Source organism: Patiria miniata, unplaced genomic scaffold, assembly GCF_015706575.1.
Source record: "Patiria miniata isolate m_02_andy unplaced genomic scaffold, ASM1570657v1 HiC_scaffold_24, whole genome shotgun sequence".
NCBI classification, from domain to species: domain Eukaryota; kingdom Metazoa; phylum Echinodermata; class Asteroidea; order Valvatida; family Asterinidae; genus Patiria; species Patiria miniata.
In genome coordinates, this window is record NW_024037063.1 from 5,721,007 (window position 1) to 5,793,095 (window position 72,089).

General features: G+C 38.8%; 4 protein-coding genes across 8 annotated transcripts; 2 read left to right on the forward strand and 2 right to left on the reverse strand.

The window, feature by feature from the left end:
- Nucleotides 1-3,368: 3,368 nt before the first annotated feature.
- Nucleotides 3,369-27,636, reverse strand: LOC119732181. 2 transcript variants are annotated; one of them, XM_038205605.1, is made up of 13 exons: nt 27,150-27,636; nt 20,675-20,820; nt 19,334-19,472; nt 17,881-17,973; nt 17,061-17,101; nt 15,228-15,711; nt 13,852-13,993; nt 13,090-13,356; nt 12,112-12,463; nt 9,697-10,027; nt 8,905-8,988; nt 8,112-8,234; nt 3,369-6,865 (listed from the first exon to the last, which is right to left on the reverse strand). In XM_038205605.1, exons 1-13 carry the CDS (start codon nt 27,469-27,471, stop codon nt 6,675-6,677), a joined length of 2,715 nt encoding a protein of 904 aa, XP_038061533.1. In that variant the 5' UTR covers nt 27,472-27,636; the 3' UTR covers nt 3,369-6,674. The 2 variants fall into 2 exon arrangements, with proteins under 2 accessions (XP_038061533.1, XP_038061532.1); XM_038205604.1 differs by having other exon boundaries at nt 13,090-13,380.
- Nucleotides 27,637-30,342: 2,706 nt separating this feature from the next.
- Nucleotides 30,343-38,915, forward strand: LOC119731757 (cyclic nucleotide-binding domain-containing protein 2-like). Of its 4 annotated transcripts, none has more exons than XM_038204997.1 (15): nt 30,346-30,748; nt 30,954-31,407; nt 32,055-32,113; nt 33,762-33,885; nt 34,057-34,131; nt 34,324-34,412; nt 34,659-34,732; nt 35,012-35,184; nt 35,684-35,751; nt 35,938-36,015; nt 36,103-36,163; nt 36,375-36,492; nt 36,789-36,880; nt 37,124-37,189; nt 37,641-38,915. In XM_038204997.1, the coding sequence occupies exons 2-15, from the start codon at nt 31,387-31,389 to the stop codon at nt 37,926-37,928; spliced, it is 1,386 nt and encodes a 461-aa protein (XP_038060925.1). In that variant the 5' UTR covers nt 30,346-30,748; nt 30,954-31,386; the 3' UTR covers nt 37,929-38,915. The 4 variants fall into 4 exon arrangements, with proteins under 4 accessions (XP_038060927.1, XP_038060925.1, XP_038060926.1 ...); XM_038204998.1 differs by having other exon boundaries at nt 30,988-31,407; XM_038204999.1 differs by lacking the exon at nt 35,938-36,015 and having other exon boundaries at nt 30,343-30,748.
- LOC119731755 (germ cell-less protein-like 1) lies at nt 38,318-46,104 on the reverse strand. The gene is made up of 16 exons (XM_038204995.1): nt 45,769-46,104; nt 45,166-45,289; nt 44,858-44,954; nt 44,608-44,705; nt 44,430-44,476; nt 44,155-44,220; nt 43,281-43,346; nt 43,090-43,174; nt 42,285-42,369; nt 42,013-42,144; nt 41,722-41,791; nt 41,355-41,436; nt 41,138-41,199; nt 40,956-41,039; nt 40,666-40,753; nt 38,318-39,996 (listed from the first exon to the last, which is right to left on the reverse strand). The coding sequence occupies exons 1-16, from the start codon at nt 45,900-45,902 to the stop codon at nt 39,844-39,846; spliced, it is 1,473 nt and encodes a 490-aa protein (XP_038060923.1). The 5' UTR covers nt 45,903-46,104; the 3' UTR covers nt 38,318-39,843.
- Nucleotides 46,105-46,792: 688 nt separating this feature from the next.
- On the forward strand, nt 46,793-51,670 carry LOC119731756 (nodal homolog). The gene is made up of 2 exons (XM_038204996.1): nt 46,793-48,164; nt 49,729-51,670. The coding sequence occupies exons 1-2, from the start codon at nt 47,768-47,770 to the stop codon at nt 50,742-50,744; spliced, it is 1,413 nt and encodes a 470-aa protein (XP_038060924.1). The 5' UTR covers nt 46,793-47,767; the 3' UTR covers nt 50,745-51,670.
- Nucleotides 51,671-72,089: the final 20,419 nt, after the last annotated feature.

Sequence of the window (72,089 nt, forward strand, 5' to 3'; positions counted from 1 at the left end):
GATGAGGAGACTGATCATTTCACGTGGTGAGGATGCGGAGACTGATCATTTCACGTGTTGAGGATTTTGAGACTGATCATTTCACATGGTGAGGATGCAGAGACTGATCATTAGACATGGTGAGGATGCGGAGACTGATCATTTCACATGGTGAGGATGCGGAGACTGATCATTTCACATGGTGAGGACGAGGAGACTGATCATTTCACGTGGTGAGGATGAGGAGACTGATCATTTCACGTGGTTAGGATGCGGAGACTGATCATTTCACGTGGTGAGGATGAGGAGACTGATCATTTGACGTGATGAGGATGAGGAGACTGATCATTTGACGTGGTGAGGATGAGGAGACTGATCATTAGACGTGGTGAGGATGCGGAGACTGATCATTTGACGTGGTTAGGATGAGGAGACTGATCATTTCACAAGGTGAGGATGCGGAGACTGATCATTTCACGTGGTGAGGATGAGGAGACTGATCATTTCACGTGGTGAGGATGCGGAGACTGATCATTTGACGTGGTGAGGATGAGGAGACTGATCATTTCACGTGGTGAGGATGCGGAGACTGATCATTTGACGTGGTGAGGATGAGGAGACTGATCATTAGACGTGGTGAGGATGCGGAGACTGATCATTTGACGTGGTTAGGATGAGGAGACTGATCATTTCACATGGTGAGGATGCGGAGACTGATCATTTGACGTGGTTAGGATGAGGAGACTGATCATTTCACGTGGTGAGGATGCGGAGACTGATCATTTGACGTGGTGAGGATGCGGAGACTGATCATTAGACGTGGTGAGGATGCGGAGACTGATCATTTGACGTGGTTAGGATGAGGAGACTGATCATTTCACGTGGTGAGGATGCGGAGACTGATCATTTGACGTGGTTAGGATGAGGAGACTGATCATTTGACGTGGTTAGGATGAGGAGACTGATCATTTCACGTGGTGAGGATGCGGAGACTGATCATTTGACGTGGTGAGGATGAGGAGACTGATCAGTGGGCGTGGTGAGGATGTTGGGTGCTGACAGCGGAAATGTGGCAAAGATGCTGTCGGTGCATGGGGACTCTGCTCTTTATAAAAGGGTGCTCATACGCTCACTGATGGTTGCTTTGTCGCTATTGTGTAGCGTTGGGGAGGGTATATAGGAGACAAATGTGCCGGGGAAAAGGGCTGGGTAATCGGAGATATAGGAGATCCATCCATCCATCCATCCATCCATCTATTGTTTGTAGACAATGACGGCCTCTCAAATTCGTTGAGAATGCCACTCTCTAACAAGCCCGATGCTTTCAGTTGTTTCCCCATTATATTTCATAAATAAATGGTCTATGGATTGTTTTAATCGACTCTACGTCTTCACTTAAATTCTTGAAAATACCATTTGGCCCAAAGGCCCGTACATGATTAGACTTTTAGGAAACTTTTGCAGTAATCTTCACGTGAAATGTTTTTTAATGCAATGGAATTGTTTCTTTTGTGAACAAGAAACTATGCACTATGCTTATAAGTTCCGTGCCATATTTAATAAATCATTATTTCCATTTACTTATCATTTTCAGAAAAGATTTGCCAATGGTATGAAGCTTTTAATGCGCTTATTTTTTTTATAGCCTTGTAGACCGTCTTTGCACAGCAGTGGTTTTATACGAATTTGCATCCCAAGTGACTCTCGTGAGATTTGCAAATAAAACGGAAACAAACATACATGAACTTGATATTTATGTCTTTGAAAACAAATTTTTACTTTGACATCGAACTGTTACAAAATGTCTTCTTTCTGAATTGTCAAAAGAAACGAGTGATATTCTGAGATTTTTCAAAATTTCAATTAAAGCGATAATATAATTATAAAAAAAGAAGAGTTATAATAATGCCAGGCCTAAATGGCTCATTCTGTGCTTTGTTATTATTACTGATGGCAGCTTGAGCAATGGGGGTCTGAACCCTTTTCTAAACTAAAACCACCAAAAACAAAGCAAAGAAGAAGAAATATGGATTGTCTACTATTTTTGTCTGAGCATGGGAAAACAATGAACACATTGAAGGTGTTCACTACATTTCGAATTAAAGTTTAATACGATACCGTTTAACTGTGGACGTGGAGCCGATTATTTGGTTTAAATGGTGATATAATTTAAACGGATTGAGCCATTGATTGTTTTTTTGTTTTTAGCTTACCAGTATTAATTATTGTGGTGCGACTTTTTAAATATGAAATATATTTCTTTTGTGTTTGGGTCTACTTTTTATATTTATTCTGTTTATGTAATAAGTTTCCGGTCTCCAAATGACAACAGTGGATCTAGGAGGATTGGCAAATAGGGGCCATGCTCCCACACCCCCCCCCCCAAAAAAAAAACCCCGAAATTTTTGTTGTTGTTGTTGAGTAGCCTAACGTCGCAAAAAGTTAGCCATTGCGTACACAATATTTTGGACAGAAAAATCTCCCCACCTCGAAAAAAAAATGCTGTCTGGATCCGGCCTTGCTAAATAATTACGTTTCTCCTTCTTTTGGTGTGGCGTTTAATGAGAGTAAAACAGCAGTCTAGTTAATCCGAAAACTTTTTGTAAAAAGACATCGTACACAAACAATTAATGTAATATTCAAATCAAGTAAATGAAAAATGACAAAAACCAAGAAGTTCAGTGTCAACTTTAAATCTCGACTAGTGCTTCTACAATTTCTTGCTTAATTTTCCTTTTTTTCATAATTTATAACCCAGATACATGTACACTCTCCACCGCCGCGCCATGGCAACCTCCATAATACTCAATAAGAAGTATCACGACTTGTCAATAGCGCCCTCTATATGTGAAAAGATGATCATGCCATGAGAATCTACTAGTACTGCATTTACTTGTTCATTATTGAACGACCCCCCCCCCTCAAAAAAGGATAGAATCAAGCAACAAAGGCCCCCCTCCCCCCCAAAACCCCAAACCAACCAAACAAACAAACAAAACTTTGCAACTGCTGTCCCTACAGTTTGTAGGCTTGTAAGACCTCTAGTGGTGTTTACAAATTGGTCGAGTCGACACAGTCCTGGGGGAGGATGGTCTTACGCAGTGCAGAAATCCGGATCTATACATACGCTGGAATCGGGGCTCGACCCATCCGCTCCCACTTTTTTTATTACGGTCAAATTATTTTGCAACTAGAAATCGTTGTTTGCAAAGTTTGGACACATTCACACAATATTTCACACCATCTTCATTACAAAAAAAAAAACCACCATGGATATGCCCCTGCCCTTCGAATACCCTTTAAGAGTGCATCTCTGCCACAGATAATTAAAAAAAAATTGTAAAGTGGAGATGAACATGATAGATAGACACAGAGGCAATATTGAGAAGTGTGTTTCCACAGAATTATTGTGCAATCTTCGTTTTAATAATCAAGTAAATACTAAAATAACAACATACATGTACATGTAGTATAAAATATTAACTAAATTACATACATTTCACGAAAACAAAGTATAACAAATTACGGTTTGTTATTGTTGTTTATCAAGAACTTAAATGCAACAGTTTGTTCAATGGAAACAAGTGACACAGTGTGAGACATATTACTAACATTATGTTTTAATTAGATTAGTTGATACAAAGTTGGAAATAACATACATCCCAAGATCAGTAACACCCCCCCCCCCCATGAAACAAAGGTTTTGAGAGGAAGTTTAACATCAGGTTACAATTTACAAGTGAGGTTTTATGTGCGTGAACAGATGCGTGTCTCTAATGACCCACTGAAGATAATGTTCATTGTCTTAAAATCTAATAACTAATGTGATTTGGTTCTTCTCGTATACTTGAGTTATAACACCACATTGAGTAGTACAACAATCCCTGGTATACTAAATATATACATCAATCAAAGATTGTGTCATACTTGACAAATCACCTTTATGTTTGGATACAATGCTATTCTATCAATCAAACGAAATCATAGCTTTACGTGGTAGAAATGTACATGTACAATATAACGTTTGGAATGACACCATGTAATAATCTTTATTTGTAAATCAATCTGTCTTGCATCCAAATCCATTTGCTTTCATTCAAATTCAATCAATTATAACCATGGGAAAACTCAATAAAAATAATCATGCCTGTTTATGTGTACATGCATATTAATAAAGTTTTTAAAAATATTAATCAGAGCAAAGAGAATCTGGTGAGTGTTCTGCAAAAAAATACTCATACTATATTGGGAAATAATACAGAAAAAAAATACAGAGTTGCAGAGTCCAACAAATCCCTATTGCTACATGTATATGGGGTACATAAATTACTATACGTTCCATTATTTGCTGTTGTCAAGTAGCTGCAGCAAACTAGTTACTTGATGCTGGAGAAGTACCTACATCTTGAAGAATAATTCACTAAGTGAAATCTTTCATATTTTATTTCTTTTCAAAATTGAGCATCCAAGATATAACTGATTCGGATGCATTAAATTTCCTGTATCTTGTATAGTACCAAATATATTTCAGTAATCACGCACTTCACGCTAATAAATAAATTCAACAAAGCCACACCTGCAAACATGTGTGTTTTTGTGTTTTGATTTCTACCACTGACTCCAAGGTGGGTATTTTGCAATAGGTAAACACCCTTTTTTTTTTACATACAAACCTCATTACATGTTCACAAATCACATCACAATGATCTAAATGTGTGTGCTGGAAGAGAATAATACTTTATGGACAACAAGACAATAACAGTCCATGCTGTTCAAATATTGTATCAGACATTAACAGTGCATATTGTTCAAAAAAGGTCTGGTAAAACTTACAACTAATATCAAGAAAAATTATCCTGTCATACTCAAAATATGTTCTTCAAGGAATGAAAGGATTAGATGCCAAACCCAAGAACAACAGCAACTGTATCAAGCAGAGGGGCAACTGCCAGCCCCCACCCCAGACTGACCGTCAGATTTTTGATTTTCCTTTTTTTCACTTTCCATAAATGGCATGATACAGAGGTCTGACACAAACAAAAAATAAAGAAAACCACGCAAACAAAATGCATCACACCAAGCAATTTGATTTGGCGTCCCCCAAACATCAAATGCTAAAAAAAAAGAAGTTTTGCGCAACCAACGACATGACTAGGGTTAAGCATAGGGAGGACCCGAGTGTGCATCATTTTTTTTTTTTTGAAGGGAGAATGTATACATTGTGAGTGTGCAATTCGATATTTCAAAGGGTTACGAGTGTAACACGTTTTAGTTGGGTGGCATAAGGTCGAAATCGTGTCAACTGGTTCAAACCACTAAAGTTGGCTATTCTTATAGCCCCAACATAAGATATTTAGAAGGGGTGACACCTGAAATTCTTTTGGGAATGGTGCTTAAATTGCATAAATCGCTAATGGTTAGTACCTGCAGTGTAATATATTCCCATATTTGGCAATGTTTGGGTATATAAATACACATATAGTGAAAAGTATGTTTTGGGGATTCCACTTACTGGTACATATCCTTACTTAAATAACGTTTTCTGCATCATACTACAGACTGGATGATACGAGGACATAATAAAGATCCCAAATGGCTAATATTATACCCTAAAGTTGTGCCCATTCACTTTTTCCTTGGATATCGTCAACAAGTCTCGCCAAAAGTTTGAATTTACAAGCTTCAAATTCACAAAGTCATTTACTGGCACTGTTACCCTCACAAAAATAAATCATATGATTGAGGACAGTATCATGATACTTAGCTACAAGAAAGGGGGAAAAATCAGGTGTCCGTAAATAGTGCTAAAATTAGGCGAAGGGTTGCCTGACGTGGGAGACCTGAACAAGTTCTAGGAAATCCGCAATATAAGACATTATTGTTGTTTTTAATAATTAGGTCTACGTCAAAACGTTTTCTTACCAATAATTTAGGGAATTTCCTTGAACTTGTTCAGGTTTCCCTTGTTAAGCAACCCTTCACCTACCTTTTTGCCTAATTTACGGACACATAGTTTTTTTCCCTGTTTCTGCTTTTTGGGCTATATATAACAATATTAGCATTGTTTACATGATTTCCCATAAAGTCTTAATAGGGTAACTGTGCCAGTAAGCGACTTGGTGAATTTGAAGCTCATAAACACTGAGATTTGGCAAGACTAATTGATGATCTCTGGAGACAACTGAGGTAAATGCAGCCAACTAGTATAATGGAAGTCATTTCAGATCTTTACCATGTTTACATTATCATTCAGTCACTTGTGGGCTTCATTACATGTAATTGAAGTAGGGTGTGTAAGGACGATCACCAAAATATACTTTTTAAAAAGTAAAAAAAAAAAAATACAAATATGCCCAAACATGGCAAAAAAAAAACATATTACATGGCAAGTGTTGATGATTTATGAACATCAGGCACCCTTCCCAAAAGATGTTCAGGTGCCACTTCTTAAAAATATCTTCTCTAGGGCTATAACAATCTATCTGCCACGTTGGTGCTTTGGACCAGTCGTTCACGATCTTGTAAAAAATGGGGTCTAAGCCATTCGACTATTTACACCTAATAAAAATACAATAGAACACAACAAACAAACAGCAATATAATAAACATTCTCCTATAGGTTTTATGACCACCCTTGGATTCTAAAACCACCAAGTAACATGTATACACTTAAGTGCAGATATGCTTCTCATATTCTAATGAACGCTTTGTTTTTTCATGTTCTTCCCCCACAAAAAAAATCTGCAGTGCCACAAAAAATTGTCTTGAGCCATATATGACAGCTGAACCTTGATGCGCTGGAGTGACGAGTTCATCTGTTCGGCAACTTGGCTGTTTATCGCCTTGTATTTTGAGTACCCATCTAGTTTGTACCCAACGGAACAGGCTGATGAAAGAATATGAAACAGAAATGTATTAATTCAAATTACTGAAAAGATATAGACAAATGAAATGCACTGATCAGGCACACAGACATGAAGTGGGTACTTGTGTATGTGATGAAGAGGTAACAAGAGGGAAATTATGGGACTTCATTCTTGAAGACCACATTGACAAGGTAAAGGGAAACCCTATGAAGAAAATTATGATTTCTATATTGCAATATTGCTATCAGCTTATGTAATGAAGTTTAATTGAACAAAATAAGGATGAATCCCTCAGGCAGGGCCACTTTCCAGCTTCAAAATAATTTTAAGATTAGTGCTGACAATAATCGTCATCTTCCAGGCTCTCTTGATGAAAAGGTTATTTTGCTATCCAAGTGACCCATAGGATTGCACCAGTTACTGTTAAAATCGTTGGTCTTGTTAATCAAGGGTGTGAGTGACCACTGATAAAATAGCTGAAAAAGGTGTAAAAAAAACTATACTTTTGTACACAGCAAGTGAGGGAAAAAAAGCTGAAATTCTTGAAAAAAAAGGCGAAATCAGCTCTAAAACTAAAATTTCACACCCGTGAAATTCTTCTCATATCTCATTTCAAATAACAAATAGCATTGTTTGAATATCTGCTGTCTGTCTTCACTCTATTTTGTGATTTACACTGTAGAACAGTGTACCTGTTGCACTACTGTAAGTATTAAGTTTAAGTATCGTTTTGGTTTGCGGTAACACCATGTCATAATAACTACTGCTAAGAAGATATTTAGTTCTGATAAGAACTTGTCCTGCTTATTATCAACGTTCACCAAGTAGTTGTACTTCTAATAGAACTTAAAGCAGGACTGTTCTTATCAGAACTAAAAGTACTTAGTGGAAGTTGATAACAAGCAGGACAAGTTCTTATCAGAACTAAATAATTGTCTTCTAAGCAGAATTTATTACCACAAAGTGTTACCGCAAACCGAAATGATACTGAAACTCCACCATGCAATGCCTAAAAGTATTAAGTATGACGTTAATTTGGCATTTTCTTCTTTTTTTCTCAGGCTTGTATTTTCATCATTCTTGTATTTTCTTGTTTTATATTACTCACATTCATGCGAGTAAGATGTGGCTTTAAGTGTCAGAAAGTGGACATTGATAATTATCCGTAAAAATATTTGATATGATTCCAACTGAATGGAATACACTTGTGTTACAGTCATCAAAAAAGAAATAAATAAATAAAAAAAATATACAATCAAGAATTACCAGTATGATTGGGCCAGTGTAGTCTGTCGATAAGAAACTTGGTCTTCTTAAACATGCCAGGCTCCCGATTTAGGCAGTAGGCATGAAGATGACAGGCGTTGTCATACACAATCATCTTTGGAGCTACGTAAAAAAAAAAAAACCAACATACATTTGATGAGAACAATAATGTAAATTTAAGGTTTATCAAAAGATCAGTTTGCTTCCATGGAATGTGTGTTCAGCGACCGCTTGTTGCAACTGAATTGGTAGTGTGCATTTGAGTTCATTCCCATACCAGGCATGAAGTGAGTAACATAAGAAAAAGTCTGAAGAAGCAGATTTGCTACCATATGCCTTCATTGAGTGTTATTCGCAAGTCACCCATGTTAACAAACAAATGCTTCCACAAAAATGCAACATGCTTAAACAATTTCACTTCAATATTTTTTTTTTAGTGTCATACATTCATCGTAATTAAGTGAAAATCATTATAAAGGCCAAGGAGGATTACCGGTGCATAACGATAGGGACTGTTTTCTTAAACCTTTGTTTAGGTGCTGCAAACAAATCGATGATCTTCAGTTGTGTGCAAATTTACAAATGTCAATGTAAGTTATAAATCATGACTGAATAAGCCTCTGTACTGATGACGTCACACTCCGTTTACGTGTGCGCTCTCCTATGGTGCTCAGTTGACCGTGGGCCCCCACTGGCTCCATAGGAAAGTGCACATGTAAACAAAGTGTGACGTCATCAGTACGGAGGCTTATTAAATCAACAGCTATGATTTGTTGAGGAAAACACTACTTACGTGTCTCAAATCGTGTGAGGAGCAAAGTGAAGGGCACATTCGGTGATTCAAACTGGTTCATAATTTCGAAACCATAACAGATTCCTGAACAAATACAAAATGAAAGACAGTCTTTAATAAAATAGATAGGATTATGTGTACATGTATACTTAAACAGCAAACAGAATGTTGTCACGTAATAATCGTTTCCTGAGGACTGCTATGAATTGTGGCATAATTTGGCCTTTGAGGGAAGCAAAACTTCATGAAAACCTTGCCAGAACAGAAAGTCTTCGAAATACAGGAAATGGGGAACATTGTTTATGCTTTGTAATAATAAGTGGAATCAAAGTTTCAAAAAAACAGGTAAAAATCTTGTGAGAGCCACACGAAACCAGAAACTATCGCATTTACATCACACTTTATATTCTCATTAAAGTATCAATCACAGTAATACTAAATTATCCCATTGCATTGTCATGGAGCCAGACATATTACTACTATTATTCAAACGACTGTAATTACCACTAGGGTAATCCAGTCGGCTTTGGTGTAGAGAAATTTGGTCTTTGGCAGATTGTACATTTTATGATTGCCCATTAAATTATTCTTAGAGAAACATACACATGGACAATACTTTTCAAATTATTGCCAGTGCTGTTAATACATGTTTTGGATTTCCCAATGTGTTCCTTGTGCTTGCAATGTGGTAGGTTGCATCATAATTGCTGGTTCAAATTGACTTTCAGGCTGTTTTTTTCCCCTACCCAGCATTACTTGTTCATTGACAATAAATTTGAGTGCAAGTATTACCATGGGGACAGAAAGCAGCAAATACTCCAGGTGTCATTCTCCCGTAATTTTTGGAATCCTTCCTGCAACTGGTCCTGGTGGTCTTCAAGCCATCCATTGCATATTTTGGCCTTAACCGTTGTTGGGGGAAATGGGGCCAAAAACACATGCCATCGAAGTCGTCTGGTGGTGGGTGGTCTGTGCTTCTCTCAGCCTGAACAGCAGCAGGAGATTGTGAAGAAGTTGACTGCTCAAATGGGGCTACTGCCAGACGAAGCAGCTCACAAAGGACAGGAAAGAGTACTTCAGGAAGAACTTGCTCCGATGCAATGAGGTCAGCTATTATAGGACACTATGAACAAAATATCAATTCAACAATATACAGGGTGAGTCAAAAAAAGATGAACCCAAACCCCTAAAAATGTATTTACATTTGTGTGAAGCTCCAAAATAACATCCACTTTTTTGGCGACAGGCCTTCAAAAGGACATTGTTCATCATTTTTAACTTTTAAACTGAGGTTTTACAATTGTATCTCAGGTGATGTTTGCAGACAAGAGTGATGAAGATTCTTGAAATTGCATTTTTGGGATGTGACAGGTTTTAGGGTCATTGTGCTTAAATGATGATATTCTTTTAATGCATTGAGCAATTTCAGTATTTTTTTTATCTAAACGTAGCTCTTGAAATTGGCAAAGACGAAATCGGCATTTTATCAGTTATCACATATTTTAGATAATATTGTGTGATAGAAAACTTTTAAGTTTTATAAGAATATTGAGTAACTATTGAGCACTTGGTAATTTCCTCTTCTGTTTTAACTACAAAGTTGAATGCTGGTAGCACGGGCAAGCCATTGAAAACTTCTTTAAGAGTGCTAGGTGTCAGCACTGACATCTGAGCAAAGAAACATGTACACATCAATTAAGGCCAAGTAAAAAAAAATGCTTAGCATCATGCCTTTTTGAAAAACAAGGGAGGATGCCCTTTTTCCCCCCTCCAAAATGGCTGCCAGACCGGGCTATTTTTCAAGATGGCCGCCAGTTTTTGTTTTTAAATGACCATCACTTGAATTCAGGAAATGACAAACCAGCTTTATAAGGGCTAGATGCAACAAACAAGCCAAAATGATGTCATTGTTTAAAATGTATCATTTTTTACAATTAACAAAAAAGGAAAGAGGTGGCCTCCAAAATAGAAGCGGGCAGGAACGCAAAACATGTAAATTGTTTAATTTGGCCTACGACAGAATTCAATATCTCATCTTCTATTACCTACATGTACAAAGTACTTCTCCCACATAATCATTCCTCAATCTCTTCGATGTCATGTTTCAATAAAGTTCGATGATGTACGTTGACCACCTTCAACTCTTCTTTTTTCATTCATTAGCATCAGTTTTTTTTCACATAGCACAATGCGTTCATCCCATTATTTTGTAATGCATGTCACTGTTGCTGTTCACGTTTGTTTGAATATTACCGTTAATATAATTTTTAACAATCATTGTAAATATTAAGTTTTGCTGAAACCAAATATTTTTAGTCCTTGGATTTTTTAAACCATAAAACGGAAATGAATGAATGAATGAATCCCATGTTCTTGTATGGCCTTGTACTGTGTTTCCATTTATCCTTTCTGAAACTCTGTTATGACAACAATGTGAAGCCATATCTGAGTTATTAGGACTATTCTTCAGTTCTTCAATGAGTCCTAAATGCTCCCTAAAGTCCACTGCTATTTGCTCAAACTGCAAACCACCCTGGATATTCAATGCACTATTTGCTCTTATCCATTCACAAGAATACTGAAAACAGCCAAAAGGAAAATATGCACTCCACTATCAGTTTAAACTATCACGTGCATCTGAAAAGTGCCACCATCCAAGGTACATGTATGTGTGTAGGTTCCTATTCCATTTCTTTCCACCCTTTGAGATGGTTAACATAATTCTGTAGAGCTGTGCAATTGTTCTGTCTAGCATGTTGTCATTTTGAAGAAAGCAATAAAAGAATGACATTTCCAAGATAATTATAAGATGACACATTTTTGGAGATATCTGTAATAATATTATTTTTTTTTATTCAGGAAAAACTTGTGATTGATTCAATGCACATCCAAGGATATTTGTTATTATTCCTTGCTTCAGAGCATGATTGCATAGTTGCAATCGGCTGCATTAAAAAACGTTTGAATTTTAAATCAGGAACATAGTATGCTTTTTGCTGAGTATTCATCATTCACAAGTTACATGTACATGTAGTTATTAAGCACCTTTCTTTAGATTTTGAGTACTGTAGTTACATCAAACGGAAAATATGCACACTAACAAATAATACACCATACTGTTATACCTCATTAATAAGTATCTCTCTGTACCTACGTAATCTAACTATTGCATGGGGATTTATGCTAATATTACAATGGAGCACTAACCTTGTTTGTGAGAATAGCCATAGCATTTAAGTCTTTTCTTGGGGAAAATCCATGAGCCATCTTCTCCAACAGTTCTAATAACTCTGCCTCTGGATGGAGCAGTCCACAAACTGGAGAAGTTGCAGACAAAGCTTGCAATAACGGTTTGTAAGTTGCAGGTGGGGCTGTTGCATGTCCAGTTGAACCCAGCTCATTCAGAAAAGGGAGTAGGCTGCCTTGATGTTCCTTGCATCCATCAATAAGCATCAGGAAGTCATTGGGAGGAAACGGATGTGCCTCTGACGATCGGGCAAACTTCTTTAACAACTTCCTTGTTTGGGTGTCAACCAGAAAGATGCTTTTTCTGTAAACAGTATAAAGAGAAAACAGTAAAAGTAATTCACATGAACATTAAATCATCTAGCTAAGCGTAATGTCAAATGAACAATTCATACAATTTCCAGTTGAGACACAATCCAAATGAGACAAAGCCTTCAAATGCATGAATCACTCTGTGTTAATTAATTGGCATTAAAAGAATCACAGGATTACCATGGAGTGCTGTTGCATCAAAGTTTGGAGCATTGAATTCATGATGTAATCCTACAGGTGGTGGGTTCAAGTCCAGCCTGGGGTTATCGTGTGTGTGCCCTTAGACAAGGCGCTTTGTCACACATTGCTTCTCCCCATTCCTATTTTAGCTGCTTTGCGCCTAAATTGCAACAAAGAGCTGTATACTATGCAGCGAAATGGGATGGTCTTTGGAATATGTTTCGTTGGCCGAATGAGAAGGGTAATATAATGATGCAATCAATAATGGTGAATACCTGCACTTTATAAATACCCCTAATTATTATTATTTGTTTTTATTATTACAACTAATATAAGCTGTATTGTAATGTAAGTGAACTCTTTTGTGGAATCATGATTCTTTACAACAAAACTACTGAATAAAGTAGCTGGAAAAATTAGAGTCCAGAACACAATTATAAGCCTTATCTGCTTGACGACTGTTTTGCTTCTTTGGTAGCCTTCGGCACATTGTCCTTCCACAGCGATAGGTCCTTGCGAAGGGAAAGGTGGGTAGCATCACAGATGATTATATCTGGCTGTGCGCCACACGTTTGTTCCCTGCAGATAAACTGCTCGTGGTAATCGATGTCCAGCAGACGCAGGAACCCATACCATGCCCATACAAACTTGTTGTAGTGCAGTTGTGATGCAAAAGAGCTATGTCCAGCATCATTCTGCATTTGCACCCAAACACTGTAAAATCCAAACATGGGTGATCTGAGGAGACAGATGAAATACATTGTATTCTTGCAATGTCAACTTACAGAAAGATGCCCATGTACAGTCAAGTTTCTATTAGCAATGAATACTACCAACTACAAGAAAATAATGAATAAATAATTCATTATTGTGCATAAATATTTCATTATTGTACATACATGCATGTTATACAGAAGGAATTTGATGATGGCTGTCATTGTGTTATATTGTAAACATGTTTTTGGGTTTTTTTTACATCCTGAGCCAAACGTGAGATCGTATATCACCCATGGCAAAATTCCCAGAGGTCCTAATCCTATAGTAACTTGTATTGCCATTCATGCTTTCATTGAACATTGCTCTGTGATGTGCTGCAATGATCCAGTTTTCAAATCTCTTTAAGGCCAAGAAAAATAAAACACCAGTTGATCGTCCCGGGAGGATGAGGGTCTTTATATAGCCCTTTCAAATAATTCTAGGAATGCACACCTTCCATACAGAAACTGGTACATGTACTGTCTCAGGACGGAGTGGTCAATCAAGTAGGTTGTCATGTTGAATAGGCAGTCAGACAAGCCATCATATTGAAGTTCAGAGTCACACATCTCATTGCTGCACTTCCTGAAGAAAACTAAATACAATATGGTTCCTCAAAATCAAAATTTGATGTACAACTAATGACATAAAATTGATCTACACACTTCGTACATGAAATGGTATAAGTTGAAAATTCACAATTAATTTTCTTTGGAATTGAACAGTGTAGTAGAATTTACATTGTGAACCAAAATTTTTACTGTAGGAGATGTACAGACCTGAAACGTTATGTCATTGAAGGTTTTGGATGTTGACAGATAGTGTGCCGAACGGTGTTACATAAAAACGTATTTAAAATGTTAAAATGTTTGACTAGATATGCATGATGCCCCTTTTGAAAACCATTTCGTCTTCCAATCTTTGACATTATTTCTGCATGCATACAGTATGAGTCAAAATGGAAGCTAAAATAAATGATTACTGTGGTGAAAATTATGAACACATATACAGGGTGAGTAAAACAAAAATAAAACAAAAATTTGGGACCATTTTTTTTAAAGTGAAGTTCTGCATATAGCGCCTTCTTTTTTTCCACACTGAAAAGGTTTATGTTGTACTCAGTCATTAAGACTTAAGCATCGTGCAGACAGGCAAGTCAACCGTTTATTCTGAAGTTTAAAGTTATAAAACTATGTTCTTTGTCAAAATCAACAAAACATGAGTAATTCATACTGGGTAGCAATCAGTAAACACCAAGCACGACTTGCTTTACTAAAATTGCTCTCACGTCGTTTGGCTTGATCAATGACAGATTATTACTTCTTTTCTCAATCCAACAAAATACTCCTTCAACCTGTTATTAAAATTTAAGATACATGTATGTGTTTGCAATATTCAACAACCAAAAAATCATTTATCTCGAGCCTGGTTTTTGACTTGCATTGTATGTACACCATTTATATTAAAATGCTGTCCAAAAGAATCAATCAATGTGTCCCCTGCAGGTCATCTATGTCTGAAGCTGGATTTATAGAGTTCTGAAGTGTGACGTCATTTAGAACTAGAGTAGTGCAATCGAATGGAGTACGCGCGTGTTGGTTCATGGGCTGAATCACGCGCTAATGCCTTTTACACACATTCTGTGCACGTGATGTATTCACTTCAATACCGTAATTCTATAGGAATGAAAGCATGGAACATTGTTGACCCTTTATACATAACGACATCAAGTAATTCTGACATCTAAAAAAAAATGTATTGTGATATACATACAACTTTTGGAGAGGGGAAGGACACAATTAATGTACATAATAACATGTTTTTCATACCTGATGCTCGATGAATTGACTGTAGAGTGAAAACAGGATATTCACCCTTCAGGTAGATGTCATTACTCCATGATGCGTGACAGCATGCGCACATACCACCTGGTGTGGGAATCAGGTGAAGATTGCCATTGACTGTACAACCCCGTTGCATAACAGGTTTGGCAACCATGTCTTGTAGATGAATGCTCTCAAGCTGAAAGGGAATGCGCTTCCAGGAAGCCACTGATCCTGCTCCTGCTTTCCTTTTAAGAGAAGTTGACTCCAAAAGAGCAGACATCTCCAATAAGAAGACCGGCAAATCTGTCACTTGCTCAAGAATATCCTTGATCTTACTGATGTGCTGACAATCGCCCCTCCTGCATGTCAAACACTTCAACCCATTGCCCACGATGTCAATGACGGCAAATGATTGATCCGTAACAATGACCGCAGCACGTGGATTTCCACACACAGGCCACACATCATTGAGATTGGGAGGAATTTGCTGTGGCATACGGAAAAAAAAACCCAACCTTTCTTTACCAATGCATAGGAATATATATATCTATATGTACACTTAAAAGGGTAAATATTAGGCCAAAAAAAATAATAGTTGTGTGTCCGATACCTTGGCATTTAAAAATAGGGTAGGAACCTTAGGTCGATAGGAAACTTCATATTTTGTTTTGGCATTTCTGGTGCGTACGATCATATGCAGGTGTCAGCGTGTAGTAAAGGGAGTAATTGAAAGTTTTCAAATTTTTCCCCTCATTCCCCCCCCCCCAAAAAAAAATAAATCAGGACCAGAGCTGTAAAAATCAGGTAGCAAAAATATTTTGTTTGGCCTTATTAATGAGTTGGAATTGATGCATACCATCCAAAATGATTGAAGTTCAAAATTCAAGTTTATTATTCACACTAAAAGGTGAAGAGATTCAGCTTCCACTGGCATTTCTAAACAATGACATTACATAACACCATTAAACCAATGAATAGAACACTATAACTCACTCAGCTCTCTTCAGCTTAATAAACTCAAGAGACCTGAGAAATAGATTACAGGAATATTTCGTCGCACAGCTGACATACCGACAAATAAGCAAAATCCCTGTTTCAAGTAATTCGCGTTTGAAGTTGGGCATTTTTCTGGGCGTCCCTAATGTTTCGATAATAACCCTTTTGGTGTATATTCAAAATAAAATAGGAAATGTAGTATCCATCAGGTTAGTTGTCCCACATGTTTTCATTCGACCATAAATGTATTCCTCAGTTTGTCAAATTACAAAAATCTCAGTTTGTCAGATCGCACTCGCACTGCATATTAATTACGCATTCAACATGAAACATGCAATGTTATTTTGATCATAATACAGGAAGATAAGTGCACAATGAATTTAGTCTTAAAAAGTCACCGTTTTTGACAACCACAGTAGCACATCATTTGTTTGTACTTTGAACGCACTCCTTACATTAGCTGGTTACCAGGGACATTTTGTATTTGTCACTATGTCACATTAAGGATTTGTTACTTTGACTGATTGGCCTCAGGCCGGGCTCCGAATCTCAAAATCCAAATAAAAATTAAGAATTTTGGCATAAATACTTAAAAGAGCAACCTTTAAAACCACGAAAGTGACAAAATCTCAAAATTGCCAAAATGGTTGATTTGCTGGTTTGTCAGCTCTGCGACGATTTGGTCTCCAGCAGCAGCAGCAGCAGCAGCATGGGGGACACCTCATCCCCAACAAACACCCCCTCTGCCCTTGAAATGCGCTAGGCACTTTTCACAAGAAACATAGAACCATGAGGGACCAACAAGAACTCCAAACACAGGAAACTAACATCACCACTTACCACATCCTCTTCAAGGCCAGATGCGTGTGCATAGCTGTGGTCTGAAAGAAAATATTGAAACAATTTTAGTTCACAATTTATCACATAACACTGGAAAACATTCTTGATACAAGTGCTCTAAGGTATATGCGTCTGTAACAAACAACATTCAGTTAATTGTTGAGAAAATATTTGATTCAAGAATAAAGCACTACAAATCAAGGTTAATACATGTACTCTTATTTGATCATTATACAGAACATACTTGGATGCAAGGACAAAAAAGATTATTTGTTTTGCAGAGGGACTTTTAGCGCATAAGGGACAGATATTGAAAAAACTGGAAGCCTCTATACATGTTCATGAATCTCAATATTTAAAGTTTTTTAACTGGAAACATAATTTAAAAACTTTTTTCAGATTTGAATGGTTTCCAGATAATGTGTATTACCAAAGATCCATTTACAATATTAACAAAACTGCTATTTATGGAAGCTATATTTAGTTCAAAATGCACCGTTATAGAAGATCAGTGCATCTACAAAGTTATATAATTGGTTGACATGGTAATTATTAGGAGCCGGATCAGTAATTTCCATGTATTTTCCCATCCCGAAATCAATAATTCTTGACTTATAATGTAGCTTTATTTCTTTAGCATTTCAGAGTCATTTGTATATATAAATAGTTAATATTAATGTTTGTCGCATATTTCACAAACACGATTGGGACCCAGTCTTTAGGTCTGCTTTAACCAGAGATTGTATTACAGTGGTTGTATTCATAATAACTGAAGTCAACTGTAAACTTGGAATGGCAGGTGATGTACCGGTAGGTTTACCTTGGCTTTGATGGTGAGCTGTTATCCCAACATTTTCGTCAAATCTAACCAGGATACCAGCAAGGCAGTCGATGTGCAGACATCCCGGTAAATCTATGAGAAGAATGTTCCGCATATTTAGCCACCCAAATGTAACACTAAGTCATAATTACAATAACATCTACACATCACATTTGGGCTATGAACCACAAAGTAATAATAAAAATAAAAAATTAATAAAAAAAGTAATAAAAATAAATAAACATTACAAAAAAAATCCCTTTGGGAGACATTTCCACAGGATTGTGCCAAAAAAACTAACAATCATTTGTCATTATCCTTCCCCCATGACAAGCAATGGATCAAGCCTTCATTGTATTGAATAACGTTAAAATTCACCCACAAATAAGAGTTATGATTTTTAGGGAGACATTAAAATGTATGGTGTCTCCATAAGGTATAAGAATAAAATTTTCTCATGAAGGGTACAATACCATGTTTAATATTAATAATAATAATAATAACAAATAACTACTAAAAATGGTACCCTCAGGGAAACATTCCCATAAACATGTGATTTAATTTGTCTTCACTTTTCTTAACCCCAAAATGTGTATGATGACTTGACAAGAGAACTCTAGAAGTTGTGGAAGGTGAAGGTAAAAGGTGATTCTGGTCATTGTGGGACCCTCAGTACTATTCCTTGGTCCCAGAAACAAAAATCTCAATGAAATTGGTACAAAAGCGGCTCTTTGGGGAACAGGGATCTGAGGCATTCAGACACATGCACCGCCATGGTCCCCTTTTTGGTTTCAAACTGCACACCACCTTGCATGAGTCAACCACTGTAGCCATGTGGCCGTGGGGACACACAGTGATGAAATAAACACTGCATAAAAAGAAAACCCTCACTCATTGGAGGGGTCATCATTTTGAATCTGATAAACTTATGGTGACGTCAGTTTTATCTAAAAACCTTACGAAAATTTTGTTACATGTATGTACCTGCATTTTGCAACAAAGGACTGCAAATCATCAAAAAGTGACAATGGTTAAAAGTTGCAAGCTCAAAAATTATGCGAGGAGAGCATTACCACACATGCCCGTAATTGGCCACTATCAAATGCACAGTGCCCAAACAAAGCGCGGGTAATTCATGCAAGCAGCATATCATTCCATTTTACTTTTTCATTATCTTTAGCTTGTGTGCACTACTCACAGATTTACCAAATTACAAACCAACTACTGCCGGCAATTTCCAGAAATGTGTCATTTGACACATCTTTGGAATCTGCAATTTTTTTTATTGTCTTTGTCAAAATGGCAGCAGATCATTTTCAGACGGAATTTAGTGCCACTAATATTTTTTAATCAGGTAAGCTTCTCAACAACAAACATTTTATAATTAGCTACATGTTAATAGCTACAAATGACAAACTCTGCCCCAAGGAAATACTTTTTTTAAAAACTCAACCTTGACTGCTCTGTTGGACATGTTCTGAGGCAGAGTGCAGCACTTGACTCCTTGCTGGATCACAGGAGCAGTAGAACGCCCACTTCCAGGTCCCACTGAAGCACATAGCTCTCCTGGTTACCATTACATATCTGCTGCCCTGCACATTTGAACAAGGACAATTTCAGAATGTTGCAGTACAATTTAATCATAATTCAATAAAACAACATTCAACATGTTAATGTTAACAGGAAGAACACTGTAGGGGCCAAATTGTACACTGTAGCACAGTGACATTTCTTATCACGTGAGACAGGGTGAGTTGAATGGCAGGATTTGCTTTTGCAGTGGAAACCAAAACGATCATCCTATGCCATACTTGTTGATGCATTTTGCATATTATAAAAGTACCAGGTACAAGATCTTCATTTCTTTAATTCAAATCATCTACACTTCAAAATACCCTTCATTAAACTTCTCTACCTGTTTTTGTTCTTCAGTGATTAATTGCACATTTGCTTTTTTGCTTACTTCCGATTGTCTTTTCAAAATTTGAGTTTCTGGGCAGATCCATTGGGGTAGGGGGACACGCATGGGGGTGCACAAACCCCACGCCATGGCTTTGTGAGGTGGTGTGTCATAACAAAACTTCACAAACAGGTTTGAAAAGTATCACACACCCCCCTTTTGGACCTGGATCCGCCCCTGCTTGTACTTCCTGAACTGTGGGTAATCAGATCAAAACCAATCAGTTATAATTTTTTTAATTCTTTTTTTTGTCACAATTATCCTATCGCGGTAGAAATTAATCGCGTCAACGCAGCTTGTGAAATATTGTCCAATTACATGATATACAAATGGACGCGGAACGCACAAAAACGTGAAAAAAAAAACTTAGTGTACAAAAACTCCATAGGGTTGTCTAAGGGGCGTGGCTACCTCGCAAACGGTGATAGGTCAATTCAGTCATTTGTGTATTGTTTTTTATTTGATTAAGTTTTACTTAATACAATCAGATCATGGGTAAGTTTCATTAAAAATGTTGTACTGTTATGCCATAATTGATTGAAGTCTGAACGTGCAAGCAAAAATGTTGTATTTTAGTGCATGTTTATAGGCAAAATGCCATAGGCTACGGTCGTGTCTCTGAAATTTTGTTATTTAAATCCTTGTGCTGTACATACAATGTACATGTACTTTCAGAACTGTAAGGTATGTAGAAAGACCACTTGAAGTTGTACTTGTAGTTTGGAGTTCGGAAAAAAATGAGAATTTTGTGCTACAGTAACTTCAATTGGTCTTTCTGTAAGGTTTGTAAAAACCTTACAATTCTGAAAGGACATACATTCTCTATCAACTTACCTCAATTGAGTGGTTTTCAGAATTGTATCTATTCAGTAGAAACTTTGTGAAGTGCTCATCACATGGGGAGATGGAGTTAGTTTCTAACAGCAACTGACGGTAGATTTCAGGTGCCTCAAGTACCTCTACTTCACCATGGCCATATTCTGAAATTTAAAAAGAACAAGTTCCAGTCTAATGGTAGTTAATACAGTCAAATGATGCAATGCTCGGTGCTTGTACGTGTGTGTGTGTGAAGCCTTGTGCATGGTTGTCCATTGCCTAGCATTACTTGTACATGGTTGTGACACTACACGTGTATGAAGCCTTGTGCATGGTTGCTAATTGCCTAGCATTACTTGTACATGGTTGTGACACTACACGTGTATGAAGCCTTGTGCATGGTTGTCCATTGCATTGCAATACTTGTACATGGTTGTGACACTACACGTGTATGAAGCCTTGTGCATGGTTGTCCATTGCCTAGCATTACTTGTACATGGTTGTGACGCTACACGTGTGTGAAGCCTTGTGCATGGTTGTCCATTGCCTAGCATTACTTGTTGTACATGGTTGTGACACTACACGTGTATGAAGCCTTGTGCATGGTTGTCCATTGCCTAGCATTACTTGTCCATGGTTGTGACACTACACGTGTATGAAGCCTTGTGCATGGTTCTCCATTGCCTAGCATTACTTGTACATGGTTGTGACAATACACGCATATGAAGCCTTGTGCATGGTTGTCCATTGCCTAGCATTACTTGTTGTACATGGTTGTGACGCTACACGTGTGTGAAGCCTTGTGCATGGTTGTTAATTGCCTAGCATTACTTGTACATGGTTGTGACACTACACGTGTATGAAGCCTTGTGCATGGTTGTCCATTGCATTGCAATACTTGTACATGGTTGTGACACTACACGTGTATGAAGCCTTGTGCATGGTTGTCCATTGCCTAGCATTACTTGTCCATGGTTGTGACACTACACGTGTGTGAAGCCTTGTGCATGGTTGTCCATTGCTTAGCATTACTTGTACATGGTTGTGACACTACACATGTATGAAGCCTTGTGCATAGTTGTCCTTGCTTAGCATTACTTGTATAATTATGGTTGTGACACTACACATGTACTTCTATGAAGCCTTGTGAATGGTTGTCAATTGCTTAGTCAGCAAAAAATCACAATTTTCTTTGGCGATAGTTCAAGGTGTAGAACATAAGCAGTGTTTAAGCACAAGCATTTGTATTTTTTTTGCAACAACAGATTAAGCTGAAATTCGGATTTACACTGAGATGATATAGTGTTCAACTACTTATGAAATATCCATTGAAAGGGATTCCTAGATATTGAAATGAATGCATTGATTTGGGGATGTTTTCAAAAAATTTCATCCCGACTTTAAGGTCAGCTTTTACCACTAACAACAGTATTGACGTTTCGGCATCAATAATGATGGCAATTTTTTTCACTAACATGAAGTTAAGAATTTTTTTCTTCCATTATCAATATCATTGAACATTTCAATCATACTGAGCATATTTTCTGAGAAACACAATGTACAAAAAGCCATGTTTTTATGGGATGCATGAATTTCACTGCTTTGTACATGTAGTGTCCACAGAGTTCCCTGTAGTGGCCAAGTAGGCAGCAGATTACCTTTGTTTACACTAGCAATAAACTGCATGCATTGTACCATGGAGCTATAAAACACAGCTCCATGATTGTACTAAGGTGTTCCCAAGCACACCACATGATGGATGGGTGGTTAAAACAAAAATCCAAGGCCACAGGATGTTTGGCTGCAGACACATTCCTGCAAACCATGCATGCACAGGGGATTAGGAATAAACAGAGGGGTGATATCAGATAAACTACTCCTGTGCAAGAGGTAATGAATAATAATGATGTAGTGCAAGTGGGCTAGAGGTAATTGCTTTAGCAGAGGACTGGAATGTGGACAGCCCCCCTGAGGGACAAAAGAACAGAAACTCCCACAGTGGTCTTCCAAAAACACAAAAATAAAATGGCAGGATGTACATAAAACAAAGAAAGAACAAGGACGATAAAATCTCCAAAAATCCCATGTTAGTTTTTAAGATTGTCTTTAAAGTTAATAAATTGTCATCATTATCTCCACTCACATGTACCCTACTTTAAGTGTGTTAGAAAATAATTATATATATTTTGCTGCATTTTAAATGTGGATTTGTTCACTTCAAAATATAATTGTAAAATCATGCCGAAACAAATTAATCTGGAACTTTGTAGCGGGTACATAAACTCAAGTTTTATAGATGTAGATAGCGTGATAAAATTTCACTTAGTAGTTATATAGTGTGAAATTTGGGCAAAGAGCTTTGAGGTATGGTAAAAATATTACTCTAGCAAGGCACTAGAGAAGAGACAAAAAAAATCAAAGTGTGCCATGTAGGCATGCAGTGCCAAGTTAGAGTACACTACAACAACATTCCAAAGGCTCCATTGTCATAATTTACTTGGTTGTATGGAGGTAGAATTAGATACATGGTTCATGGTTGCAACACTAGCTAGCTACTAGCTAGCAACAAGTTGTAGTGGTTTAGCTCTATGGTGTACAGTATGTGTGTATGATAATGCATGGTTATCCATTGCATTAGGTTTTTGCACATGCGCCAGTTTTTCCAGGCTGTGCCGTAAAATTAATATCCATGAGCTCGTAATTCATAGAAATAAAACACTGAGAATGGCCTTCCAAAAAACTGCTCATGATGCGCGGAATATTTATTGAAGCCATAAGAAACGTCCCAAGTAGATTCAAAAATAAATATATTTAGCATCAACATCGAAAATTTCAAATGCAGAGATGCCAACTTTACAGACAACAAAATAGTAATGATTCTTCCTGCAAAGAGTAATGCTAATGTACATAGGACAACAGTCAAGTTTAAGAGTAACCACAGTACTTTTCAGAGTAACCACAATGTTGGCGTATAGGACAGTAACATGCCCAAGAGCAAACCCCTAAATTCACCTACAAATGGGGGATTCCATGGTGGTGGGATTTCTGAAAGTGAAACCGGAGTGTGGTTTTAGCACTCAACTGCAAAATTTAACGCAGTTCTCGGAGTTCGCAATTCAAACGACGCCGCCAATGCCCGATTGACTTAAAGGAATATACATCATTTGCTTTTGCTGTAATCATCAGAAATGGATGGAATTGGGGGGTTGGAAATATATAGCAAAAATACACACACTGACTTTTTTAAGGTTTTGGGTTCGAAAATGCTATAAAAACCAAGAAAAACAATCATTTACCTGTAGTCTGGTTCACTGACTCCATATAAGAAGAAACAGAGCAGTTTACATACTTTGGGGAATTGTAAAGTCAGGGAACCAGTCTAGCTGGCTCATACCCGTTCATAGGATTGTAATCGCTTGCAAACAAGTGCGATGGTCAATTGGGGCCAGTATTTGAAAAAAGCCAGTTTTTTCCAACGCTGATCGGCCGATCACCGTTGGAAATTGATACAAAAATACCACTTTTCTTGAAAATGACAGTATACCAGGTGCCATGATTTTACAGGATGCTTTACACTGTCATTCACTAACAGTCCAGCAAGGTATTTCAAAATGATTTGGGTAGTTTTATTTTTGGATGTTTGCAAATGTTGTATTTTCCCTTTAAGTGCCCCGCATGTATACATTTCACAGGAACAGCCAGGGATAGGCCTATTACGCGTAGCGCCTGCTAGATGGATTTGTGCACATATATGTACCGCGCCGTTTGTTTACATTCAGTGTATCGTATGTATTTTCTAGCTATGTACGTGGTTCCATCAGGGTTTGCTCTCAAAAGTCTTCCATAGTGGTATTCTCCTTTTACTAGTCTTTCCAATGATACTTTATTTGATTTCGAATTTACTTACCCTGACCACGAAAAATCCCACAAAACGTGAATGTTATTTTCGTTCCGATTGAGACATTTAAAAAGGTCCCAACCATGAATCAAACTTAAATTTTCGAAGGTATTTTCTAATAAAATGTCTTGCCAAAAATTAATAGTCTTTTTCTGTCCACTGAGTGTTATCAAAAAAGTATTTGTAATAAAAAAAAGCGAATTGAAAAGATGTCCTCTGGTGACCTTTTTTACGCAAAAGGGGACTGGACACAATTCAGTCACAAGAGGGTGTTCTATACAAGCTGAAGCACAGACACGCGCATAAGCCTAACGTCGCCCCCCCTCCCCCTGAAAACAGCGGTGAAGTGTATGAAGCCTTGTGCATGGTTGTCCATTTGTACTTGTACAGATATTGTACATGGTTGTTTTACTACACAAAAATGAATCCTTGTGGTTGTGAATTGCCTAGCATTACTTGTACATGGTTGTGACACTACACGTGTATGAAGCCTTGTGCATGGTTCTCCATTGCCTAGCATTACTTGTACATGGTTGTGACAATACACGCATATGAAGCCTTGTGCATGGTTGTCCATTGCCTAGCATTACTTGTTGTACATGGTTGTGACGCTACACGTGTGTGAAGCCTTGTGCATGGTTGTCCATTGCCTAGCATTACTTGTTGTACATGGTTGTGACGCTACACGTGTGTGAAGCCTTGTGCATGGTTGTCCATTGCATTGCATTACTTGTACATGGTTGTGACACTACACGTGTATGAAGCCTTGTGCATGGTTGTCCATTGCCTAGCATTACTTGTACATGGTTGTGACACTACACGTGTATGAAGCCTTGTGCATGGTTGTCCATTGCCTAGCATTACTTGTACATGGTTGTGACACTACACGTGTATGAAGCCTTGTGCATGGTTGTCCATTGCCTAGCATTACTTGTTGTACATGGTTGTGACGCTACACGTGTGTGAAGCCTTGTGCATGGTTGTCCATTGCATTGCATTACTTGTACATGGTTGTGACACTACACGTGTATGAAGCCTTGTGCATGGTTGTCCATTGCCTAGCATTACTTGTACATGGTTGTGACACTACACGTGTATGAAACCTTGTGCATGGTTGTCCATTGCCTAGCATTACTTGTACATGGTTGTGACACTACACGTGTATGAAGCCTTGTGCATGGTTGTCAATTGCCTAGCATTACTTGTACATGGTTGTGACACTACACGTGTATGAAGCCTTGTGCATGGTTGTCCACTGCCTAGCATTACTTGTACATGGTTGTGACACTACACGTGTATGAAGCCTTGTGCATGGTTCTCCATTGCCTAGCATTACTTGTACATGGTTGTGACAATACACGCATATGAAGCCTTGTGCATGGTTGTCCATTGCCTAGCATTACTTGTACATGGTTGTGACGCTACACATGTATGAAGCCTTGTGCATGGTTGTCCATTGCCTAGCATTACTTGTTGTACATGGTTGTGACGCTACACGTGTGTGAAGCCTTGTGCATGGTTGTCCATTGCATTGCATTACTTGTACATGGTTGTGACACTACACGTGTGTGAAGCCTTGTGCATGGTTGTCCATTGCCTAGCATTACTTGTACATGGTTGTGACGCTACACATGTATGAAGCCTTGTGCATGGTTGTCCATTGCCTAGCATTACTTGTTGTACATGGTTGTGACGCTACACGTGTATGAAGCCTTGTGCATGGTTGTCCATTGCCTAGCATTACTTGTACATGGTTGAGACACTACACACGTGTGAAGCCTTGTGCATGGTTGTCCATTGCCTAGCATTACTTGTACATGGTTGTGACGCTACACGTGTATGAAGCCTTGTGCATGGTTGTCCATTGCCTAGCATTACTTGTACATGGTTGTGACACTACACGTGTATGAAGCCTTGTGCATGGTTGTCCATTGCCTAGCATTACTTGTACATGGTTGTGACACTACACATACCTGTACATGTACAATTGTATATCTGTATGAAGCCTTGTGCATGGTTGTCCATTGCCTTGCAATACTTGTACATGGTTGTGACACTACACGCATATGAAGCCTTGTGCATGGTTGTCCATTGCCTAGCATTACTTGTACATGGTTGTGACACTACACGTGTATGAAGCCTTGTGCATGGTTGTCCATTGCCTAGCATTACTTGTACATGGTTGTGACACTACACGCATATGAAGCCTTGTGCATGGTTGTCCATTGCCTAGCATTACTTGTACATGGTTGTGACACTACACGTGTATGAAGCCTTGTGCATGGTTGCTAATTGCCTAGCATTACTTGTACATGGTTGTGACACTACACGTACCTGTACATGTACAATTGTATATCTGTATGAAGCCTTGTGCATGGTTGTCCATTGCCTTGTATTCATTGTACATGGTTTATTGCAACAGTCATGACAGTACACGACAGTACACGTGTGAAGCCTTGTGCATGTTTAAACTGCTTAGCAATAGCATGCATTACTCATTAGCTGATTAGGGGCTAGTTAAACGCATGCCAAACAACTACAGCTCCATGGTATTACAGCTATAGGTAGGGCTATTTATTAGTGTTTCATACTCACGACAACGAATTTCTTCCGAGCCGTCATGAAGCGGTACATCGTTGCCATCACCTTGATCGGTAGCTGCGTTCGTAGGCCTAGGCCTACTGGCAGTACTGCTGCTGCCGGTCATGCCGGTGTTGCTGCTACTAGTGCTAGTGCCGCTAGTTCTACTTGTGTATCTGTCGCTGCGCGACCGCTTTAACCTAGGTAATTTGCTGACATCAACTGGGGTCGACAATTCGTCCAAATATCGCGATCGTAAATTGTAGTCATGCCACTTTTCACGATATCTTTCGCGGTTCAAGGCATTGTTGACATCCTTCTCACTAGGCTCCGCCATCTTTCGCTGGCCAGACGCGCGGGCGGACTCCACTGGCTAGCTACACGTACGTGGGTACGGGTACGGTACCGATCTTGTACTGTATAAACGTACAGTCGTCATGTACCGCCGTTTGTTTATGTACATTAGGCTATGCTGTAGGTGACCAGATGAAAATCGCGAAATTCTGCCAGATGCATTTCAAAATTCTGCTAGATTAAACAAAATCTAAGAAATCAACCTGAATTACAATACACAAAACACAGTATAAACAATATGCTCACAATCTGATAAATACATGTTTTGACATATCCTTTGGAAAAACACGTTAAATTTCCTTAAAGATGCAATTTTGCTTCCATTTCTAGCCTGCAGTAATTGTACATTCTTCATCAACCGCTTAATATTGGAGCATATTGCTTAAATTAAGTAATGAACCCTTTAAAAAAAATCTGCTGATTGCTTTTTTTGGCTACAATTTTAAAGACTACTAAAGAAATCTGCAGAACTTTGCATTCTTTAACTGTTTTTTTTAATATTTGATCGGTTTTCCACCAAAATATATGTCAAATCTAGCCGAAAATCGGCTAAAACGGTCAATATTTATTGCAATGGACTGTAAGCTCCGCCTACATCTAGATGAGGACCGCCCATAGAGCTGTATACAGCCCTATGGGACCGCCCAATTTTAGCATATCCGCATGACTGTGGTGCAAAACGGCACGAATGAGAGACTATAACCCATCCGCTGGTTCCAACAACATGTATTCGTAAATAAACACCACGGGTAATAGGGAACCAGTGGCAAATATCATTGAACGTGCATGGTTGTGTTCGGTGGTTGAGTGTCATACGTCTGTTTGCTTATATATCTCTGAAATACACGCCATTTTGAATGAATGGTCCGACAACGCATGCGTCGTAGGAATGCTGTGTGTAGAATGGTCAACAGAGGTCGCCCTAATACCACACCGCTGTTGATTATTGCATTGGGGAAGGGGGGCGGAGAGGACGGGCCGTGGGGGGGGGGGGAAGAAAAATCGGTGTTCCTGTGTTGACGGGAACGGAGTGACCTATCTCTCTTTTCGAAGCGATTGAGCCAGACTCGAGTCCATGAAATTCTGCTGTGGGGGAATCGCCACACCTCCTCCACAGCGAGTACCTTCCACTTGAAGCATTTAATTTTAGCACCTGGGTTGTGGGTTGGGGGCCTTAAAAATAATTGTGCCTTTATGTGGGGGGAAAAGAGTGGTACACGCAGTGGGATTAATACTAAAACAAAAACAAAACTCTCGAAGAAGAAGAGACACACTGGTGATAGAAGAGTGGAAGAGTTTGTCCAGCAGTGGGGCCATACAGGACGTTGCATGATGATGATGATGATGATGATGATGCATGACGAGAACGACAAATAAAAGCAGGAAAAAACATTTTATTTCTACACATTTCGTGATTAAAAAAGTTTCCTAAGTATGTTCCTCATTCTCATGCGGGGTGTATTTAAGTCTTAGAAAGTTTGGTTTAAAAATTCAGGACATAGGAAGTACCATGCACGGACCTTGGGTTCGGATTATTAAAATGGAATCCCTACATTGACTGAGTTTAACAACAACAAAAATTTCCACCAGAGTGTTTTCAAGGATCGGGTGTAATGCGACCAGCCTAGTTCTCTTCAAGCTCACTGAACTGCTTCAAAAATAGCTGTGATAAGACAGATATTAGCAGTCAAAGAATGGAGAGATTATAGCGGGTACCTGCAAGATTACCTGAAGATGATTCCCCGGATTAAGTCTTCTTTTGAGTCCTTTCGAGGGCCGGATTAAAGGCAGATATTTCTTTGACATAAATACTTTCGGTTCCTCGAGCAAATTTGACGGGTTTCGGATTAGTCCTCCGTCTTTTTCAGATTCTGCTTCGAGAGATCTTGAGATGGTACTAGAGATTTAAGTCAAAGTAATCAGACTCAATGGTTTCTTTGCCCAGACCGCACCCGAAAGAGCTCTCCCAGAAGCCCCTTATAGAACTGTAAAATCTAGCCGGCCGATGCTTCAAAACCAGTGCCTGGCACTCGCTTTAGACCTCCATCGTGTTTCCTAAGCTTAAGAGTCGTCGATGTATTCTGATTATCTTGGTCGAACTGGGTTATAACGGTTATATAACCGAAAACTTTTCGTTCTAACAAAAATATCTTATCGTTATAAACAAAGCCATTTTGTTATACCGAAAACAAGTTCGTTATAAAGACTTTTCTTTACAACAAAAACATTATTTTCGTAATAATTTTTCGTTATAATGCAAAAAAAAAACCCAAAACCGTTTTGTTATAACGAGCAAAAACTATTTGTCATAAAGATAATTTCGAAACACAATTGCGGCCATCTTTTTTTTTCTAATTTCGCTGCATTACGCTTCCATACGTTACGAACAAGACAACCTCTTTTTGACGACCATGACCGATTTTCGCTTTGACCAGTCTTGGGACGGCCAGCGCGCTTCGCCATCCTCACACCAAGTCCTGGTATTGAGAACATAAAAAGGTCACTGTTTCCTTCGAGAGTTGTAAAAAAAAAAAGAAAGTCGATTGTGATTGTTCACAATTGTTTTTTAATTTAACTCTTTTGTTGCTATTTGACACACTTTAATAATAATTCTTTCAGACAACGACAAGGTGTTTTTGTCAAAATTCATTATGGATGTAGCACAATGGTACGAGGCTACGACCTCGCAGCGAGTACCGTCCGTCGATAATTGGCCGGCAATCGCGTTCCATGTACCCATGATCTCTTCGCCACAAAAGCGCCCAAATTTTTGCCTCCGGCGGACTGGATTTCATCCACCAATCTCCCCTCCTGACGAATCTCATCATTTGCCTTTTGTCCTAGGTTACGTAAGTGACCTTAGCAAACCGTTACACACCACGCTCCGTTGAAGCTATTGTTGTACGAGTAGTCCAGCGGTGTTCGGCCTTTCATGAGCGGGTGATCAGCGCTGCTAGTCCCGGTGAACAATCCAGAGCACTCCGATGGTGTTTATCTTCCGCTGTAAAGGACATTACGAGCTCATTCAGATGTTATTTGGGTGACAGAAGGGCGGATGTTGGAATTGAGAGTCATTCTACGAGAGTAAAATGAATCACACGCCTTGTTTGAAATCAATCGGGGAACATGTTTCGTGAGTGGCCACAAATTGAAAATTGAGCGACGTCAGTGCTGTGGAATTTTCCGCAGAGTTGGATGCTTGACGATGTAAAAACTATTCTAGAATCATCAACGATTAAAACTCTTTGTCAACGCGGAAGGTAATTAGACAGTATCTTTTCTTTGTTTGTAAAGGCAAATTGGAAATTCATAAACTATTATAGGAAAGAATTGTAACACCCTATACTTATCACAAATTACCTTTTTTAATGGCAAAAATCTAGATTTTGTAAAGTATCTTGTCACAAAAATCAATATGCATACATCACTGATGTCTTATCAACAATTATCTTTCTCTGCTAATAGACGAGACTAACAGGTAATCCACTCTGTTGTCAAGGAAACGAAGACAAAAGAAGCTTACTAGAATCTTCGTTGAAGATGACACCTGCCAATTAACCCTCATCCAGGAGATTTGACGAGCAAGTTGAATGATATTTGCTGGACTGAAAGCTGAAGACGGAAGTAGTTGCTCTCCAAACAATGTAAGTGCGGTTAGACGACATCCGACATCACAAGAGGTGTCTTCATGCCTGCGATAAACATCAACGCCTCAACTTCGCATCATAGAGCAACGTTCCTTGCTCTATGTTCACACTGACTGCTGAGGTATCAAGAGTGGTTGACCGACACATCTAACGCCTGGGGAACCATAACTTGAATGATTTTCCGATTTGGATGAAGTTGATACACGCTTGACGACAGATCGCAAGTGAATTTAAACAGCGGGAATATCGAAATGAAAATGACGCCAAAAGAGGTGAGATATTTCTGAGGTTGTGTACCGACTTCGAACAAAGGAAAATGCTTACTGGAAAATGCGGTTTAATCAAAATTCTATACCACTCATAAAAACTATAATCACTGTGTAACCAATGGACTGGAAAATATACTGTTGTAAAAAAAATGCTATATATCAAATCGTCATTGTGATGTGAAGATTTTGCAGGGTAGAATATATAGATTAAAACTTAGTCATCCTGTCTCAAGTTAGTGACTAGGCGATTCCTAAGAAAACACCTTCCACTTCGTTGTTTGTAAATTGACTTGCAATTCAATCGATTACCACTGTGACACGTGCATACTTTCAAATAATAGGAAAAAAACCTTGAAAGTCTTCAAAATTCTACGAAATTGCGAATCGATTTTGGTATCGCCATTTCTGCTCTCCGAATCAATCGATATAAAAAAGGGAAAGCGCGTGGCTTCTGAAAAGAAAATGGCCGACGTTCCTACAATTGAGCTTCATTAGTCCCAAAGTCATTCATTAAGAGCTATACAATACTACCCTGCTTGGACAAAAGCCAAACCATCAAGACGTCGTGTTCCTTTGTTTGTTGCTTATTTTGTTCCAATTGACTCTTTATCTTATTCATGTGATTTTCTTCTGTATTTCATCCTTCGCAGGCGAGATGGAAGTTCATCCGGGCAGTGCGCATGATCATCATGCAAATTACCCTGAACAAGTGAGTCCAACATCGCTATGTGACGAAAATCAAATTAAATATTATATGCGACTGTTTGCATTCTAATTCCCGTATCAAAGTCAACATTCTCGTTACCACAAACTGGGTCGACCCATCGTGAATTCGGATCATGATGACCGTACTTTAAAAACAATAATTTGAAGAAAAAAATATGTGACCCGCCACCAAATCCATTTGTAAGGTTTACAAGTTGTGTTTTAGTACTTCGAAACTGATCCCAAGTTCAACTTCGAGCTCAGAAACCCTAGGTATAGTCATGGACAATAGAGCAATGCCTGTGTGCTTAATTTCACAGATAATAAAGTGTTTTATGCCTACGAGCATTTCGTCCGACCTGAGCCATAATTGGTGGCTCGCATTATGGCACCATATAGATGCATGCCTCTTGACTTTTCCTTTTTGACTACGACAGTCAAACCACACCTGTACCTTAGTAACCATGTTTTGCAACCGACTTTGAACAAAATATAGTCCTTGCATTGCGTGTGAAGCTCCGAAGCCCAACTATAGTGGATGAGGTAAATACACAATGGCTCATCATTTTGAAGGCTTCTCCTAAATCCACACTCATTTTAAAGCCGATGACCTACCAAGGTCCTCCTACAAATACGAGGATAACCTGCTGCCTGATTGTCCAATGTAGATGATTCAGGAGTTTAGATTAAAAAAATACTTGTTCTAAAGCTCGAAAGTTAAGTGTTGAAGCGCGAAATTCCACGCATGCACAAGCGTTCGGGTGTATTTTCTTTCCATTTACATGTACTGCACTTGTAAGATCAACCATTTTTTCTCGTAAATTTGTTAGAGAGTTTGAGCAAACAAAATTACTTAAAATCGGCTCATGATGACCTCGATACGTTTATTCATTTGCTGAAGGTTTACCCTACGGAATCCTGCAAGTTTTCCTATAATTCTAAAGCATCTCCTCTTTTCCCTTGGACATGTTAGGCAGTGTGATGTGATGTTTTTCCCGTCACTCGTTTGTTGCTTGCTCTGCTTCCAGCTATCCCTCGTTACATTTCTCAGCCAACATTGAAAAGTATTGTCCTCACTTCCTGTTTACTTCCACTGGCGTATCGGAATTGTCAAAGACCTTCTAATGAACGGTCCCAATTGTAAGTTTGTCACTTCCATGTTTGCTCACTCAAATTGAACCTCGGACCTCAGAGGAATGAAAGCCAGTTTTGTTGTTGACTTGGGCGTCCATTCTTTCTTGCTTGAAGTCAAACATCGTTCAAATTGCAGCTACTACTGCCGTACGCGTACGAAATTATGTTTGTCGTTAATGCTATGGATACTTTGAAGCATTAATAAAGTCTCTTAAAAAAAATCCGTTACTTTTCTTTTTTTGAGATTGACGACTTTTGAAACATCGGCAAACAATCCCACGCATTTTTCAGTTCCGAAATCAGCCAAAGGGGCGACGAATGGGACGCTAAAATATTGGAAAAGTAAATTTCTGCTACTTGTTTGAGTCTATAGTAGCTTACAGCATTGCGAAATCACTAGATAACTTCACACCTTACTAATTGTTACAAAAAACATCAGCATTCAATTCACCAACAATTAAGCTTTAGGCCTAAAAAAAAAATGTTGAGTTGTATTCCTTAATTTTGTTTCATTTCAGGGGGACAGCCGAAGTGGAGGAAGAGGACCAAGTCCTGTCCTTCAATTCGCACATTGAGGGCGTGGATGGGGTGACCATGGAACAACTGACATTCGATAAGAAATACTTCCGCGCTAAACGAGAGGTAAAGAAACTAGATCCAAGATGTTGTTTTGCCCGGAAGAAGTGGAGCTTCGAGGCACGGAGGCTGCAGTAACAAAATATTTCTTAGTAAATTTAATATCGTCTTCGTTGTTGCATTTATTCTTTTGGCGGTTGACATTGACTGGAATTCATTTTGTACTGTTTTGTCTAGACGCGCATCACCCAAGACGTGAAGAACGTACTGAGCGTGGAGCAAGAAGACCGTACGCATGCGCAGCTCCAACTGGTAAGAACGTTGTAACGGAAACATTGACCCTAACTACATGCAAAGGAAGTAACTGTCTACATTGCCTAATATAATACAAGAACATTCACAAGGGCAGTGTCTTAGCTTTGTCCATATAATAGACACTAGGTGTTGTTACATCTTTTTGCACTCTTTTTCTCATTTTGAGTACTTTGTTTTTTGTCTGCTTAGGCTCTCCATGGTCTTCAATCCATCTCATCCTTTGCTGAATATCCTCTTCACATTCAAGAGAAGTTGGTACGAGTGGCGTTCTTCTATAAGTAAGTTACAGCTTCACCAAGATATTAACAGCCGTAGCAACGTACTAAAGTCACAAACATCTCAGAGGCTTACTGTGCCTGTTGTAGGTTGCTCAGGGGCAACAGCTACATGAAGTATACTGTAAGTTAAAGCTTTAGCAAAGACAATCATAAACACACACATTTAAGAAGACTTGGAGGTCTCAAGCTCCTAGTTTCTTTGCGTGAATATACTTTCATGCCATCTTTTCTCGCTTTGTTTGGCAGCATCCCAGCCAAGAGGGTAATCATCCGAGAGGGTCACAATGCCGAGATATTTTACTTCCTCATCACCGGGTCTGGTAAGATGGTCTTCAATTTGTTTCCCCGACAAGTGGGAAACTTATTCAATATTTCAATTATTTCGTTGTCAAAATGCAACCACCAAAATTTGTATTAGGTACCAAAAGTACCAACTGAACAACGACGATGTTGGCTTACAGTTGACTTGATGATGTTGGTTGTGTAATGCACTGATATGTTAGTTCCAGTCGTCTCAATGTGAAATGTTTTTTACAGATAATTTTTCAAAACTTCTTTGCCAAACTTTAAAAGTTTGTCATGATTGCATGCATGTGTAGCTGCAGTGACCTGTGCAGATGTGGATCGAGTGACCAAGGAACCCGCAGCCAAAGTGACACAAGTCCTACGTAAGGGAGAATGCTTCGGAGAACGGGAGCTACTTCATAACATCAAACGAACGCATACCATCACGGCTGAGGTGCCGTGCGAACTGATTGCAATTGAAATGGAGGTACATTCATTTATGCATGTGCCTTAACATATGTTGGTTACATAAGCCCACACGAACTTAATTCAGGGGTGTGAGTGACCACTGATAAAAATAGCTGAAAACAGCTGAAAAAGGTGTAAAAAAGCTGAACTTGTGGAAATCTCCTATACTTTTGTACACAGCAAGTGAGGGAAAAAAGCTGAAATCCAAAACAAAAAAAGCTGAAATCAGCTATAAAGCTGAGATTTCACACCCCTGTTAATTGCAAGGATCTTAGGACCACGTTATACCACAAGTTGTAGCGATGTCATGTGTTATATATTCTGATGTTGCAGCATAAGTTAAAGTGACAGAGCATTTCAACACCATGTTGTTAACAGGTCAAGTTTAACTGTGATGTTTTGTGATGCCAGAGAGTGAAGTGGTAAAATAACCGACAGAGAAATGGTTCGTTGCTATAAAACAGTGTCAATTATTACTTACTCATGAGCGTTTTATTGTTGTCTTATTGTTGCTGCAGGATTTCTTTGACATGTTCATGGGTGAGGGTGACCACGGAAAGGAAATGGAACATCTCAAGTTTTTAAGGTAGGCTCATTGCAGTTCACTTCGAATATTCCCCCCCCCCAAAAAAAAGGACCATGTATGGAGCTATAGTTTTGCACAACTTTCTTGAAGTTCAAAACTTGAATTTAACGTTACTCTTTACTTGGCTGACATGATATAATGGGCCTTGTAAAATTGTAATGTTGTTTCTCGGTGTTTTTTTTTCAGGATTCTACCTTTCCTGAAGGGTTGGCCAGTCCGTAAACTAAATGACCATCCACAGATGGGACTCTTCCATTATTTCAAGTAGGTAACAATGCAAATTAAGTGCAATCATGTCCCTCACGAGTCATTACTAGCCACTTTGATCTCCTTTGATTTTTTTTCTGGCAGACGAGGGACCGTTATTACTAAAGACAGCAACCAATCAGACTGGCTGTACATTGTAAAGTCGGTAAGTAAATTTGCAGATTCCAATTACAGAGCCGACCATTTTTTTAACTAAGAAAAAGAAAAGAAAAAATATATAAAAATGTAAGCAATGTTATGAAATGTATTCATCAAAATTGGTAATACACTACACACTTCAGGTGACTTTTCATTGCCTATTTATATAATTTTAATATTTATGGTGTATTTGAATATTTTGTTGACTTACACCCCAGGGTTCCTGTCAAGTGATTAAGGAGTTATCTGAAGCCAGGCCCGGCCAGCAGCGACGGAGTAGCACAAGCCTGGACCCCAATATGAACGAGAAATTTGCCCCCAATGGTCTCAATGTCGGTAAGTCAACGGAGGCTAACCAGTAATACTTGCAACATATCTCAAAAGGGTGAAACAATGACTTTCTCATACGTGAGATGTGGGGTTCTAAGAAAATCCAGAAGTTGTGACTTGGTGTTTCGGTCCGTATGCTTTGAAATTTATGTTACAGCGATATTGGAAGAGGATGTACTTTGTTTCTGTAGTTTTGAAACTTGAAAAGCTGAAGATCCTTGCTTGTTGTTGTATTATTGTTTCTAGTTTATATTTTTCAGCAAGCACAGCTGACTTGGTCCATTGGCACTTGTTGTTTACAGGTCCCAAGATTGATAATCGAAGACGGCGATCGTCAGTCAGAGAGCAGGATCTGAACAGCCTGAGAGTTCCATCATCACTGGATGATACGAGGGTGAGTCAAGTTTGACCACAAATTTTGAATAAACTTTAAAGTGGGACTTGTCACAGGTGGTTTCCTGGTCATGCTCAAGTACCCCCTCAACGGTGAGAAAGAGATATGAAGGACACTTAGCAATGTTTCTGCCATTTGCCAACACTCAAAGTGTATTTCCCCGTGAAGATACCATGGGCTGTTTTTTTTTTAATAACATGTTTTTTTTTTCAGTAATGAATTTTGCTATTTTTTGTTTTGCAGTCCCAAGATGGTGACAAGAAGGTAGTGTTTGTCCAACTAGACATGCTGCTACCAAAAGATGTATTTGTAAGTGTATGATTTTCATTTTTTTTTTTCCTTCCAAAATTTATTTCAGCACTTCTGGGGGAAATTTACCAAAAAATAACAAGTGGAGTGGATATATTGGCTGATTGGGAAAATTAAATTAAATTTCTAAAATCTGTCTCACCAATGGCCACAAGATACATAGTTATGTTCCTCACAATTGATGGAGTCACTAAGCAGAAATCCTTGCTGAGCAGAACTGTCACTAAGCAGAAATCCTTGCTGAGCAGAACTCACAGTCACAAATGTTATTCATCACATGAAGTTACCGCTGCATAGCATATCGTTGATGTCTCTATACAGGCCAATTCGTGAAATGCATTAAAGTTACATACTGATTCTGCTGACATTTCAGCCTAGTTCATTCTATGGGCTTGCTTTCGTCAAGTGAATCGGAAATCTTAGTAAACCTCTTTCATCTGTACATCCCTAGGGTCTGCCATTCTTATGCTGTGATGCTGGCATCATCGACGCTAGGCAACCCAGCCTAAGTCTTGTCAGCCGCGGGGCAGAAGTCATCATGTTGAATAAGAGATTCTTCCTTGAACACGCCTCCCAGTATGTTACCCGTCATCTGAAGGAAATTGTCCGTCCGTACCCGCTGCAAGAAACGCTGCAGAAACACCTGCAGGCTCATACAGACTGGCAACACTACAAGCAACAGACACTGTCGACGGTGGTGACCGGAACCAGACGCAAGTCTGTCAGCCAACCTCCTTAAGGCAACAGGAAATGGATTGAGAGAAATGGGACCAGACTAGTCCGTCACCTTGGCTCATTAACCAAGGTCGTACTGGGTTTTGATTTGTTTCAGAAGCAAATCCGGCACCAGACTCCTAAAAAACGACCGAGCGAAGTGACATTGTTGACCTACCACTTTGAACCATAGAGCAAAGGACCCTATGTTTGAACAAAGCTGGAAATTATCCAATATTTTGTATCTGGAACTGGACCATTGTCTTTAATTCAATGGTGACCGGAACCATCATGAGTCTGTTATCCGACCTCAATTTCAGTAAAAAACTTCATGGTTTGTAGAGATGGAAACCAGACTAAGTCTGTTTCCTGCTCAGGAGACAATCTGTTGAACTTGAACTACAATGTTTTCAGTTTGAAAGATTCCTGTAGTTTTTCTTTATTGCTTACTTTTGAACTTAAGAAATTTATATCTACAAAAAATACATAAGCAATGTCCATAAAAGTTTTTCTGTATTTTTAGTTTTCATTTCAGTGAAAAATCATACTTCCTGCACTGGTTTTTCTTCATGATGCTTAGTAAGTGATTTTCTGAGTAGTTTTTATTTGATATACATGTATTTGCCAGTTTTAAAGTTACCAAAATTAAAGTGACTGTGTGTATGTTATTTCTTACAATGAGGAAAGTGAAATGTCACCGTGACAGCAATTTCACAGGAAATTATAAAATAATGCATCAAATCATGTAGAAAAACCAGCGAAAATAAGGTTTAGTGGACATTGTAATATACCAATAAGTTACTTTATTACAAATTATATGAACTTATATTTACAACCCTGCAATCACAAGAATATATACATATCACTGGCTGTGAATATTTCTTCTTGAAGAGGCAATGTCTGATTTCTTAAGAATGTGTTATAGAACAGCCTTGCACTGCTCATGACCAAATGATGACCAAATAAAAAAAGAGTTGCAGTGAAATCTCGACAAGTCAAAACCTGCTAACTCGAAAATCCTTCTAGCTCAAAGTAAGAACTTATTCCCATCTATTGTTGAAAAGAAAATCCATTTGCTAACTCAAAACTCTGCTTAACTCAAAATTTGAGCCCAATCCCCTGAGTTTTGACTTATCGAGATTTCACTGTATACATTGTTGGCAGTTTGAACACAAGGTGAAAGAAAACAATTGCTTCTATCTTGTACAGAAAAAATGAACATTTTTTTAAAAATGAATCTCTCCAAAAGAAGCCATTGCTAAAATGAAGTAGTGAAACTCAGTTTGATCAGTTGCTAAGTCACCTACAAACTTAAATTTGAAATTAACACCAAAACAACTGAAGTACCAGTAATTTGAACCAAACCATCTTTTCATTAAATATCTGTGTTTCAGAATTTGTTTTGTGCATTTCGTGGCAGAAAATTGCTGATTTATGCGTAGGCAGACATTAGATGAAAATATGCTCTGTACAAAAATCATCTCAAAATTATTCTACTTCGAAATTTTATATTACAAATAAATATGTACATAAATACAGCCTGTATTTCTTTCCATTTCTGAACTGTAAATAACTGTGAACGGCTTAGCACAATCTGAGCATGCCTTAAGTATGAATTTAACCAAACAACTTTTTTCTGATACAAAATAAAAATAAACTGAAAACGAAATCTTGTTTCAGTTTGTGTAATTTTAAATGGCAATTAAATTTCAGATGTTCAGTATTGTGTCAGTAAACAAAAAATGGGCTGCACATACTCATGCTGTTTCATTTAAAACAAAAATTAAATGTTTGGTACACGTATGCAACTTGCCTTCAGCCACATAAATGATGACATCAAACATCTGTTGGACTTGAGGAATCACAAGAATAGAAACCAGTTTAAAAGTAAATAAACACAGAACAAAACAATTAAAACAATTGAGGACTAAATCTTACTTTCATAAATCTTCCTCCCTCATGATTGGCTGGCTGGGGGGTCTAGCTGGCTCCTCAGCAGGCTCTTCCATTCCCAGAGGGGTGGTACACAGCATGTTGACACTGATGCGCAATGGGAACTGCACGTGTTTGTCATTGGTGAGTACCACTGCCTCCTGGCAACAAAACATTCGTTTACGTTATAAAAATCACATGTCAATCAAAAGTCAAATCACGGGTCAACTCACAAGCAAATCACAAGTCATATCACAAGTCAGTAATAAGTCAAATCTAAAGTATTTCACAAGTCAACAGCAAGTTAATCACTCGTCCATCACATGTCAGATCACAAGTCAAATCACAAGTCAGATCACAAGTCAAATCACAAGTCAAATTACAAGTCAAATCACAAGTCAATCACAAGTCAAATCACAAGTCAGTCACAAGTCAAATCACAAGTCAATCACAAGTCAATTATAAGTCAATCAAATGTAAAGCACAATTCAAGTACAATTCCATCATGAGTCAATCACTTGTCAATTAGAAGTCAATCAGTTGTCAATCACAAGACAGTCATAAGTCCATCACAAGTCAATGACAGGTCAATCATAAGTCAATCAGTCGTCAATCACAAGACAGTCATAAGTCCATCACAAGTCAATGACAGGTCAATCACAGGTCAGGTTGCACTGGATAAACAGAAACAAAAGACGCTCTTTAGTCAGATTCATTTGAATAGTTTATCACCTGACTAAAGACTTGTGATTGACTTGTGTCTGTCAATGACTTATTCACGAGGGCTTGATTACAACTCTTGCAGAGTATCAGATTCACTTGATACGTACCTCGTCTTTGCTGAGACTCAGTACCTTTAGATCGCCTTTCTTCTGGTAAAGGACATGGCCCTGGCTGTCATAGGATATCACACGGACCCTGGGGCAAGAATATTCATTACTTGACTTTCTTACGTTCACTTCAAATGCTGGCATGCTTGACATGTACTTAACTGACTGAAATATGTCAGTTCAGACAAGTGTTTTTGTAAAAGAATAACTACTTTATTTGTGTAATTATAAAAGCTCTTAGAGACTCTAAAATCCATGCGGTGGTTTTTGGAGCGAGGCAGATGTCTCACCTGAACATAATATTGCGTGAGTTTTGCAGATTGACACTGGCGACCACAGGATGTGTGGCGGTATTCCTACGGAAGATGAGTAACCTGTGAAAAAAAAATATGGTCACTGAATTTTTCTGACAAACGGGATCCAAACTATTTAGGTCTATATAAATATGAGTTCCAGGACTCAAGTTACTGACCTATTTGCAAACGTGAAGAGGACATCCATTCCATAGTTGTAGCCAGTCCATCTCCAACAGTACTGTTAACAAAACAGGAAATTATTCAATGATGAGAACCTTCAATTAACTCAATTATATATTTCTGTCAAAGTCTTTGATTTCCATTTATTTGTTTGCATATCAACAGCTTCAATTAGCACATTGTTTGGTTCAAGTGAACAACACATTAACTTACATCTGTCTCTCTTGCAATGACGCGACCACAACGTAAAGATTGCTGGTCAAATACTTCAGGAGAAATGGCCTCTTCAGTTGGTCTGCAAAGTTTGAAAAAAGAATTGTCAATTAAAATTGAGGGATAGAGGTGTTACCTAAAAGTTTGGAGCTGTATGTAGTGAACTGCAGTCAATTGAAATTACAACTAGAAAAAAAAAAGTTTGCAAGCCTGCCCTCTGTTGACCGTTTTGTCTAATTCACTATCACAGGTTCTCTGATCGAATTATTTATTAGTGGGAAATTTTCACAAATCCGACAAATTCCAGGGAAAATGTTTGTGGAATGGAGATAAAAATAACAAAAGACAAAATGTGTATGTCGCTTACCCCTGGTTGAGACCTTGCTCCAATCCCAGCATGCATTGCCACTGCTGCTGATACACTGGCAGCAACCATTCTTTGAGAGGGGAAAACAATTAATACAAAGATTAAACGCATATGCACATGGTATATGTTCAAGATGACTCCGGCTAACAAAACACCCTTGAAAGAAAACATGTACTTGTAAGTTTCCAATACAAAAAAAAAGGGTCATCAAGAAAAGGTCATCTGATTTGGGGGGGGGGGATGGGGGTCAGGAACATGACCCCTCCCTTCCTGGTCTAAGCGTTGACTTACCCTTGGGTATAATGTGGTCCTTTTCTACATGTTTGCTGGCTGCTAGATCATTGATGATGTGTTGCAGACGGACACCACGGAATAATGAGACGTACTTCTTGCCTCGTTCTGTCTGGAGGAACAACCCGGGTTCTGATAAAAAGTAAAGATTGACAAATAGGTAATTGATAACGAAGGTTAAACCTCCTGAACTCAGACAGGCCTACTACAAATTTTGACTCTGTTTCATCTAGAGATTTCACTACTTTGTTCGATAATCTATGAGTACTTACTATACGCTCTGAAGAATGCATCGGCATCTTTGCTGAGATTCTTGAAGTTCCCATTCCACGAAGGCATCAGCTTCAAAAACACAAACTGTAGGGGAAAAATTTTAGAACTGTTGTTGATTAAAGGGAATATACATCATTTGCTTTTGCTGTAATTTTCAGAAATGGATGGAATAGGGGGGTTGGAAATATAAAGCAAATATAGTTACACTGACTTTTTGGAGGTTTTGGGTTCGAAAATGCTAGAAAAACGATCATTTTCCTGTAGTCTGGTTCCCTGACTCCATATAAGAAGAAACAGAGCAGTTTACATACATTGGGGAATTGTAAGGTCAGGGAACCAGTCTAGCTGGCTGGTACCCGTTCATAGGTTTGTAATCGATTGCAAACAAGTGTAATGGTCAATTGGGGCCAGTATTTGAAAAAAAGCCAGTTGTTTCCAACGCTGATCGGCCGATCAGCGTTGGAAATTGATACAAAAATACCACTTTTCTTGAAAATGACAGTATACCAGGTGCCATAATTTTACAGGATGCTTTAGACTGTCATTTACCAACATCCTGTTAAGGTATTTCGCAAAAACTTGGTAGTTTTATTTTTCGATGTTTGCAAATGTTGTATATTCCCTTTAACGACTGCATATACTTACTCTATCTACAACCAGACAAGAAATTAATAAAAAATGTTTTGCTTCTTTTGTTTGCAAGATTCACATGTTAATTAGTTCATTTTAATTATTTTTGAATTTTTTCACAAGAGATTTAAAACTTCAACGGCTACAAAAAATTCACTTGGAAGTTGTTCTTACCTTTTTGACCATGGAGTAAACATCCATCTCCACCTGAAGCACAAAGAGATTTGGTGACCTTATCACCTTCTCAAATAACTCCAGGCTGCCAAAAAGGTCAAAGGTCACATCAAAATGAATCTCAATAACATCCATAAGACCACCAGAAGAAGCAATTTACTTGTGAAAATCTTAATTTTAGGATTGCTCACCTTAATTCTTGAAGCAAGGAAGCTCTTTGCATGTCCATCAAATTCTGTTCCAACCAGTTAACACAGCTACAAAGAAATACAAAAACAGTGAAATTGCATGTAGATCTTTGTCATTTGATTGGTGGAACTCACATCACGTGACATTCATTATTGCTCCCATTCACACCGGGGGTCAAAAAGTCCCATTCGCCCATGGTGAATGGGATTTACTATTCAACAGTTAGGATCGCTTTTGTTCCATGGCGCAGTATTTGTGTGCAAATGCAAGCTGGTGTGCACATTGAGCGTTGCGCGTATTGTTCCCAAGAGCCAGTAGCTACAGAGTTGGGCTCGTGAAGGGGTGGTTTGGAAGAGAGAAATACATTTCCACCAATTATGTATTGAAATAGAAGTTCATTTTAACTGTAAATCAAATGACAAGGATCTATATGTCAGTTATATAAAACAAACATTGAGTGGCTTTAAATTGTGAAATGAGAGGAATATTATCGCCCGGTAAAATCTGGACTTTTCCAGTTCACTCGGCTTCACTTCGTGAAACAGAAAAGTCCAGATTTTACCTTGCGATAATATTCCTCCCATTCCACTCTGAGCCACTCAACATTTGTATGCTGATCTACACTGACAATAAATACATTGCACAAAAAGTGTTATTTCATTAATTTAATTCACCACAGTCAAATTAAGTCAAATCATGATCATCTTTAGAAACAGGGGATCAACAAATACAAAGGAAAACCTTTCTCAAAAGTCATTAAATACTGACTTGGAACCGACTTGTGATGACATACTTGAACTTGATTAAATCCTTTGAAAATCTGAGAATTATAGGTGTTTGTAATTGCTCAGTTTGATAAAAATGTACATCACTTACTTCCGCGTGACTAGTTCCAATCCATAGGCTGAAGCAGCAGTATGGTAGCAACACACTGTCTTTGTGCTTGAAGACAGAAGGAAATAACACAGAAATGTTAGGAAAACAGTTTACAGAAATTTCAAGAATTTTAGTCATAGCCAATCAGTTCTGAATTCACAGTTTATATTCACTTCAGTTCAAATTCACTTCGGTTATAAAATAGCCCTGGAAATTCACAGACGGAGCAAAAATTAAATTTTAATGTGCAAATGTTCACTGCCTTTTATGCTTACCTTATCGTTTCTGTCATAATGTCTGCACACTGGCAAATCAGTCCATCCTATGAAGAAAGAACAAAATATCATTTTCAAAAATTGACAATTATTTTGGCAAGTCTCAGTTAGAAATAATTCTGCACTGAGGAATTCCAAAATGAACCATTTTGGTATAATCTATGACAAAAATTCTTACCAGTTGTAGAAGTGATGCAGCGGCAAGAATCGGGACAACTTTAGCTGGTTCCAACATGACATCATCACGATACAACGATCCTAAGGCAACTTCAAGTGCTATAACCAAACAACAATGGTTGAATGATCTTGTCAACTCAAGTTTTGGAAAAATTATTTCAAAGGCCGATAAAAAATTGTAATATTTAGAATGGTACCTACATGATTTGCATTTAAAGTATGTTGTGATCTTGGCCCACCTTAGCACTTACCAGCAATGTCTATATTATTGTCTGGGATGTCCATAATAATCTCCTTCAAGTTAGACTCCTTCCATGAGCCGCTGAACATGCTGGCAAAATAACTGGACTGAAAAAAGAACACATAAGCCAACTTGAAATGAGACTACCAAAACAACTGTTCTTCTCAGTTAAGTTTCAGTCTATGATCGGACTAAGTTGATGTCCTTACTTTCTTTTAAGTTGAAACTATTTTAAAAACATATTTTCCTGGAAATAGGGGTATTCAGTTGTCATAAAAAGAAAAAAAATCAAAACTGTTTTCTTCTAAAACCACATACCTGGCAGAGATATATCTTGTGTAGATACCACTCCTTGCCCAATGCGTAGATAGTGATATCTGAGTTCTCTCCATTGACAAACAATGTGTCATAAATGTACTTAGATGTTGATTTCAGTTTCTTCCTAATATAATACAAAAGAAAAACATATATAGGTCTAATATTAAATCCTGTATTCGTTGTGTTATTTTGCTTAGGACCGAGCTGAAATAAAAAAAATAATGTTAATGTTAGGCTGAAAATAAAATTATAATAAAAAGTTAACAAAACAACACCAAACGTGACAGTTCGCGTGATATAAATCATCAAAATTCAAATTGAATTTTTTTCAAAGAATGCAGTATCCAGATGCCACTTTTTTGGTTGTATACAAAGTCTATCAACTCTCCATAGGCTATATGGAGAGTTGAATGCATTTTTGAAATTGGAAATGTTTTCCAGACCCAGATTCATGTCTTTTTAACAACATTTTTTTGCAATGACTGATCTTTCAATGAGGTAATTATTAATTATGACAAAAAGTGGCGACAGAGTACAGTGCAGGATGCAATATTCTTTCCTTTTAATTTAAGCCAATCATTCTTTGTCTTCATGACTGCTAACCTTTGAGGTGTTCTCATAATTTCGTCTTCTTCGCTGTCATCATCACTGTCATCCCGCCCTCTTTTCTTCTTCCGTTTCTGACTTGATTCACCCAGGCCGACGAACCACCTTCCGGCTGACAAATAGCCTCCCATTTCCCCCAAAAATTTCACTTCAGTGCAACCTTAAAATAGCCAAAGCAGTCTATGATATGTTACCTATAAAACAGTAAACTTAGAGACATTAAGGATGAGGATTTATAGCATTTTTGACTTTAAAAAGCTTTACAGATAATATTACTTCGGAAGTTCGTTCCATGGAAGCCGCCATGTTGTTTCCGCCCTCTAGCAAATAACAGTAAACGAGAAACAAATCAACGCTGGTACCCGGTGTTCGCATTATGTTTTTCGCGTTGTATGACGACTACCATGCACGGAACAGAGGAGGGTGAGAAGAGGGGTGGAGCTTGGAGAGAAGGGGGTATTTAGAGTTGTAAAGTTCGGAAAATTAAGTGGGTATATCCATTTTATCTTTAAAAAAATAAAGCTTTATTGTTTGAAGGAAATGTCCCGATCAACCCGGAGCATTAAAAGATCTGTGGAATGAATCAAAGTTCATTCACCTGAAAGCGTGCATTAAAGTGTTATTCTCAAAATTGTTATAATGGTAGGCCTAGACCACTAACTTCAGTCTCTCTTTACTAACTTTAGACCTGCATGTATAGGTCTTACTGAATGCTTAACAAAGAAGTATTTTACCATCGTATATTTAGCTACATTACATTAGTATTGTAACGCTCTCAAGTTAATTAGTAGATGTTTACCATCTCACAAGTATAATGGGTATTATAATGGTGTTTTAGCGCTTTTAGGACCGTGGCGCCGACTTGTCCGGTGACCGGATTGTAAAATCTGCATGTTACAGGACCACGTGATCATACGTCATGTCATTGATGGGAAAGTTACCGACTGTTCCATTTCACACGAAGGGGTTAATAAATCGGATTTTCTGTGCCGATTTTCGCTATGAGCCCATTTGAGGTTGATAGAGGGACACTGATAACATTGTCTCTTTAGGGCGCAAGGTCAAAGTTCTCACTGACCAATGGCATGATGCAAACTAAGATTTATTAAGATGTCTGTAATACAGTTTAACTAATGGCCGACGTTACAAGAATGTTGAAATTTACTTGAAATTCGAGCCTCGCGGCAGGTGCGAAGTGGTTAGATTAATTGTTGAGGTACGTCTTGGAAGGAACGGGCCGGGCAACCTTGGGCATGTTGGGTTCACTACACACTCCACTGACTACAGAGAAAGCCCACACTCAGTGGCAGACATCGTAATAGCCACAGAGCACTGGACAGGGCAGCATCCAACAAACCCAGCCCCTTACCCCACGGGCAAATGGGATCTTGTCTGGGTCTGTACGGTGCTGTGGTTACGCTGCAGGGCTCCTAACAATACACCGTCGTAACCGCGAGTATGGGTAAAGGTCTTGCCGGCCCAGTGAGTGAGTTACGGGACAATAGCCCCATGATGTACCTCTTTGATTCAATTAGTGGACGATTTCTAGGGTGAAAGGCAGCCACCCACTTGTCGTGTACACTCTAATGTCCCTGGCACACGACCCAACTAGCTTCCCAAACCGCTTTGTCTGTGTTTGAGACAGGTCCAGACAGACCTGTGAACCGCGTGCCCCTCTAGAGTCAAACAAACTCCAAAAAGAAAACACAAGTTGTCCCAAAACAACCAGACAGCATTGTTCCCGCCAAAAACTTGAACACCAGGACGCCTTTTTTAAACGCCCCCTTTTGTTCCCTCCACCGATATAAGTTTCCTACCCAGGCTCAGAAGTGGTACTTTCCGAGATCTATATCCTCCGTGAACACCTAAATCTTTCAGCCTTGCCTTAAGCGATATTTACTGAGTTAATTTTGGAGTGGCCACTTTAGTTTTAATTCAGTAGAACCGCAGACTGAGTTTCAGACATCCACTTGACTCAATCTCCGGAGTTTCGAGAATGACCAAGAACTTGACCAGCTTTGGTGGGGTGGTGAGCGTCGCTGCGCCCCATCGCTCCGTCGTTGTCTACTCGCTGCTCGCCGTGTTGACCACGTGCCACGCCTTCGATGCCTTCTTCCTGAACACCCCTACCTTAGGTGCGATGTCTGACCGTCGGGCGAAGAGAGACGCCCCGATACCCAAGCTCCGAGACTTCGAAGGCGAGCTGGACTTCCTGACTTCCTTGGAACTCCAACACGGCATGGAGTTTGCTTCCAATCACAGCTCACCCAAATACATGCTGGACCTGTACGGCTCAATGGAAACCGGGGAGAATTTGGTACACCCATCGGCAGAGGAGAAGGCCGCCATCGTGGAGTCTGACACCGTCAGGAGTTTCGCTGCTACTGTTGTTGGTAAGTCTCTCTCAATTTTCAATGTTATAGTTTTTCTTTGAAAAAAATATGGCAATCTGTGTTTTTTCTTCAATCACTAGGGCCCCGTCGATGTGCCAATTTAATTTCACCTATCGTGCATTTTATTGTCGAATTGTTGGTCACCCATTTCAAATTGTAATGTGCGGTGGTTGAAAACGGTAATGGTTCCAGAAATGTGAGGTAATTTTCCATGTTGAAACGGTGTAATTGAATCTCATTCTTAATTTTTCTAAAAACTGATGCCAAAGTTGTACGCCGAAGGATGTTAATTTTTAAATCATAAATTTTATTTTTTGATTCTCTTTTGACAACCATCATAGTCATCCAAAATGGCTGTCATTACTAACGTCATAGCAAAAATTGTATTTGAATCTTCCCTTCTTTCTTTTTTTTTTCACCTGTTTTTCCGAATCCAAAATATAAAAGTTTGTTTTATTTATTCAATTCCTTTTTGTTTTTGCAATTTTAATGTGTCATTTCAAATGCGATGACTCTAACTTTTAAGTGGAGTTTGCAACAGGAATTTGAATCTCAATAAGCTATTTGTTTTTCAACTAAAGGCTGTGCATATACATGTACTTTCAAAGTCAAGCTGTATTTTTTAAGCCTATTTAGAAGTCGAAAGGTAACTTTAAAACTGCATGGAATTCAAAACAAAGCAAACATTTTCATAAATCCATTGATGGTCTTTTTACCTTAAAATTTCCCCTTCGGTTAATACCGTTTAAAACTGTAAATTGCAAACACTGTGTTCACTTTTCCTTCTACATTTTGTATTTTAATTTAACAACTTTTTTCATTAGCAATGTATTTAAGTCGAATGCTAGATTACTTCACTGAAGCACCCACTTAAAAACGTACACTTGTTCATCCACTTTCCACACAACGCAGTTTTCCTCCGAATCCCCCTTGACTTAATTTGTTATTCAAACATTAATTAAGCCGTCTGCAAACTCGCTAAAGGTCCGCCAATAGACCACCTATTATCACGATAGAGCTAATTTGTAGCGGGGCACTGGCCTGGGCACTTAAGCCTCGTACTCGCCGGGTCTTTTCATGCCTGTACGTAATTGTTGTGCTAAGTGCAGCGGCTTACAGAATGAGCTTACCGCTGTTTTGTTGCTGAGACATGAGCTAACTACCTTCAGTATTTAGGAGAAGATTAAGCTCTAGTAAGCGAATGTTGGAAAACTTAGGCCCGTGGGAAGAAGTCTTTGAGAAACTTGAGTGCAAATGCTAGCACATTGAGTAACTTTTTGATGTTTGGAAATATACCTGGTTTGCAAAGCTTACTTCCGTTATTGAAATCCATATGATTGCACTTTTCAGAAAAGCAACACATTTATTGATAACTTAAAAGTGTGAAAATTTACTTTGTTGATTATTGTAATGGACTACTACACAACCGTACTGTTCATGAATTGGAAGAATGTGACCAAAGCGAGGCTCGAACCAGAACAGTCTGACTTTGCCAATACCGTTTTTACTTCAACTTGGAAAATTTATTCATGATTTTTTTTCTTTTCTTCTTTTTTTCCTGCAGAATCCAACAGCACATCCGAGACCAACTTCACCAGGAAGTGGCTGGCCAACTTCCGTGTCACCTCGGTCTCAGAGCTGGAGGAGCGAGTCCGTCTGGCCGAACTTCGAATCCTCCTGAACCGTTCCTGGCGCAAGTTCACTCTTGAGGTCGCCCTTCACCACTGGGCTCCCGCCCCTTGCCCTCACGACCCCACCCTCTTCGAGTGCTTGCAAAAGCAGCTGTTGATGTCTCGCCTGCTGCCCACGTATCGCCACGATGACTACGATGGCCGGGAGGTGTTTGATGTCACCGAGGGACTGCGGCATTGGTTCACCGAGAGTCCTACCTGGCGAGGCGAGTACGAATTGGAGATTCGTACCGTCCACAGCGTCCAGAACCCCGAGGACTCAGCTGCTACAGACACGCTGGATGACTCTTCTTCGTACTCCTTCTCATCATCTGTCGAAGACTCAACCCTGGATGAGTCTGCTGCAAGCCCCAGTGCTCTTGATGATGTTGTCTTAGTGGTGTTCTCCCGTGCCTTGCATCCAGTCAGCATCACTCTCGACGCAGCCGGCTCTGTCAAGGTCCGCACTCCTCGCTCATCGAAGTCATCTCGCAAAGACAAGAAACCCAAGAAGTCTACCTCAGCTGCCAGAGAGGAGCAGGAACGCCTCGTCCAGGAGAAACTCCTTCGCGAACTTTTCGCCAGCAAGGAGGAGACGGGTCCTTGCAGGCGGGTCCCCATGGACGTGGACTTCTACAACAATGGCTGGGCTCGGTGGATCGTCTACCCTAAGCGCTTCGACGCCTACAGGTGCGCTGGCAGATGCACTGGCCCGCTTGGATCTAAGGACAACCCGAGTAACCACGCCATTATGCAGAACATGGTTCGTGCCAGCCGCCCCGACAGGGCACCCGAGCCTTGCTGTATACCCACCAAACTCTCACCGCTGAGTATGATCTACCTGGAACATGGGAACATTGTCATGAAACATCATGAAGACATGATCGTTGAGGAGTGTGGTTGCCGATGAACTCTTAGTGAACTGCTCTGAAAAGTTTGGTGGTAATCTCCTTGTTACACTGGACATACTTTTTTTAAGCCAAGGTTATGGTTGTTTAACTCGAAAAGTAACCAAAGTTAATGTCTCACTTTTAGCTGACACAAATGTAAATTAATGGTTTCAACTTTGAATATACTCTCGATCAAATCTGTTCTATATTCATTGCAATTTTACAAATGGTTGTAATTTAATATTAAAGATGATTCTATACATAAAAAGTATACTTTACTATAAACTAATTTGATAAAGTGTCATTCAAAAAAACCTTGTAACAAACTAAATTTTCGCCTTCGTCCCCAGTTAGCAAAATTCCTTCGCATTTTGGCCAATTTAGGACTTTATATTAATTCAAGATAAAAGTGTAATAAATTGATCGAATTATAGTTTAATTTCTAAACACCTAATTTGTCAAACTCACTGTAAACACACGAGTCAATGTTTAACTACAGAACTCATAAATGTGAAGCTTGTTTAAACTGCAAATGAGAAGTTATTCATCACAGTTAATTCAATTATAATAATGAAAAGATAAACGAGTAAATAATTTTGCTTAATTTCTTATGAAATTTTGACAATCAAATCAAAAAAGTAAAACTTTTTTGCTGTAATAAAATATACAAACACCTTTAGTTATTTCTAATCATGTTTTGTAAATTCGCATTTTTACAATTTGATCGGGTAATTTGGGAGGGACTATTTTTTAAATAACTTGTATTTTAATGAATTTTTAACATTGATCGATCAAACTTATGAAATTGTACAAATTGTAATATACAGAAAAGAAATTATGTACGATAGCCGATGATTGCATTTTAATCTTTATGAAGATTGTTTTCATTACAATACAGAATGAAAACTTTGAAATTTGATAAATCAATATTAAACTGTGTACTGATTTCAGTTTTATGGAGTTTATCCTTACTTCAATCTTTTCTCACGATAGGTGGATAAATTTGTGAAGATTCTTTTTTTAGGGGGGGGGATAAGATTACTCTATTGAGTTTTTTTTCCAGATTTGCCTCAACAGAGGGCGTCATATTTATTCACTTACCATGCGTTTGCGTAGTTTACTTAGATTGGATCCAGGTCACTCTCGGGTGGGAATATGCAAGACTTGATCAACATAATAGCTGTCAACAGAGGGCGACATGTTGTTCGTTCGCAACAGTTTCGTGGCAAACTGCATGAACGAAGACCAGCTATTGGTGGCAAAGATTCTTATAACAAAAACAATTATAATAAATTGTTTTATAACAAAATAAGATGGTTGTTTTCATGATTATATAGGTTAGCCGGGAAGATAAACCATCATAAAGTAAATTTAGCTCTTGCAGTGAAACTACGATTTCTTAAAAATGTTTCAAAGATTCGCTCTTATCATTCGTTATAGGCATAAGGGCCAAAATAAATAATTGAGGAAAAGATGGCACAATTAAAAATCATATCTACCAACCGACCTAGGCCCATCTTTTGTTTTTTTTTTTTTTTTACAGAATCATGGTTCAAACGTAGGCGAGCAGACTCCCCTACATATTAATTCCACCGCTTTCCCTCCAAACAATTTGCAAGTAGATATCACCGACGCAGGCACGGAGCAAAAATAACAATCGCCGGTTTCCATGGTAATTGCTGAGGTTTTTGTGGCGGAGCGATTAGTCTTTGAAGGCAGCCAGCCGTACGGGCGCGCGTCTCTACGGTTGAATCCTGCCATCGATGGCAGCAATCGTCCGTGGGTCGCCGTGAGTAAAGCCAACACAGGCCTGCAATTACCCAGGCTTGAGATCAGGAAAACATCCTCCATCAAGGCCATCCAAACTCCATCAAAATACAGAACACATGAGAGCTAGAAACAAGCCGTCTGATATCTATTACCATCCCTCTCAACAAACAGGATGTGATAGCTTTCATGCCTGTTATAAAAATGCTAGAGGAATACAAAAAAATGTATAAAAAGTGATTCCAAATTGATGGGAATAAGATTAGGTATAATGTCGATAGACGGTATCGCTCAACATGGCGTCTAGAAGTTGATGAGCTACGATTGCATTGGAGGATGATGACAACATTATTGTAACAAGAAGAAACGGATCATTCTTTATTGGTAAGACTTTAATAACTCCTGGCAATAAATGTATTAGTGACTGGCATAAACGACACAATACAATATCAAGGCCCACCGTCGTATTAAATAAAGTCGTATTTCTAGGGGGTCGACTGAGGGCGGGTCCAATCAAATTACTCGTGAAATGTGAAAGTTTACTCTATCAAAACGACATCACCAGAACGTGGAACATGTGACGACTGGTGTTAATACGAATGATTAAGTAGAAAATATGGGTCAAATAAAATTAAGTATTTAAAGCCTGATCGGAGAAACATGTTTGGGAAAAGTCAACGCACATTCATGCCATCTGGTTTTCATACCTTTAAAATGATGATTATCTATCGATAACACTGGTGCTATGGAATGTACACCAAGCCTTTATGAGTTGGGCGACTCTAGTGTATCTCATCCAGAGATCACGGAACTGTGATCTATACCGCACATGCGCGGTCACCGACTTCTTAACATGGCTGATAGATCTGTGTCTGAATTCTAGATGGCGTCCTCAACCTACTTACGATGATCAGTGAAGGACAACGACAAATACTTTTCAAGAAGCAACTTAAGTAGAACTAAAACGCACACCCAACAGGCTTTAAAAAAGAAGAAGATATCACAGGTTGTCATAATCACGGTCAGATTACAACAGTAATGGTTTGATATGTTACATCAGTTGTCTAGCTGTACACTTGGTATTTCTTTTCAGCCGTTGCAAAATAACGGAATTCTAAGGTTTCTTTGTCACCGCGCATTTTATGTAATTAAATTTGCGTTCCTCGTACTGTTTTCGAGTTTCATTCCGAAAAATAGATTCCTTTTCCGAATCGCTAGTTTTCTAGTATTACAAAAGTTATTCACTTTTGAATGAGACATCGACCGAAAAAATTGACCCATGTTTAGTTATTGTATTCTTACTTTACATGCAGTTTCGACCGACAATAATACCGTTCTCGCGGGGTAGACTGGTTTCTACCCACAATCATGCTTGCAGTGTGGATAATGTATGGACTGGGAACCAGTCTGCTTGCAAAGCGGATCTGTGTTCAAACCATAAACCTTGTTATCCAGAGAGTTGCAGACGTTAAAAAAAAAAAAGGAAATGAGTTTTTTTTGGTTGGAATAAAATGCAGTTAAACAATTGATTTTGATGAAGAGCATGGGAACGCAACTTTGAGTGATTTGTTTGGTATGATAACCGATGCCAAAACGTGCTCAGACACGAACCAACGAACGAGTGGAGAAAAAAAAGGACATCGACCCGCAAACTAATCACTTTGATTATCGTCTAAACGCACTCTGTTTGCTTTGATCTTCCAATTGCTTCACAACTGCCAAACGAAAACACTCATTCCGTGACAGGGGGTGTAAGCTCGATTCATAAACCTGTCACATTGGCAAACGATCCTTCGCAATGTAAAGTGCAATTCAGTTGATTATCACGTTCAATACTGGAAACGTAATCAGACAAATCGGTCATATATTCGGCAGTGTTGGCCTATGCCTGCCCGACCTTGCCCTTAACTTGAAATTTATTTTTTTGTTCCTTGGTAGAACCAAACTTTTCGAATCCTTTCGGGTTGTCTTTGCCTCTGGCATTAGCTCCCGTTTTTCCCCCGGTAACTTGGAACAAATTACTGCTGAAATGTCACATTCGAAGCCTCACTACCTGAAAAAATGTAATAAATAAAACGATTCCACGCTCATGTCTCTGGGATTTATTTCTTGATTCGTCAGAGAGTCACATTCACTTCATGTTTCAATCCAAAGAGCTACAGCTCTTAACTAGCTCTGAATTTCAGCCTAAACGGGTGATGGTGGATACTCCGATGAACCATTATCGGTTGTAATACCTCACGCTCGTGCGCTGCCTTCTGAATTGTCATTTATATTTCGCATTGACTATCGCGTTGATGAAGGACACACCAAGCGCAATAGGGTTGCGTGCATTGTGCGAGAACGCCCCCAGACACGCTACGCTCGGAACAGCGCACGCGGCACTTTATCTACGAATCGCATCGACACATCTTTCATATAAGGTTTTCTTCGCGTGTCGGTACTTCACAGCACTTTTCCTCGAGAGCTGGTCTACCTGTCCGATCGTTTATTTCTCGATATGTCAAGCAGCCATCTGCGAACCGATCTCACAGCAAGGCGAGGAAAATTGGATTGTTGGATTTGAAGTCGGAAGAGCTTTATAAAAATCACATTTTTCAAGTTGGTGTTTTTAACTTTTCTATCAAGTTAACGGTCTTTGTCAGCGACGAAGACAAGTGGATTTAGGGGACTGCAGTTTCAGCAACGTGAGTATTAATATATTATATTTTTCCAATCATGATTTTTTTCTCATATTGCAGTAAAAAGTTACAAAGCAACACATTTTACAAACGTTATTTGTATCCCTCTGGCTTTTAAGCCACAAAGGGGGATTTAATTGTGCTAGTGTATTCCCTCTGTGTGTCCGTCCGCTGTCCGTCTGGCTGGAATGTCCGTCCGTGGGTAACATTTTGGTTAGGTTAACTGTTTAGTGCTGTCATATGAAAAGTCAGACTTCACTCTCAACCAAACTTGGTGACAATAAGCTTTGGGTAGAGGAACTTCAGATGACTTGAGACATTGAGGTCAAAGGTCATCTAGGGGTCAACAAGGTCAGTGTTCATCTTTGTTAGGTAACTTGAAAAGTGCAGCCATATGAAAAGTCTGACTTCACTCTCGACCAAACTTGGTGACAATAATCTTTGGGTAAGGGGACTTCAGATGACTTCAGACATTTGAGGTCAAAGGTCATCTTTAAAATTAGGTCATTGTTGATTTTGGTTAGGTCAACTGAAAGTGTGCTTACTAACTTACTGTGTAAATACTGCCTTCATGCCAGGGGAGGATTTTCTATATGCATTTGCAACATCAAAAAGATACATTAACGTGAAAATTATAGTATTCTAAAGGTTTATTTTGGAAAATGTTGAATTTTAATGAGGATGGTTTTATTGGAATGGAATCGTCCGGGATGGGCACTGAGAATGCCATTTCATGAGATTTACCCGTATAACTACGCATTTTTGTAACGGAATACAAAAACATTTTGACAGTCTTACTGAACTTTCCTTGAATCCTTTGTGTTCTGGAGTGTATTTCCCATTTCACACGCCACGCTAACAACATAGACGTGTAGCATCAAATTGACAATTTTGCGGGTGCATATTTCGGATAGGGTTGGAGAGATGGACCTCTCCGCGGTCTGTAATTTAATTAGACGCACGGCATGTTATACGGAAAACAGATATATAAATCAGATAGGCGACAGTGGGTCACAAAAAACACAAGCATTTCGCTGAACTATTAACAGTAATTGCCAGGAATACCCAGGATTTATTTATCTAAACCATTGGAAATGCGCCATTTGCGGATGATTGGCTTATCGTCTTAATTTCTCCAGAGGATGACGCTAAGCTGTCCTCGAATTATTATTACCAAACCAAAGGCAATGATCGTCGACTATATTAATAGTATGCTTATTAATCAATCAAATCATGCATAATTGATTAACATGATTATGCATATTATACTAATACATTAAATTATCATATGGGTTTCACAATCCTAGTTATAAACTCAAATTAAAAGATGTCCTTATATAGTCTTCGTGCGTGCTCAACTTCAAATATCTAACATGAAGCATATTTTATATTCCTACTTCATCTTATATATCGATATATTGTTTATTCACCATCAACAATAATTAGCATTGCAATATTGCTTCGTGAGTCGGGCATTTTAGCGTCCAATTCGCTAAATGCATTTTTCGCCATGAGTTAGCTTCTCATGGTTGAGGGGCGACACAATTAATCAGGACAGAACAATCACCAATAGCAATTGCAGAGCGGCGATGCGCTGGCTACATTGCTGTGATATACCATACCTCCTCCCAAGGGCTTAATATGTCGCATGGATAGTGATTTTTCAAGTTTAATATATTTAATTTATTACATTAGTCCTGTTAATAAAACCAAGGATCCCCATGAAAGACATTTGTATTAGTGCAGCAAGAAAGCCGGAAGACTCGTAGACAGAGAGGGGGGGGGGGGCGATGAAGAATAATTTCAGTTCTAGTGGTGGTGGAAGAAAACATCTAAACATATCAACAAATCTAAATGATTAAGCTGCACCTGCATTAAACTATTGAAGCTGCAAGGGCACATCCAAATATTGCAATTAATGATAATCGGTTGTCGTAGAAAAGATAAAGTTCTACAAACTTCGGCGACTAAACCCGATAGCATCTTGCATGTGCAAAAGTAATCACCGATCTCGCCAACGCGCACATTCCATGTGGGTGCACGTTTAATATTCTAGGCGTTGGCATATTCACAGGAACAGTTAATGAAGCGATGCGGGATTATTAAAATCTCATAAAACATTTATTCCATTTCAAATGCCAGACGACTGATGGAAAGCGACAAGCGTGTCCCTAATATAAGCCGTATAGCGGGTATGACTCTCACAATCATGATCAGGCGACACTGTCGCGATACGATACGGTACCTAACTCTGTTGGTACATGATCGGTCTGGCGTTGCTAGGATTATAGATCCGACCTGCTCGAACTTAATGCATACCCAGCCTGCTAAGATTCTGATTTCAGCCACACCATTAGGCTCTATCGTAAGAAACGCCACTGTGGAATGTTTCCCCTGGGAACGAGGGATGATCCGTGAGAGGAGACAGCGTTTTAATACTCAAACTCCATGTTATCAACAAGAGCTCCCAGAATATTGGCTCATCTGGTTAACAGTTACATGTTCACAACAGTCACACGTTGCAGCTCTTGAGCGTAATCAGGGGTCTTAGACGTGTCTTACGGCGCAATCACATCCACAGTTCTTCTTATCCCAGATTTCTTTGATCTTAGCCGCCTGAGACAATCCCAGCAGTCTCTTCATTAGTATAAATACCCACTCCTTTATGCTCTTTGTATAATAGGCTCCTAGAAAAAGCAAATCAAGGAGAAAGGGATTCTGGAAAAATAACTAATTTTGTTAACCTGGAGAAGTTAAAAATGAAACGAGAAACTTGTTGACACCGAAAATAATATGTCAAGATGAACTCAATGTGTCGTGGACGAAATTTGCAAATTTGTTCGACCGCCCGTTTAGCCGCTGAATGTTCTGAAAGCAGGAAATAAACAAAACATTTCGTTCAAATAAAAACGAATGAAATTCAACTTTAAAATTCAGCGAATTGATTGCCTCCTATTTGGAAACGTATACTACAGCGAAAAAAGAAAAAAAATCAGTGAAACGGATTATTGGAGCATGGTAATGTTGTACCGCAGCATGGATGTGTTAAAAAAAGGCATTCTTGACGCAAAGGAAAGTCATGTACAACAGTTTGTGATTGGTATAAAACTATCTTTTAGTTTAGGTACCCATGGTTCTCCATTATAAGATCCTGCTAACACCAAAAAAGTTTTTCTTGGACTGAACAACTTTTTTAAAGCAGTTTTCCCAAATGGTTTCGGGCAAAATTTGAACAGCTTATTAATTTATTCCTGCTTTCACGAGACACACTATCGAAATGTACTTTTTTTTATCACAAATACATGTCTTCAATCCGCGTGACCGAGCCGATGCGAGAAGACGGTTTGAAATTAAAATTGGGCGAAAATCACGACGCAAGTTGTCGAGTGGAAAATGATTAATTCATGTTCCTGAGACAATTATTCGCGAAATGGAAAGCTAATATTTACTTTAAATCGAACTCTATACCCAAGGCGGAACAACAGACAGTGCGTGGCGTGTAGTGACTGCTTATATTATTGTCTTCCCTTTGGACTGTAAGTCTTGTTTATTTTCTTTGGCACTTCTTGTTGATCTGCCCTTTTCGGTGTCTGATGTGACTCCTTGAGTCTGATTTGTCCATGGGATATGTCCCTGGCTTCATTCCGTTGGGAATGGGTGCGAATCCCTACCGGTGCAGTGTGAATGTGCCCGATAGTGCTCATCCGATCACGAAGCTTCCAAGAGGATTTCCATCCGTGATAACTCTTCGAATCACATTTCCGTCCCCGTCTGCTCTCACAGGGCAGACACGAAGCTGTTTCGACGTCTATTATAGGTTAAATCAACCTCGTGAGGTTGTGTCTCCGGTTGGAAAAAAAGCAGTGAAATGCATTGAGTGCCCACTTACAGTACGGATTGTTGCTGGACTCCGAAAATGACGAACTTTAAAATAAAGATTCTGCATTTCTGGAGGAGCGCTTGAGCACGTGATACTCCATGTACTATAAGTCTATTTGCAAACCTTTTTTTCAACGAATTCTCACCGTAGATGTATCCAGCCACGTCGTCAATCCCAGACGGACAGGAAATTGTGGTAAACTGAGACTTCCAACTCATTCGGTGGAAAACATCACATTTTATTGACAGAAGAAAAGAGGTAACACAACCAGTGTTTTTTTTTTCAACATTAAAAAAGACATGTTAGAGAAACAAGTGAAATCAGAAAAAAATATGTACACAAACATAGACAAACATTTCGATGATGTAAGAAAAATAGTCTTATGCTATTTTATATTTATATTATATATTTATACAGAACACAATCGGTCGAAAAGGTGTAGGAAAACACGTGAAAATGTCCAAAAAAGGTGTAAGAAATGCATCAATCATACACCGATGTGGGGATAAATAAAAAATGAAATCAAAAATATGAGGCAAAAAACCCCGAGGAAAATGGCATCTTGGCGACACAAAGCCCTGACGGGAGGTATCTTATAAAGTGCAACCTCCTCACTTCACTGTCATCCCAAGGAGATCAACCTCCCACGGGAGTCATAGAAACAGACCGTCTATTTCATCCAAACAAAGACAAGGAGACAAGAGGTGAAGACGGCCAAGCAAAATCAATACACCCGCTGGCCTAAAGGTGGGAGAAAAATGAGATAATAACTCGGTACTTCTGAGGAAAAAAGGTGGAACTGGAAAACGCCAGATATACGCATGCAAACAAGGAGGAGTTCAGCAAATCGATGAGGAGGATGAAAACAAGACACTCAGACTTTGAGATGTGAAAGTGGCGTTATACAGATGCCATTCAGATGTTGTTTTAGATGTTCTATGTGATTAGTTATTGCAGTTGAGAGCAAAGAAGGTTTTCAAGTAGGACTGTGCACTTCCCATTTGGAGTTCTGCGTGGAGTTTGACAAAGAGGTTATGTGAGATGGGAACAAAACAGTAATTGACAATGCTTTTACTGCGGATCGTTGTTTTGGTAGTTCTATATGCAGTCTTTAACATGTTACAATTTTATATTATTTTGTACCTCGTGCTTCAGGAAATAGGGAGTGTTCATTTTGACCACAAAAATAGTGAAACATTACGGGAATGGGGCACAGGCACAATAGTGTATAGGCTAGAACATGTCTTCTGTGTCTTTTTCCCCCTGACTTCTCTTAGTTGGTATACACTAGAACGGTGACTGAAAGAATTCGTATTATTATTAAAACTATTTTTTATTTTAGAAATTGAAGAAGAGTATTACTCCCATGATGGAGAATTATGGACATCCCTGCTTCTGTAACCAAGCAAAATGTAAATTGAATTTAAAACAGCAAAACAAATCTGTTTAAGCTTTCTGTTGATCTCATTTAATCCAACGCGATATCAGATACAAATCTTCAATGATATATTCCTCCTTTGCAATATATGCTTAGCTTCTCAAATGGTATTTCAAATATCAAACATATTATTATGTATTAACACTTAGTTTAATATATTAAAGTGTGTATATTTTTATAGTGTTTATTTTCATTATTTTGCTTTCCGGCGGGGGTGAAAGGGTCTCTTTCTTCCCAGTTTTATAAAAACAAATCGAACACATTAAACTGACAACATTGGAGTCCACTGAGGTTTGCATGAATGCTCACATTGGCTTATTTATTTCAAGTCGCGGGCAGTATCTACATAAATATGTATACCTCGTTAACCGGGTCCCGCAGTTCATGGCATAAACACGTGAAATTGCTGAACTCCCCTGATAGAATGCGATAGAATCAGATTTACATTTGAGGCGATTAGAAGCTTGCAAATTCACTTATCCACCGGCTCAGACTGCATCAGTACACCTGCCAGGGCATGACTTGAAAATCTTGGCTGCGAACGTCATGTTCAATTTGAGTTTATTACGACCGATACGTATACCAAACTAGATCCACAGACCTTCAACATTTCAGGAATGACAAGATGTTGACAAGTGAATAGTAAGTAACACACTACCTCATGATATCAGATGATCCCTCTTAATCGGCATTTCGAACGTCAACTTGAAAGGTTTTATTTTAGGATAGACTGCTGTTATCTGTGCGTATTCCAAATGTCACTTTATGTTTTGTCTCGTTCGTTGTTTCTCTCTGTTTTACAAAATGGCAACTCGAGCAGCGCTTATTGGCAACGTGCCCGCAAATCATCATCCATCTTTTCTTATCCATAGGCTTAGGTAGGATGTGAGACTTCCGTACGTGACTATACTCTCAGAAATTGTAAATAGCAAATAAATGTCAGTTGATTGCATGACAAATGTGTTATTTTATTGCTACGGAATCATGCCTGTCAGCATTACGTTCTGACGGTCGAATATACAGTCAGAAGTGATAAGGGACAGAGAAGCTCAAATGAGGACAATGTTTTATAAAGTCTGGGCTTTCAAGTAGATTTTAATTTTATTCTTTGCGCAGTCTTTTCATCCGATTTGGTATCTTTATATACCGATTGGTTTTGCACTTTTAGAGACTTGCCTAAGTATTTACAGTTTAAATTACGACTCGTTCAGCAAGAAATGGGGAGGTTTTTATGAGTAGCGCCACCGTACTTCCGCGACAAGGCGCTCATGGTCCAACTCAATCACATCATTTCGAAATCGACACGTAGAGCAAATAGATCGTATTTCAACGGACTGGGCGGAACGGGTAATACCATGCGAAGACACGCCGGCTACGGCCATTCAATCGCTATTACTGACGGGGTAGATACGCCCTAAGGCCCCTCGGGCAAACCATCTCGACACGCTGAAAATGACAGAATGGCGTGCTACCGGTAACTTCACAATGAAATATAAATTTAAAGTCCCCAGTGTAGTTGATGAATAGGCGTCCAATATTTGAAACTTCGGACCAGCAGAAAAGAAAGTATTTTAAGCTCGTGCAATTTCAACCATGCAGACGAAATTCATGTAAATGAAATCAGGCCAAAATAACATACGGTATTCACATCACTATTTTAAATTATTACGACGGCCGGCAAATCGATTCGAACACAACGACTCCGCTGCAAAAACCTGCGACCTTTGCATTTCGCTAAAGATATCAACATGATGGTGGATATCAATAAGTTGCGTTCGTGTGATGCTATTTTCGTATTTCACTTAAATCTCAAGAACCTTATCAAATGTCAATAACAATAATTTTTGGCAAGATTATCATCGGCATAACAAAATTTATTTGTCACCTAATCGATTTTCGATTTAATGCGTTTAGTACAATAACTAAAAAGAAATTGAGATGTCTTCACTTTCAAGCTTTGGTAGATTTCAAGAGGTATGCACAAACCTACACGTTTGCATATTTTGAAATCTGTTAATAATCTACTATAGGAATCTTATACATTAAAGATTTAGTGGACGTTTCATAAAGTCCAGGATGCGCACGTATTTGATTATCACGGATGATATACTTCATGAAGCGTCTCGAAGATGGAACATTATTTGATTACCATAAATGTAGGTCACTTGTTCTATATTTCCACGCAGCTGTCCTTTTCGTCACGTCTAGAGTGCAATATGCTCTACCCTAAGATCAACATTGTAATAAGTGCACTACATGAATATTAATGCTAAAAATGAAACACTGTTTCTACAGCACTCCTCAACATTTCAAAGAGTGGCACGCGCAGCTTTGCTCAACGGTCAACTTTGCAGGTCAATAGTCCAATTGCAGGAATCAAACTTGATTTCGGATGCGTGGCACGTACACGTGGGGCGGCTGATTTCTTCATTGTCAATTTGACAAATTGTTCTTTTTTTGCTTCAAATTGCCTTTAATGCAACAAGGCAGCTCAGACAGTGAATTAAATATATTGGTATTTATGTTGAGTTTTAATATTTAATAATTTAATGGACCCATTTCACTTTATGATGCAACATTTTAAGAGTGATCTTCGATTTGGGAAATATGAGCGATTACGATGTCAGAATGCCCTGCATCAACCATACAAATAATGTACATACAATGTAATAATGCCATTTTTGTCGAGAAAAGGATTTCAATCACATTATGACCAAAGTCTCTTTTTAGTGTGTGACTGTCAAACTGATTGTTTAACATTGAGACGCAAAAGATTTCTACCTCCAAAAACTTTTATTTTTAAAAATCCAGCAGACAATAAGATGTTTTTAATCCAATAGACAATAAGATGTCTTTAGGGTCACACTCGGCTGAAATATTGGCTTATATACGTGAAGCAAACTCAAGTAGGGAAGACCTTTCCTTGTTCATACATAATTATAAACACATTTTTGTTTTCATCGCGGTCCCGTATTTTCAGTGACGAAATGTCGGCGTCGTGATAAGTCAACATGTAACCAAACCTGGCAATATATGACAGCACCATTCATATCGGAGATTGGTCCATGCTTCGATCGTATTTCTCTCTTTTCAGGACCGATAGTATTGGAATGGCAACCTTATCCCTCGAATCCGTGCACTTTGTTTCTTAGCCGAAGCATCGTTCACCCTCCCAGCAGGATTAACCCCTCCCCCAGGGACCCGAGGTGCCTCGGCCAAATGTACCCCCAAAACTGGCTGAAATATAGCAACCTGGTTCTCCGTTAACTTGTAGCAGCGCGAAGCATTATCGATCTTTTCGTTCCACCTTGTGAGGAAAAAAAAAAAACTCAAAAAAAGAGAGAGAATATAATTATATCGATGGAAAGGCTAGCAATGAAACGCCCTCTTCTACGCAATTCAACGCTGGTGTGCTTTAGGGTAAATATCTGCGAAATACAATATAAAATTTGCTAGCGTCCTATGGTGCCGTGTTGGTTTTGGTCATAATTAAAACGCCGGTTGGCGTCGGCTATAAGGTTTCGATGTGTGACTTTCAATATTGATATAGGCTTCTTTTTTTTCCTGAAGTTTGCAAAGATTCGGATGTCGGTGTTTACATTGTGACTTTGTGGCTGTCCATCAAAATTCAAAATTAATATTTAATGTTTCCCACTAACGCTCAGAGTCTAGTCAGCTGTTCTTCAAAGCCTGATAGCTGATAAAAACTATTGCTGGGCCTTTTATCCATAAAGGAGCACATTTCTTTTTTGTTATTAAATGATGCTGAATAGGATATGTAAAGTAGCCTACATAGCAGTTCCTTAATCATTTTAACACCCATTTATGAATCACTGTAAAACATGAATTCGTGAGGTTATTGTTTATTATTAAAAATAAATTGTAGCAAAAAATGTTCATTAACATATTTCCGTATATTGTTTTTTTTAAATATAAATCTACACTTGAGATGGAAACTGATGATTCTTTTGTGGTCTGCGGCATAGCACCAAAGCATTCAATTTAGAAGTTTGACAACTACAGTACAAAATTGATACATTTTTACTTATATCTTCCACTTTTCCTTTCCATTGAAGCAAATAGAATTCACTTACGTCACCTTAAAAATCGACATTCAACCTCGTAACTTAGCAACGATACGAAGAAAAAAAATTATCGCTATTAGCGAAGTCGAGAAAAATTGTACGCACAAGAGTGCATTTATTATAGATAAAAAAAAGTTGTGGATAAAATTCGTACAAAAATATATCATGACTAACTTGTTTATAAAGCGACCTTCTTCGATGGAAGGGAACAAAAGGTATAGAGAAAGCGGTTACTGAAGTCACAACATGCAAGACAACAAATACGTCTGCAATTGAGCGAGTACTTCCACAACAAGCCGACCATTGTTACGAAACATGCGCCCCAAGGGCGACCATATTGTCTTCGATACCCGTCGCATGCGAACTGTAATTGCTCAATTGTTGGAAACATTTTCCCCTGGTAAAAACAACAAATCGACAAAAAGGGGAGTTTAATTTCGTCGGTGTTTGATGTCAGAATACGTTTTCCTTGAGGTTATTATTTAACTCCGGGTGTTTACACGAAAGTCCCTCAAATAATTCGCAAAAAAAGGATCAGGGAAGATTAAACGAAAATAGGCGGAAGGAATTATTATTTTGTCCAAAATATTTCAAATCTTTTGGACAAATACACTGTGCTTTGACGGTACGATGCACTACACTAACTGGTGATTTCTGAGGTTAAAATCATTTGATATGTGAAATTGTCTAATTAAATAATTATGTTGGAGGAATGAAATGCACATATTAAAGGCAACAAATATAAATTTAAAGCAGCAAATGATATTCTCCGTTGTCTAACACTGAATGCCGGTTTTTAAAGTAATTCACAAGTTTCTTATTGGGCTAGAACCAAAGTAAAGCCGCAGTGGCTATGAATTGTGCATGAACAGAAATAAACATATTGCAAGGTTCCCCAAACTAAGAGCTCAGATTATTATGTATATTCTCTCCTGGTACCTGTCTTGAATATCGAATCTACACACAGGGAAATAAGCTTGCTTTGAGTAAAAAGCTCTATATAGGCCAACTATCAGTCAATGGTGGAACACTGCAAGAAAACTCAGCTCTTAAGCTGAAGGCAGCGTATACGATTAGTTATTGTTCCCGACTGTCAAAAATATCAGTAGGTGGTTTAGTTTCGCCTAGAATTTAAGGCACTGGAATGTTCTTACTTCTCCCTTCACGCACGAGTGATGCTACTTAAAAATGCTTTTAGAGCATTTTCCAATTGATGGTAATGTATCGGATTTATAACATGTAATTGATGTCACGTACATGTGTCATACAATGCAGACATACATGTCTAGGCACCTTTGAATTGCGTATCAACATAATGGAATGCTAAGATGCATTTTTTGTTCTACTTTTCGAAATGTCCTATACCTCTTGTGCACATGAGGCGAAAGTATTCTAGGTTTTCCTGGATCCCGGCTATTTGAAAACGTTTTTCATTCCAATTCACCAATTCTAATATTCAAATTCGTCTGAGAAGAACTTCTCATGCTTTTAGTAAAATCAGTTTAGTCATTTATTATTAAATTTCAAAGTTAGGTCAACCTATTTAAGTACTTGATCGAGAATATTCGTCCATGCACATTGAATTCGTCTCACCTATTGCCCAATGACAGCATTCAGAGGTCAAATTCGTCTTATATCAATCAATTTAAAAATTGTGTTAAGTAAATTAGTCCGGTGTGTGCTAACGCATTTTCCTTATGTCCTCGAGCTCAAATCCGCACATTCGATCACATGATGTTATCAGACCAAGTATAGATGTACTTAACTCAGAGAGCAGTTACCAAGTGTATAGATTAACAAGAACAACAAAATGATAACTTTCTTGTTAAATAGAAGGAAATGTAAAAAAGTACGATGACGCTTAGTTGCCCGTGTAACATTGTGTGTGCTCAAAACGGCGTAGGCGAATCGAATACTCCTGAAGGAATGCGTGTGGTCATGGTTTGAATTTGCTTGAATTAATATTGAAATTGTACGAAAAAGGACGAAATTGAACACTGCAAGTGCACTAAATCGACTCTGCTGGATGCATTTGAATATTAGAATAGGTGAATTGGAAGGAAAAACGTTTGAAATAGTCGGAAACAACTATTTTAGTTGGAACTGCAGTATGCAGTATACCAAATGGGTATGTTTTTTTATTATTTTGTTCACCAATAAAAAACAACCATCGAAACGAAACGCCAATTCGACACTGTCGAAACTTTGACATTGCAAAACATTCTTGCCAAACTTATCCTTTAATTACGAGGAAGATACAAAGGCTTCACCACTGATGACGACACTCCGTTCTTATGAATATTGAAATAACCATTACCATATTTATGAAACAGTTGCCTTATAATGGCATGGATTCGCAGGTACTGTGCGTGTTCCACATTCCAGCCATGAATCCTAAATACGGGGACTCGCCAATTTTGTCTGACATTTACAAGCAGTCACTGCGAGGCATTCTGTCCACAAAACTCATTAGTTTCATTGAGGATGGGTGACATACTTCAAGTCTGACCGTTTCCAATCAATCATGACTGAGTCCACGAATAGCAGGTTGATTTTGTTTTTGTTTGTTCGGTAATGATCAGAAGTTAAATGAAGACTACAAATACTGATTGAACAGCTTCTGGGGATCTTTGATTTAGAATGGCCACATGGGATATTTTGAAAAGAGCGATGAATGATCACTATAATTAAACTTCTAGTCGATAACGAAAAAAATGGGGTTAAGAGATCACGAACATTGGGGTGTTGTGATTTGCGTTCTGGAAAATGTCTTTTCTTGTTTATCATCTTTGTTCCTGCTGCTGCTGTTGTGGTTTTGTTGAAGCTGCTGATGAAAACGTGGGGAAAAAATTGAAAAAAGGAGTTGCCAAATAAAACTTTCAATCCAAGTGTGAGTTGCTTTATCCTAGATATGATGTAAATAGTCCATGCAGCCTTTTCATACAAATCTGAAGCAATTTCAAGATGTTTCTAAGAAAAATACTTTCGCATTTGGAGGTGGCATATCAGCAGTATAAAAAGTCCCCCATACAAATATCATAATGAGTCAAACATAGGTCAGTGCTCAGATTATTCTCGTGACAAGTTTGCAGTGTACACTGATGCGCATGCGCTTCCAGCTTTGCATATTTTGCTTTATTGAAGTCCAGTGCACATAGTGGCGGGAAAACATATTCGTCACAGGTGCGACCGAAGCACGATTTTGTTTCAAATGGAAAATGACGGCATCACTAAAAGAAAATAATCCGTAGCGCTGTGAGTGGCTCAGACTATCATCCGGTATACGAAAAACAACACCTGCAGCTATCCTCAATCAGTGTGGCCTCATTTAGAAACGTGAAGAAAAAGACTCAAAGATGAGAGAGGTCAGAAAGTTGGGCTAAGCCCGCCTGGGGTCAAACGTCCAGAAGTCTTATTAAAAAATGGCATGCCGCCTTCACGTGGATTATAATCGTGAGCCACTAAGGACCAGACTTATAATGAAAGTGTGCGTGGTCATGCATCTTAACTGTCCAACCTGAAGTTGAAGTTAAGAACTATTCGATCCATTTTGATTCCTGAAAATGGTTAATCAGAGTCTGGGGAGTTCTGCCTCCAACGTCTTAATCCAGAACTGTAGAAGGGTTGGCGAGGTTGTATCTACATGGTATGCGACATTTTTGGTAATGCCTTCGTCACAACTTCGCGTCATTAGCATGAGGACTGCAATAGAAATGCAGTGAGTGTTCCTTAGAGAGATAAAGAACGAGGAAATGCCAATTAAAGACAGAGGAGGGAACAATCAGGGGAGTTCAGGTGAAATCGGAAAAAAATGAAACATTCTAGCAGGGACTGACAAACTCAGAAATGCCTGGGGCTGACTTTGCACCAGTGCCGTCTGGGGTGGAAACCTGGAGAATTCCCGTACCACAAACCATACCATCACATCCAGACGCTGATAACATTATGATGAACGCCGCAGGGTGTGAAAAAAAGTCTTCCTGCATCTAGCTCGACCGCAGACCCAATTCTATTATCAAATGGAACTTGGTGCTCGCTACTCTATATCCAATCTACATTTCGACCAGTTATAGGTTATGATTTTAAAGGCAATACCAACTGTTTGCGGTTTCTTCGGTTCATTTATAACTTCCCAATGGAAATGTAATGCGAAATAGATCAACTTTACGTACAATTAGCATTATAATGAGTGTAGGATTACAGATGAAGAATGTTAAACTTTAATTATCCAAGCCTCAGCCGATTATGCATGCAGAGTGCTTGTCTAGACCCAGAAAAGTAAAGGAATCTGATGTCCCATCACTGAATGCTGATCGTATGATATAAAAACTTTAACAGTTGCACTGGTTGCATAATTTGAACGGGGATGGATGTGGCAGTCTCTAGTGATTCGAAACAGGAATAATTCGTTGTGCTGAACATAAATATGTAAGACTGAAGAAAGGGATGATGAGGCTTTTTGTAGGATCATTTGATATCGGAAGGTTGGAATGAAGATAGGGTTCAGAAATCTAAAAATCGTTTGGATCTGATGTTTTATTCAACAACTGCATCCTTGCGACGGTTCGATGAGACTTCTCTACGGAACCGTTTTAGACCATTGAAGTGGAAAAGGCGATATTGCCTTACGGTGAATAACTGAACTGTTTGACATTGGGCAGCGATATGCAGGTGAGTGGTCGGCCCCGTATCAACGCCGATTTGCACCCGGGAAAAAAAGCCACCGCTGCATTGGCCAGTGTTAAGGTAAACATTTTAATCTAATTAGACGCCATTTGCTTCCATTGGAATTGAATTAGCTTAATTTGTTCATTCCATTAGCCACTGATGTGCATATCATTGCCTGGTTAGCAAAGTTCGGAGAAACACCAGTGGAGTGGGGGGATGGGGGGGGGGGGCACAGATTGGGCTTGGTGGGGGTTGCTTCAGCTTGCAATGGGACAGTACCCGTGCATCAAAGGTGTGTGTTTTCTCAGTCATCATCGTGTGTCGTAATACAGCGTAATTGTGACTGCACGTACCTTGGCAATGCGATATGTGTGCGCGAGCACATGCCACGTAAAGGTCAAAACGCTATTACGTTTCCGTTCGATTCACGGGAAAAACAGGTCGAATGGAAATCTTTCAGACAACAAGAAGCACCATTGAAAAAAAGTTCTATCTAAAACTTGAACGGCAGTTGTTTTAGGAATCAGTGCAATTACAAACTAATTGTTTCACATCTTAAATTCCATCTTTTATAAAAGTCATAACAGAAATGTCACAGTGATCCAGTATTTAACAAATCAACATGAAAGTGGGCAGCGTTGTGAAATCGGAAGGAAATCACAGACAATCGCAGACCCACTCAGACTATCGGGATAGCTAAAAACTACTTTTATCAACTCGAAGTTAAATCTGTTTACAGCACAACATTTCTTGGAAAACAACATGACCTCAATTCATCACTAAGTATTTTGTGTTGCCACACCAAGATTGAGTATTTGGCACACGCTATCAGAATCCGTACTCGTGTAAGGCGTTTCATGGTTGAATGATTGACAAAACTGAAAGAAATTAGGTCGGAAAAACATCTGTCAGATCCAGTTTCGATTCAAATTCGAATACTCCAGCAATCACGCCTTTAAAACCATTGACGTTTAATAGAATCCATTAGACCAAGTCATTAGGGTGGTACTGCCTTCTGAGCGTCTTGACTGATCTGGTAACACACCGACCGATATGTTACACCTTTCTTGGATGCAAAAAGACCCCAGAGTTTGTTCCTCACTTGGCTCACACGTCGTCGCTTCTACTTAAGACTGACTGATGAGTGTTGCGCGCGATACGTGTCGTTCATTCCATCCGCCCTCAGGCCAAGCGTAAATCCGCCACAATTGACTGCTATGATCCCACAAAGCGGCTGAATTCACATCTATAGATTCGTTTAATCCCTTCCAAATTGAAAGCTTAGAAAACATCGGTATTTTCCGCATAAAACAAAAAACACACAGGCAGCACCGAGGTTAAATCATGCATCTTTCTTTTTTACTTAAATTTTCGCTTGAAGGAAGTGTGTTAATATTTGATTAAGGGTGAGTACTTTTTTTCGCGAAGATGTGCATGTAAACATTCGACGTGTGTATCGGCACGTTTGAACGCGCGTGCGGCGAGTAGGTGCAACTGTAACACAATTGTTCATCCTTTGGATCCTTGGGAGAACCTAGCTGGTCGCAATCAAGTCGCTTCATCTTATCAGTGCCCAGGAGGGGAAGATGGACTGTGATAATTAACGAGGATTTCACCCATGCCCCTGGTGACATGATAAATCTTGCCGAGTTTAACCCGAGAAGTGAGGACTGGGTTGTCTTCTGAAGAAAACAGATTCGTGTAATATTTGACGTCGTAGGCCAGTCTTGTACAGAGCGTTCAATCAAATAATTCATCGTTCTCTTTTTTCCCAATGCTTTTACCAGCCTCAATGGAAACAGGAAATGAGAATGACCCGACCCTCGCTTTCATGGACTTGAAATAAAAAAAATTGAATTCTATCTGCAAATTATAATGTCAGCAATAGTAAGCACATTTATATACGATATTAAAATGGTAGTAAACTACATAAATTACGTACTACAAAAAGTACGTATGAACTATAGACTCCAGCGACATCAGGTCTCTCTCTGATCTGATACAATAATCCCACACCATAATTAAAAGCTATTCTTTGGGGTGACACCACGCGCGCGCGCGCGTCGCACTGGGCGGTGCATTGAGTGCGCACGTACGACCCGCATGCGGGTGTACGTGTAGTATCTCGTAATTTTTTTCAACCTCTACTTCGTCTGGGCTTTGGCTGTGCTGCTGACCTCTGAACCATACGTTGTTTCTACATGTACCAAAGGAAACGTTTCCAAAAATGTTATCGTATATATTCTTGAAAAATAATGGACTCATATCATGATTTACGTCAGGGACCTAAAAGTACCAATCGGCTTCAGCCCGAAGCCGTAGCCGAAGTCGTAGCAGAAGCCGTAGGTTATAGCCAATTAATGTTTGAGAACATGGCCATGGGTTCGCCCTATATCCTAGCATGCAGTACTCACAGCTAGTGCTCTGTGTATCTCACATTGCCCGATATGTTGAGTATAAATCGCACACTACACCAGAACAATGTGGGTTGTATATGGCTTTACAGGTGGCATATCTTGACCAGTGAAATAACACAATATGTGACCTGACATAACAACCGATTTGGGTCACATAGCGTACCCACAGACTGACCAAACAATATCACAGAAGCTGACCTGCAAATAATGTCATTTAAGACTCCCTTCTCGAAATTACCGAATTAGACCAACAAATTTGCACACTGAATCTTGGTTATTAGCTCTGAAAGCCCTGACTGTATTTGCCCTACTTTTGCGGGTCCTTTGTATCAATGTCAAGCAGACAAATGTGCATTTTTGTTGAGTTAAAAATTGATGAAACTGAGATGAATGGGTACAATTGGCGCCATTCCACTGAACTTTATTAAT

Excerpts from the sequence above, each read along its gene's own strand:
- LOC119732181 (XM_038205604.1), bottom strand. The coding sequence starts at position 27,471 with ATGGCGGAGCCTAGTGAGAAGGATGTCAACAATGCCTTGAACCGCGAA. Across the intron at positions 17,974-19,333 it reads TGTCCAACAGAGCAGTCAAG|ATTTACCGGGATGTCTGCAC; the intron begins GTTGAGTTTTTA and ends TTCTTCTCATAG. Across the intron at positions 15,712-17,060 it reads CTGGCCTTGAAGAGGATGTG|CAAATTCCTCCCAATCTCAA; the intron begins GTAAGTGGTGAT and ends CGTATGCCACAG.
- LOC119731756 (XM_038204996.1), top strand. The coding sequence starts at position 47,768 with ATGACCAAGAACTTGACCAGCTTTGGTGGGGTGGTGAGCGTCGCTGCG. Across the intron at positions 48,165-49,728 it reads TTTCGCTGCTACTGTTGTTG|AATCCAACAGCACATCCGAG; the intron begins GTAAGTCTCTCT and ends TTTTTCCTGCAG.
- LOC119731757 (XM_038204997.1), top strand. The coding sequence starts at position 31,387 with ATGAAAATGACGCCAAAAGAG. Across the intron at positions 34,413-34,658 it reads CGAGTGGCGTTCTTCTATAA|CATCCCAGCCAAGAGGGTAA; the intron begins GTAAGTTACAGC and ends TTTGTTTGGCAG. Across the intron at positions 35,185-35,683 it reads TGATTGCAATTGAAATGGAG|GATTTCTTTGACATGTTCAT; the intron begins GTACATTCATTT and ends TTGTTGCTGCAG.
- LOC119731755 (XM_038204995.1), bottom strand. The coding sequence starts at position 45,902 with ATGGGAGGCTATTTGTCAGCCGGAAGGTGGTTCGTCGGCCTGGGTGAA. Across the intron at positions 44,706-44,857 it reads CAATAATATAGACATTGCTG|CACTTGAAGTTGCCTTAGGA; the intron begins GTAAGTGCTAAG and ends GTTTGGTTATAG. Across the intron at positions 42,370-43,089 it reads TTTACTCCATGGTCAAAAAG|TTTGTGTTTTTGAAGCTGAT; the intron begins GTAAGAACAACT and ends TTTCCCCTACAG.